This window comes from Blennius ocellaris (genome assembly GCF_963422515.1).
Source record: "Blennius ocellaris genome assembly, chromosome: 10".
NCBI classification, from domain to species: Eukaryota; Metazoa; Chordata; class Actinopteri; order Blenniiformes; family Blenniidae; genus Blennius; species Blennius ocellaris.
In genome coordinates, this window is record NC_137659.1 from 12,630,866 (window position 1) to 12,701,320 (window position 70,455).

Genomic DNA, 70,455 nt, shown 5'->3' on the forward strand with positions numbered 1-70,455 from the left:
TTACAAAATCCAGCCGAGGATAAAAGCAAGACTATATTATGTTGGATAACAAAATCAAGAAGTTATATTTGAAGTAAACAGTCACTGTTCCTAAAGCACAAATAAATGTAATTGTGTGTGTATGTTTAATATAATATAATATAATATAATATAATATAATATAATATAATATAATAATTTCATCTTTCATATTTACTGGTATGGGGGACAGTACTAAATCATCATTTATTGCCAGATTTATTCACAACGTTATTAAATGATATTGGTCCTGTTCAAGAGCAAACATGTATTTTTCAAGAGAGGCAACAACCGCACATCACAATGGTGATGCAACTAACAAATTAACTGACAGAAAGCATGATCACATTAAATTAGTGTGCCGAATAATAGCCTTAATTTTGCATTCGTGTCCAGCCCCTTCCTCTCTCCCTCAATGGGTTTGACTTTTATTTAAGATTTTGGTCTTGATTGCTTACTTTGTTAAATAAAATAGTAAATAGGAGAGTGCAGGGATTCTGACTGAAACTGTTCTAAAGTGACAGCACCTTCAAGATGAAGATCAATCTGCAGCCATGAGGCAGGAACCACCAACAGTAAAAACTGTTTATATCAGTTCAATCCAGACAGCAGAGAACCAGAGAAGATGAACAGGAGAGAATTGCAAGGGATTTTAAAGTTAAGTGTCTAATAAATCAGACTTTGAGCACACTAGAGAACTACTTCAGCTTTGAATAACAGGTGTTAATGGCATTGTTTTTGGATGAAGCTGCAGTACCTAGAGGGAGAGGAGGGGACCAATGCATGCATGCAGAGGGAGAACATGCAATCTCAACATTTCTGTCAGGCTTCACACCGACACGTCTGTGCTGCTTCAGAGGCATTAAAGCTCGGCTCTGTGGACACTTTGGGTTCTACTTTCATTCTTGCTCGTATCCCCTGCTGCCACAGGAAACACCTGCAGTGAGGAGTTGACATGTTGCTCTGCTCCAAGTCGTGATGGTTGGAGAAGCCGAGTGCACCGACCTGTCACTTTGCGTCCCGGTGGGAACTTCTGTCTCTATTGGTTCTCCTCTCCTCCTATCTGCGATCCAACCAGGCGCCGGGTGCGGACATCTCTGCGGGTCCGAGGCTCCTCGATCTGAAGTTTCCAGCCGTTGGTTCGCCCTGCAGCCCCGCTGGAAAACACAGGCTGAGTGTCGAGGCTGCCGCCGTCACCTCACCGCTGTCTGCGACAGTGTGGAGATCGTCTATGATGTGAAGAGGGATCACTCCTTTAAATAGAAGAGTCTTAATGCAGCGATGGGGTTTTACTTGGAGTGGTGAGCACGCGCCACCAGCAATACTGTGGGTAAATGTGAATAAATCATTTCCCCAGGAGAGATCAATATATACATACAAATGAAATATTACCTACATATTACAAATACTGTGGTATATATCTTATACAAGTTTAAGTATTGCCAATACTCGAGTAGAAACCAAGTAATCTTGTCCATTACCTTTTAAATATTCACTAATCAGCACTTTTAATTGACGTTCCAACCTTTTGATCTGTATGTAGCCGACAAGTTTATTCTTTGAATTAGAGGAATCCAGCTTTGTATCAATTTACAAGTGAGTGTTTGCGACACATGTCCTTGTTTTGAGGAATTTAAATGTGGAATTTGTACACAAGTAAATTGAATTGATCATCAGCGTTTGACAACACAACGAGATGTAGCTTAAAAGTAACTAATATGTTGAGTAATCAGAGATTACAGCGTATTACTTGTGAGTAGATGCAATTTGGGTAGCATAATAGTCGTATACATTTACAGCACTGCTCATAGAAAATGCAATATAACAATATGTGGGAACAAAAAAAATAGAACAAAAACAATACTAAAATATTACAGAAATTAAAACAAAAAAGTACATACACATAGCAATGCTAAAATATAAATACTGGAATCAGTTGCAAAGGGAGAGGTCGCGATTTTTCTTGTATCTTTGCCACACATTCATACCGTCAACCCACTCTTAAAGGGACAGGCCACCATTCACGCTTACAGTTCAACACTTGCTGCTTCTGCAGTGCCTTTATCGTTACATGTTGTAAAACACTTACGTTCAACGCCTTTTTTCAAAGAAAATACATTTGAAAAGGACACGATGAAATACTGACGCACAAGACGCATGGGATTTTTACACTACTGCTGCATCCATTTCTTTAAAACAATAAGATGACACAATGTCATGCAGTTACCTGTAGTTCGTCGTATATCATGAATTTCACAGAATACGTTCTCGATTTGGGGATTTGTTCCTTTCTGGTGCGAGTAAAACTTTCATTAAAGATATGAGCAGTTTATTACAATAATGTAATCACTTACTTTGGCGCCACCACCTGGACAAAGACGGTCACCGCATTTCTACAAATCCTGTGTTGTGGCGCATCCAAAAATACAATTTATATTGATGAAGTTATTCATTTTGTCTGCTAGTTGCAACATCCAACCATCTTATATACAACTCAAGCCTGTGCAGACAACCACAATCCAAGGGGCGATGCTCCTTGTGAGGAAAATTATTAAATATAATTAGGGATTTGCATTCATTATTTCCAAAACGCATGTTTTGAAGCTCATACTCATAACGCTGCTTGACAATGGATCTTAGATCATTAGAATTCCTGATTTCAAATGCCCCCCCCCTACATATGTGAAGAACATGCATTTGTGGGACTGGCTCCAGCGTCCCTGTACAGGATACAAGCGATATAGAAGATGGAGGCATTTGTGGGTGGCAGCCATGTTCAGAGAACTCACCAAGTCAAGACTTTCAAGAGATGTGATTGTTTATTGCAGCAACAAAACAAAGCCAAGCCAACTTCAATACAGTTTGAGAGAAGAAAAAAACATTTGTATTTTCATCAAATTTTCCCCAAAAAATGGCAAATGTTCTTAAGACATCCAATACCAATTCTTCACTGTCGGTTTATTTTACCAGTGCATTCACACTCAGCTGAGCAAATTCAGCTCTCACTTCCGAGTGACGTTAATACTGATCTAAAACAAACATTTGTCACTTGAGACATCGCATCAGTTGATTTTGAACTGGAAACTGAGTAACAGCATAAACAGCTACGACTCCCATATGAACTATTGGAAGAGTCACTGTGTAATCTTGTATATATCAAACAGATTTTTGCTTTCTTCCTGTAACTTTATCAATGGCTGTTGCAGTAGGACGGGCTCTTGCACCAGTAACTTGATTCTTGCAGAGAACAAGACACAAAATGTCAAAACTCAAGAAACAAATATTGATCATTTGAAAACTATTAAAGTACTGTATGTAGAAACTCAGCTGGAGAAATGCAGCCACGAAAAACAAACAAAAAAAAGGCACAATGAAAAATCTCAGAAGGAACATATTAAAACAGAAGAATGTACTTTCACAGAGTGATTATTAAAACCAAAAAAAACTGAAGCAGACTGTTGATCATGTGCAGAAATAATGGGCCATGCTGCTGTAATCACAGTGATCCCCAAAGTGTGTGATAATTCTCTTTGAAGCAGAGGACCCTCCACTTTAAGTTTTGAATGCTTCAAACTACAGGCGTGATTAATACGAGACCAACAGCTCGCGAGAGAAATCCGGATCTTCAGATTCTCGTCTTGGAAGAAACTACAGAGGTACGTCAGACTGGAAATGCAGTAGGGCTATAAAGATGCAGGCATGTGTAGCAATGTATTTACACATTATGGGAAACACTGTCCCCGATAATAAAAACATCCACCCCTACAGTGAAATATGGAGGACACTGCCTCCGATATGGACACACACTGGTAGGCAAAAACTACCTTCTTCTATCTTTTTTTTTTTCCCCACATTATGGAAGACACTGCTCCCGATAATGGTGTTCGAGGAGAAGTGTACATGTACCAAGGAGCCGGCACAAGAGGGGGCCAGAGTCGCTGGGTAAATACTGTCGTATTGCAGAGTCTGGTCCAGTGTCGGTTCAATAGAAAGAAAGAAAAAAAAAAAAAGTCAGTTGTCTTGTGTTTGGTACCGGCCGTCAGTCCACATGTACACTTCTTTTAGCAGATGCTGCTTTTGTCATTTCGACAGTATAACTGTCATAATTATGGAAGGCACTGCTCCCGATAATTATATATATATATATATATTTGTTTTTATAAAAGGCGATAAAAAACTATTTATAGTGAACCCTGCCACTGATAAATAAATAACAAAATAAATAGACATACGGTTGTTTCAGTGCCACATGGTTGGAGACCCTCTCCCTTGTTTTTGTTTTTTTCTCTATAAAGGCCTTCATAAATTAGCTTTAATACCAAACAGTGGATCACTCAGATCATCCGTAAAGTAGTTTCTCGTTTGCAGCATGTAAGGACATTTCCTGCAACGACTGAAGCAAAACAAATCTGGAGGATTGTCTTCAATGTGCATCTGCGCAGCACAAACACTGTATTGCTGTAAATCTGTTTTTAGTTGTTTGTGCGGGACCTACGACGGCGAGTTGTGTAGCAGAATCCAGCAGAGTATAAGATTATAGCTACCGACACCCAACCCTCTCCGAGCTGGTGAACACAGCTTCTACTGTGGTTATGACCTGACAAACACTCGCTTTCACTACATTCACGTTGTGCAGGCCGTAACGTCAGTTTAAGTAGTCCTGCCACGTACGTCGCATGGTTAAGGTAAACGTTACTAGCACCAAACTTTTTTTTTTTTTTTTTTTTTTTAAAGGATTTCTCTTTGCAAAGTGGTAGAATCTCTTTTTCGTTAAGGCTTGAACACATTGGATCGTAGCGGTTTGGCTTGATGGTAAAATAAGGGAGAAGAGATCAATAGAGTGAAGGTGACAGAAGTGATGACTGAAATTTGCATTCATTGAGAAAAAGCGGCATAATTTCCTGAATTGGGTTTCATTTCGGAAGCTGTGCATCATCACGTGATTACAACAGCTTCATTGTGATATTGCTGGTTGCAATAACGGACCAGACCATAAACAAGGGAGGGGAGGACGGCAAAATGACTTGTTTTTAGATTTCATTATCCAAAGACCAGATGTCCCCTGCGAGCGAGTTGGCACAACCCTGAACGGTCCAGGTGGCCAGCGCAAACTGGTTGCGGAACAGGTCCACGTCGGCCTCTGGGATGCTGGCCCTGAGCGCGTCCAGGTGGGCGGACAGAGCTTTGAGAGTGTGGGGGCCCGAGCCCAGCAAGATGTGGCGGAAAGGACTCTCTCTGGGCGAAACGTAGGGCGACAGGAAGTTTCTCTCCACCTAGACCGACAAGACAAGGATGGTGAGAAGAACTTGTGAGCACGAAACGCGCCTCGCAAAGGCAGAAGCGTCCACAACGAGGAAGCAGAAAGTTAAAATTCTGAAGGAGGCAAGTTATAATACCGTTATACCTCTTTACATTTATAGTGGGGGGGGGGGGGGGGGGTGTTTACATAATGCAGATACTGTAGGGGTTGCAAATATGACTCAAGGCTTCTACTGTAGTGAGACGCCATTATTATACGAGACAATTACACATAGTGTGACCTCATCTTTATTCAGTTATTAACAGTTTGTCCATCCTGCATATGGATTTGTGAAGTCATATATCGTACTTGTTATTTTAAAATATAGCGTCATCAGGAGTATTGCCTTCATAAAGCACCTGCAGGTACACTCTCCAAAACTGAGCTGGATATGGGCTCATGTTGTGTGTGTACATTTCATCTGGTTAATAAAATACCTGCAGCAGGAGTCGGCTTTTTGTATTCAATATACTTTCACCTCTTAAACTGTGCGACAGCTCATTTATTATTAATCCTACATTTCCACTTTCAGCTTGTCCACAGACGGATCTTTTTCTACGGTCAAAACACGAGTTGGCACAGCTGGGAGGTCATCTGGCTCATAAAGGGAAATAATAAGGTTGCCTGCCCGTTCTTACCGACATCATGCGGTCATTGATGAGGCGGCACATCTCGACATCCTCCAAGTCGCTGTTCTGCACGTCTGATGCCAGACCGCGAGAGGCCCGGCTGAATGAGCCAGAGGCCGAGATCAACCACTGCACCGTCAGAGCTTTGGGCAACAGCTGGGGCTGACTCTGAAAGCAGAGAAAACATCTCCAATCATCTAAATGCTTATTCAGAAACACTTCGACGGCTTTTAGCAACCCCTTGAATTGGTCATTCATTTCCAACTTTGCTGAAGACACTTTATCATGTCTTCAACTTCTTTCTGGGTTCGCAAGCTCACAAGTGGACGCTCACCCGCTGAACCGCCTTGACTTTTCCGTTGATCTGAGCCACGTGAGAGCGAATCATCTTGTCGTACTTCGTGACGTCCATCCGCAGCAGGTGGTCGTGGACGAGCCTCAGAGCGATTTGACCTGCGAATCGGCCGGCGACTTCAGCCAGCTCAGGCACCTGGCTGGCGGTGGCAACGTTCAGCCTCTCCCGGGTATCGAGCATGGTGTTGAAGTACATGTAGTCCTGGGGGAGGAGAAGGCCGGAAGTTACATCACCGCATGAAAAGCAGTTTTGTACAATGAAAGGAGACAAAAAAATAATAATAAGCAAATGTTGTGTTACGATGGTACTACACACCGTTTTCAGGAATACGACTTACTGGATAGTCACCGACGAATCGAAATGAGATGGAGGGAATGCCAGAAAACGCCAGGAAGGGAAACGCAGCATTGTCAATCTTGAGAGCTTCCAACCTTAAAAAAAAAGAAACCCACGGAAAGGAAAATCAATACTGAACACGTGCTGAAACGTTGACGGTCTGCACATTCAAGATGTGATGGAGAAAAGAAAATGTAAGGCTTACACATTGGTCTCCCAGTTTCCCTGTGCAAATTCCATAAACAGAGATTTATCCCGGGTTGACTTCACCTGTGAACAGATTTATTCCAACATGCATTTTCTGTTAACAAGCAGTCACAAAAAAATTTACAAAATTCAGAATCAAGCCAATTCATCTGCAAACTCCTTCCTGTGGACTTACCTCGTTGAGCGTGCTTGCGATGAGGCTGTGCATGAGAGGACTGGCTGCCACTTTAAACCCTTTCTGACCTGAAACAGAAGATGCTCAAACTATTAAAAGTTCTATCTCATGGTATTATATTAACACCGACATATCGAGAATTAATACAACATTGCATCCACCGTGTCTGGCACGTTGCTCTCCCACCGCATGCTTGAAATGCATTTCTTATTTTGTCTTTTCTCCACTAAGTTAAAAAAAAAAAAAAAAAGCATGTTGGGTATATCCAAATTTAAAAACACCTACCTGTTACAATGCCGTCGAGGTTGATGTAGGTGAAGGCTTTCATGCTAAGAGAAGACAGGTATCCCTGCAATGACAAATGTACAAAGAAGAGAGTTTGAATGCACAAAAGCAAAAACTTAATTCTTGACAACTCCTATTTTAAAGTTTATGATAAGAGAACAGCTCCCTTTGAGAATTTGCTGTGCAATTCTTACCTCCAACCACTCGGTGGCGCCAACACTACCATATTCACCAGCACTGAAGCTGGCAAACACAATGCTCCTCCTGGGCTTGAACCCCTCTGTCAAATTGGAGAACACGCAGGCATCAACACAAACGGCTCCTCCATGTCTTACACGCCACCAGATTAAACCAGTATCACCCCCCTACCCCCCCCCACCCCCCCCCAGCAGCCATGGGAGACTCACCATTCTTCACCATGTCCAAAATGGATCGAGCCAGCTCAACAAGCACGCTGGTGCCTACGGTTGAAGCAGCAAAGCCTGGACCCCACGCATCCCTCTGGGCGCCAATGACCACGTATCGATCTGAAGACGAAGACCGTCACATTTATTCCTCGACTCAATACAGTGAAGTCCCGATGACGTCGTGCCGCTTTTCTGCCCTCGTTCGTCTCGCACCTGCATCCACGAAGCCTTTGATGACTCCAAATACGTTGTTGATTCTTTTCTCAGTCAGAACGTTGTTGACCTTCACGGTGATGGTGTCACTCTCGTTTCCCAGATTGTGATAGCCTCGCCATCCTTCTGGCAGGGACTGCCCCCCGAGCTGCCTGAGTGGTGCAGACAAACGCCGCGTCACCGAGGAGGCGTCTCAACAGGCAATCAGAAGGCCTGACTCAAACCGATACTCACTTCAGAATATTCATTGCCATGCGTTTCGTGATGGTCTGAGCCAAGATTTTCGGCAGGCCTGAGGACTGCACGGGGGGGAACTGGGTGTGGTTGAAGGAGGGGAAGCCCGGGGTGTATGGATCTCCTGAACCCATGTGGACCTGTGTAAGACAAGCCAGAAAAATGTATACCTCAGTCATCGATATGCATGCGACACGTTCTCAAATGCCAGGCTACGATGGTTAACACCCAACTATCTGCCTTTTCCATACTGCAGCTTCTGGCTGTTCATTTTACAATAGGGATGCACCAATCCAGGTTTTTTTTACTTCCGATCCAGATACCCAAATTTGAATTTATGCGGATACAGATATTATTCTGATAACAGAACTGTGTTTGCTTTATTATTATCATTATTGTTGATTTTATAAGGTTTTAATAAACTCCTCTCTACAGTTAAGTATGAAAGTATTCTCTCAAAAGGCAACTTGAGGTTGGTGTACGGTCAGAAAAGGAAGCAGTACAAACTATTTTTGTTCACTTTGGACAGTGTGGGGGTCTGCGTGAGGTCATCTCATAATAAACTAGTTCCATCTTTAAAACCTCAAAATCCCTTTATTAATCCCTAGAGAAATTCTTTATCAACACGGCACAAACTGCAATTTTTCCAGCTCCAACGCAACACAAGCGATTGGGACTATTTTCAAAGAGTTTAGCGTGGAGTCCGACGCAGCTTCACGGAGGTGTGAATCGCCTGCTACTGCGGTTGATGCCACTGTCAGTGTCGTTCTCCTCGGTGAGCTGGCGTTTTACAAAGGTGACATCTGGCGGCAGAGCGTCCGCCTCGCTGTACAACGGCTTCATTAACATTAACGTTGATCCTTTGTGGCGTTTTGAGCGTAAAATCCATCCAAACAGCGACATGTTGTCATGAAAAGTCACTACTTCCCTGAGCATGCCAAGATAGCTCCGCACTGTGGAATGGATTTCCTGAATAATTTCTCCGCGTCTCATTGAGACCCGCTTCCGTTCAGTAACCATTCCACATTTTACAGCCAGTGAGCAGAAATTTCCGAACCGTGAATCACGTTCATATTGGAGCGCAATACCAATACTGGATTGGACCCATCCCTACTTTACAAACACCCCCTCAATTTAAATTTTTTTGCAGTGATTGATGCAACTAATTTCTTTTCCATTCATATAGATTGGTTGGGTAAAATGAATAAAACTAAATTTAACTATTGGTAGCGATGTCTCACATCGGTGTGTACCTTGAAAATCAATTTAATGTAAATATGTTTGGTTCATGTAACAGAGGAGTATCCCAACACATTCAATAAATATGATTTTAGTACAACATAAGATGTGTGTCCAATATGAACTGCGGCACATAGGATAAACACTAAAAGAGCTGAACTCACATGTCCAAAGAGTGGAGTGTTCTCATCAAACGAGTAGTTCTCCAAGTCTGGGTAGATCAACACAGCTGAAGCATTCATTTTGGCAGCATTAGCAACCTACAGGGAACAGGAAAATAAAAAAAGTATGATGGAAAGGAATGCAGTGGAAAAGAACAAGAAGAGATCAGGTGAGTGAAACAAATCATTTGTCCTTCCTGAAGCTGCTCACCTTCTCAGCGAAGCTGATCTTTCCGGCTCTGACCAGCATGACTCGGCCATTCAGGTTGATGTTGTTGCCCCGCAGTGACCTGAAGTCGGTTTCCTCCCCATAAAATCCATACAGCACAGACCCCTGGACCGAAAGAGTTGGATACATTCCATGAAATGACATTTACATTCGTCTATAACCACTGCAGCGCCATTCATTACCTTTACGGTTCCAGTTCCACTGTAGGACAGGAATCCCATTGGACGTTCCTCTCTGTCTCCCTTGAAAGTGAAGCTGTTGTAGCCGGTCGCAGGGGGTTCTTGAACCTTGACAAAGTGTTCATCCGTCCAGGAGTTCATGCCATACTCTGTGAATTTCCTGAGCACCTTATTGCCCAGATCTTCATCACCAGGAGAGCCGGCTCGGTGATTTTCAGAGGCAAAGGCACTGCAATACAATGCAACTATTAAAGCAACATTTTAGTGGAAATGTCTGCACAGTGTGTGTATTTTTACCTCAAGACAGGAGTCAGTGTGGCTGCAGTGAGCTTTTGAGCAAAAAGCTTCTTGACGTCATCCCAGTCCATGAGGGGAGCAGCACCAGTTTCTCTGAAAACACTGCCGCTTCCAGAGGGCAAAACGGAGGCAGAGCAGACCGGAGCCACATCCTTATTCCGATGAACCAAGTAACCAATCAGATACCCTGAAAGTTGCAGTGGTTTCAAAGTGAACATCAGAGACGGATGGTTTTCAATTACAATAAGGCACAGAAACACAAAGAGAACAAAGACATCAGGTTACCGCCTGAACCGCATCGTCAGCATGTTTAAAATGCCAAATGGCCAGGTGACACTGCCAGCAACAGAAAGGATTTATGGCTGAAAGAAATTGCATCAGGTCAACTGGACTTTGTTGTGCGTCTTGGAAGACGTTTTGGTCCCACATCCATCACTTCATGCTGTTTCCCCCTGACAAAGCTGGGAAGTCAAGGAGTGAAATGTCTCCCAAGACAGATGAGCAAGTCCAGTTGTCCTTAATGAATTGCTTCAAGAAGCCTCCTACTTCAGGAAGCGGCAACAGGCAGAGACATTGTCAATTAATAGTTTGTGCCTTCTGCAATGACACTCTGTGTGCAGACGGTCATAGTTTAGCTTTGATTAAAAAAAACAAATCAGACTGTGACAATCAACTCGTGATACACCAGGGGATTTTCATCAAGCTCCCGCTGAAAACTCGTTTTTGCATCTTTTACAAAACTATACAAAAAGCTTGACCTGCATCCAGATCAGACACCCCCCCCCACCCCCTCACGTTGAACCCACAAGTGTATTTCAGATAAATGTAAACAAAATACAGGTGGAAAAAGCAGGTTTCCTCCTCCCGCTTACCAATGATGAAAATGAGAAGAGTGGCAGCTGCCATGAAGCAAAGGTTCTTGGGCGTGTGTCCAAACTTCTGAGTGGTGGAGCGTTTGTTGTTGGAGTTGTGATTGAGGTGCTCCCCCACGCCGTTTCCCCCGGCCTCCTCGTCCATGTCGGAGGACAGCTTCATCTCCACCTGGCTGTTGTCGCCCTCCATGTTCTGGGTCAAGTTGAATCGCGTGTAGGAGTGAGGCTCCCCATTGAACTGAGGAAAACGGGCATGTGGTGAAGAGGTTGAAGCAAATGTAGTTGTGCGTAATGGGCAACGGTGAAATAAAGCTTCACAATATGCTCATTTGGGCGCTCGCACTGTAATACGAGTAACTTACAATTTTGGATATCGTTGACCTCGCCTGGTCCATGGCTGCTTTCTACAATTCTGAAAAGGGAAGCAAAATAAAAATCAAACTTGAACAGTTCGAGAGGTTTTGCGTTATGATCACAAGCTGAGGCCACGCAGCCGCTATGAGACGCTCCATTCATATTTTCGAACAGAACTTCATAATGAAGAGACACTTTTGGTTCATCAGCAAATAAAAGACAAACGACAAACTACTGTAAATGAAAGCTTGGATTTTTTTTCACCATAAAATTAGCCTTTTAATGGCTTCACGTGAAAGAGAACTTTCCAATATAAATGGCTTTCGAGCTGCATTCTATACCTCCATTTCTCCTGATGTTGAAGCATTTGATTCAGACACGTCCAGAAATAAAGTAATTCATTCACGCGTTTTGTTTTTTCTCCCTGGCCACTCCGGGGCTCTGGACTAAAACAAGACAGACGTGAAAAAACAACAATAGTGATACGAGGAAACGCAATGTTTATTGGCTTTTTAGCCTGCATCCGAGGTTCAGGCCAGACTAGATGGAGCGACCAGGACCAAACGGCTGAATCCAGTTCGTCGGCGTTACATTTGTGAAATCAGTGACGCGTCACGTTTTGGAGTGACGCACTGATGTGGCTCTCACTTGGCTCCTTTAACTGTGGAAAAAGAACCTGTTCTTTGGCGGTGCGCATTTAAGAAGTGGCCCTGAACTGGCTCCTGGACCTTTCTGGTGGAAAAGCCCGACAGCTCGCATGTGGACTATGACCCCCAACAAGTTTCTTCACAGCACGTTACTGTTTTACTTATGGGAATAATGTAGAATCCCAAGAACACGTCCCACCTCTTGCCCAAACATGCATGGGGTTTCCAATGCGGCTAAACTAGAAAGGCTGCACTGTTTCCAATCACAAAAGAGCAGTGTCCTGCACAGGTCAACAGACTCCATGCCTCCGCGTGAACCCCGTCACCAGCAGAATACAACAACAGTAATGAGCTTCCCACAAGATTCAGCTCAAAACAAGTGCCAACCAAAGCAATGTCTCAGATTAACAGAGAGGAGGACGACCTGAAACGCAACTCCTGTGTATATATTCTTAACTACAATAATCCGCAGTGAGAGGCTGGCATGTGACTGTATTCAGGGAGAGGCCTCTCCTCTCAGGTGCTGCAGACACATGAGAGCTTTATGCAGAATTTACAAATGTCTCACAAGAACTACTTGATCTTTTGATGCAAGCCAAGTTATTTACTGTACCTTCCATCACACATATCGGAAGACGACATCAAGTTACACCATTTATGACCACTCAGTAGTTTTCCTATTGATTTGATGATATTTGACACCGCACTTTCATGTTACATTCTTTCGCTGCAGGCTTTCTGCAGCTAGTAAACCATCAGATGACTCTAGTGGTGAAATTGTCCTTCAAACCCCCGCTTTACACTTGCACATGCAGACGTCTTTCAATTTCAAAAGCAATGCTGCAACTTTACCACAACAGGAAAGCAAAAACCACAAAACGGAAACCACGAAAGCCTCCGATGAAAGATATGCAGCAATGTCACAAAAGTTACCCCCCCCCCCACCCTCCCCGTTAGAATGTTGGGGTTTGGTATGAGAAAGTGACTTTTTTTTTTTTTTTTCACCAATTTGGCAACAAACTGGTCACTTCAATTTTGGCAACATCACCATGCACAGTACATAAACTATTTGAAGCAGTCATTGCACGACCTATAAACGTTTAAACTCCTTTACTTGTCCAGAGTAAACCCAGATGAGACCTGTATTCCAAGCATTTGTGCACTTTTTATGTGAATATGAAAGACCAAAATGTTTACATGAAACAATCTTTCATTGTGCAGACAAGATAATCAGACCGATTAGCTCCTAAAACATGCCTAACCTTCAGAGAACAACAAAACACAGCCAATCCTCTACAACAGACCAGGTCTTATCAGAATACCAAGTAGGGCAACCTTGCAGCTTCTAAGTAGGTGAGGAGTAAACGACCACAAAGGTCAGACTAAGAAAACAATGACTGACTAAAACACATCAACAGCACCTTGCAGAGAACAGCTTTCCTGAAATACCATGACAATGTCATAAAACCCCTCAAGGCCACTTGCAACAGAGAGAGATCCCGAACTGGACATTGCGTGAGGAGGACCAGTGTGGGCAAATGCCAAGGGGACACTCATGCAGACATGCCCCATTTTCCAGTGCCAGTGTGGCCTTGATAAACTCTGATGGCAAACTTCCAAGGGAGTAGAGAAAAAAGAAACAACTGTGTATGAAGTATATTTCAATAACACAAACAAGGGTTTAGACATGTTGGATGAGGTCACAAATCTGAAAAATACAAGTGCTATTCCCAGCTTTATGGAGAGCAGCTAACTTTAGAAGGGGTTAGGGTTGGCCCGACCTCAGACAGCCCCAATACCGCCAGGGCTTCTCCAACATGACTGAAGAGCAGCACATTGCTGTACTTTGTGACCTTGGGAGCCAAAGAGTAGACTCACATTTTCTTCCCCCTCATTTATAGCCTCATTTAGTGACACAACTGGGAATCTGGTTGATGTGGGATCCAAAAAGTGGTGTCGGGCATGGATTACCCACTGTGAAAAGCTAATTGGTGGGCAGAGCCACGTCTATAATCTTACATACCAAACATACCAGGCCTTTGCAGATTTAATACTTTAATCAGATAAGCTACCCTTTTAAATGTAGAAACCTATGGAAATTACCAATATAAATAAAAATGCGCCCATACAGGGAGTAATTTCACACACCAAACTAACAGCTTTGTTCAAAAAAGGTGTAGCCGGTTTCCTTCATGTCATTTATGGCGGCTCCTAACTGACGTTGTCTCCTCATTGACGATTTTTTGTACATGTGTGTGCAGTAGAGATAGCAAGAGTGAACTCACGTCACGCCCTTCTGAGAAGGATGACAGAAAGTCACAGAGCCCAGTCCCTTGAGCTTCAACTAGAATAGAGATAATGACACATTGTGCACTTGCAGTCGAGATCATCAACATTAGTTGTTGAGAAGCAGACCAATCAAACCTATTAATCCCCCCCCCACTTAAAACAGTATAAAGTCAACACAATGCTTTCATGTGTTTATTTCGCTTTTTTATATGTGTATATATATATATATATATATATATATATATATATAAAAATTGAGCACGTTTTGATTGGACAGATTAAATGTTACGAAAGCAGTTTCCTCATGGTGTTCTTAGTAACTGAATAAATCCCTCTGGGGAAAAAGTAACTATTGCTCCATAAACAGAAGGTTTTAGTCGTACTGGTGGGGGGAACATCACTTTAACGGATAAGCCAACCTCAAGATCTTTGAGAAGGTCAAAAGCCACATTTTCTCACAATCACTACCAACATGACAAATTAGAATAAACAGTTGAGGTACGATGGCAGTATATCTTCATTAGATTTCCAGCTTGCATTTACCAATATCACGATGGCATATTACCCCCCTCCCCCATGGCACTAGCATCAACACTCCAAAATGTACAGAGGATTTCTCAAATTCAGTCATTTCTGAACTGATATTTTACTACAAATGAATTTCCCACAACAATTGGTTACTAGTCATTGGATGGGGCATCTGATAAATCCATCTGGAATGGCCACTTTACCAATCTTCCTGTGTGTCACAGGCTTCATCTCATTTAAAAAGAAAAAAAAGGTATTCAAGTCTGTTTATTTTCTGCTCCTATGAAAACAATTTAATCTGGGCCTTGTGCATTCAAGAACGACATCTTGAGTATGAAAAACATCCCGACTTCCTTCCTGGAGCAGTCTTACAAACTACCTTCTGGTAAAACTTCATTACAGCAAATGCTTTCTGAAGAAGCTACACCCATGTACTTTTCACAAACACACGTAATCAATGGAGAAACTTGTCTAACCAGTGGCTGAACTTCCAACTGCAAACAAAGAAAATATGCAACTGTGGAGGTTTAACTATATAACTACTTGCAGCATGTCTTTCCATAACCTGCCTATAACCAGTCACTGCAGTTTCCAAATGTGACACCTAATGGAAGAGATTAGAGTATTGTGCCTTTTTTGTATATGTGGTAATTTTCTCCATTTATAAATAATTACGCGTTACGTTTGACGCTTTTACACTTCATATTTAATATGTGAATGATGCACCCACTTCTAAGTCATTATAGGCATACAATGACAATATATTATCCCCCCCGAATAGAGTGCATCAATTCTCTCAGACCAAAAAAAAATTTTTTTTTAGATGAATGAAGGAAAGACGGGAGAAAAAGGAAAACAATGAAATTGCATTAGAGGAGGGGGGCTGTAGGGGGAGCAGGAGCTGGGTCAGAGGTTTGGAGGAGTCACTCAGCAGTGGCAAATCATGTGAGAGTCACACGGGGAGAAAAGCTCCTAGTAGCTCATGGGAAAATCTGCAGAAGTACAACAGTGATTCAGACAATTCACACTTAACTTGGTCTGTGCATTTATTCTTAAATCCCATTATTCTCACATTAATAGTAACAGAGTAGATTCTACCCTGTGAGAGGAAAGTGAGTAGGGACCGTATTTTCCCCAACTTAAAATACAAAAGACAGACAAAATAGAAAAATGTATTAATGATTTTTTTTTCCCCACAACGATTAAACTTATTTGCCAGAATTGGAAGATGAATACAAAAGATACTGATAAGTACTTCTAAAACTGCATCTGTGTGATCTAAAATTAGCCATTACTGGCTCCCCGGAGGACAAAAAGCCACCGGTTTTGAGTGTCAAGTACACCTGCTGCTTTAGGATGTTTAGGTAATGAGTAACACAGAGCGTCTTGCCTGAGGGACAATTCATCCACCACAAAGATCTGGATCCCAAATTCTCCAGAAACCCTGAATTAACCTAACCAAACAAAGCGCAACGGAGCGCGTCAGGACGCGGTGTGAACACGCACATAAAGATAGGTTATCTGTGCGTCAAGGTCAGCAAACGGGGTCAGCGTAATGTCTACCTACTGACACGGTTCCTTCCTCGGGGGTCACCGAGAGGAGCTGCTGCGTAAAAAACCGGCTGCTTTTACGCAGCGCGCGTCGCGTCGCCTCGCCGGGAGCTTGAACGTGACCACCGGCTTCCCTCGCTATGGCGTCCTTGTTGCATTGGCAACGTGACAACCAATATTATAGTCACCGCCATCTGCTACAATGAAACACGGGGGACGAAGAGGGAGAGCGTGTCCCACGAGAAGGTGACAAGTAGAATTTACGCAAAAATCCGTGCAGGGCGCAGCTTATTCCCACAGTCACACAGAGAATACATAAAAAAAAAAAAAAGGGGGGGGGGGGATGATTTAAAATGACTGACATAAAAAAATGCAAAATTTTGAAAGCCACGCTCCTCACCGGACCATGAGGTTCATATATGACGGCACAGAGAATTGACGCAATAAGCGGCGTCCCTCCTGGCTTTGCGCCAGTGGGACGAACAGCCGCGGAATAAATCCTCACCTTCTCTTCAAACCACCTCAAACAGACAGTAACTTCTCCGCCGGAGTCCTCGCTGCTGCAGCTGCTGCCGCCTCCCTGTTATCAGGTCTGGTTCAGCCGGTGTCCTTCAGCACGCTGCTTTCCAGTTTTATCTCACGGATTGGCCAGACATGAGCGTAAAGGAGGCGTGGCGTTGCGGCGTCACTTTCCCTCCTTCCCGTCCTCCCCTCGTTCGACCCCGAAACTCTCGCGAGAGCCAGGCTGCGCGACCGGTTGCTCCTGAAGCCGGTCGACACACGTGCTTTCTGGCAATGTCAGGCAGGCTTAATTCACACAACACAAATATTTAAAAACGGATCATTTTCTACGATTATTTTAATTAGATGAGATTGAATTTAAATTAGTTTAATTACATAATGATCACCACTTCAAGCTGTCAACATCAGCCAGCATAAGATAAACAAAGGTCAACTAGAGTTTTTCATTTCCACAAGAAAATGCAAGAGTGGATGCTGATGGCTGAATGAGGCCGAACCCCATTGATCTTTAAATTTTGTTTATAAAATTGTAGGAGAAATGGTGCGGCCCAGAAGAAGTCGGAATAATAAAGGCTTGGATCACTAATGTGTGAATGCTGAAAGCATGCTGAAGACATTCAAACAATCACAGATATGGTGATATGAAGGTGCGCTTACTCATAGGATTACTTTTCCCTTTGATTATTAAACCTGAGCAGGTATCTTTACTTGTTTAGGTTTAATAGAAATCATTTCAGCCCTTCTTTGACGTTTAACCACGTTAAAATAACTACTAATGCGTATTCAGAGAAGAAAACAAAATATTGACACACGGTCCCTTATAATTAGAACTTTCACCGACTTTGAGTCCTGTAAATATAGTTTACTGGCATTACATAACCTTTAAGTGGTAGTTCTAATGTTGTGGAGCTGATTTAAACTTGTTTAACTAGATCAACAGCTATGTTCCACGACAGGGAATTAAAGGCACTGCGTGTCATCTTCATACTTTAATGATTTCAAAAAACTCTAAAGTCTGTGTTCTTTTAATCTGGTAATTGTCTAACATGGTTTAAGTGATTTTTGTACGTGTATCTTTGTTGTACCTGGGGAAGAATTGGTGCAGTAATCTCAAAAATTAACAAAATCACTGTAGACAAATCTTGAACAGAGGCTTTTTATCCATCAATCCATCTGCTTTCGCCAGCTACAGGAAGTGGGGGTTTGGAGTCAACAGGATTGCCTACAGGTACTCAGTCCATTATAGTCCAAACACACACACAGACACACAGAGTGATAACCTAAGAGTGATATAGAATCACCAATTGATGTCATCTACAAGACTTCGGTCTGCTGAGAAGAAATCAATCTTCAAGCACATGGACAGGGAGAACTTGCAAACTCCACGCACCATAACCTTAAACCCCAGACTCCACCAAGGAAACACAGTGAGGCTGAAGTACAACCACTATACTTCACTTTGAATAACAATGAAAGAATGAGAACATTTTGGACTATTTGTTTATATGTCTATATCTATATACAGTTTATGGTGTTCGTGTATGATTGCTGTTGCCCAATTCATTTATACTCTTCTGTTCTCTTTAATCTGCCATCTATTTCGCCAATCATCACTATAAAATAGTGTATTAGTATTAAACATATTAAGATCACATTTAAATTCTTGTTAAATCATTTTACATTATTGTCCAGTTATTATATTTCAGGTTTTATTACATTAGATTTTATAACAATTCAGGTCGTTGATACATTTTAGGTCATCGCTACATATCAGGCTCTAACATGCCCAATAGTTGTTAGTTGCTGTACAGTATTCAAATGTAATCTCCACATATTGGTGTTTACAATGTCACAGCAGTATCCCAGAAACAAAGTATTTTGGGGGGATGATGGTGTACCTGAACCATGGATAACCTTGAAAGACCCCATTTTGGTTTCAGACATATTAGTGACTTACAGCTCACCATGAAATGAGAATAAATGTAAATCCAGTTTGCTAAGCTCTTTCTAAACAGTCCCCTCTTCATACTGCAGCTGTGAACATGTTAGCTCAAGTAAAGGAGAGGAAGTAAAGACCTATTTAGTTTGGACAGTCTGACCTAAGTCAGACACACTTTTTCCAGTTAACTTGTCTGGGGCCATTTCTGCACTTTTTACTTGCTCGACAGGAGAAAAGGCAGTCCTTGTAAGTAGAACTACACACTACTACTATTTCTGGTAGCTACTTACAAGCTTTAAGACAGTCAAATGCAAACTTTTAAATGGTTAAAGGATAAGTTCTTAAAGGCCACATTGATTGAAAAAAAAAATTGTCTTGTGAAAACGTGGAAAATTAGATTGGTCTTCCCTTTTCAGAAAAAAAAAATCCTGCGTAATGATCAAACAAAATGGAAAAACAATATTGATGAAGTGGTTATTATTTTACTTGTTGCTATGTTCATACAGACAAAGTTGAGAAATGAATACGCTCTGGGATTGGGCATTAGTGGTGGGCAGGATAAAAGCTGTCGCCACTTGTGGTAAATTATTATCTTTGAAAACAGGCAGTTTTATTTATTTTGATGGCGAGTTTCACAATTTCTTGTATTTGCTGTAATGATTAATTATTGATTATTAAACCAAAAACAGGCTTGGTTGGTGTGTGCGCGTGTTTGTGCACGTGGGCGTGTGCGTGTGTGTGTGTGTCCTTATAATTGGTCTTTTGGGTGGACTTCAGTAATTACATGTTTATGCCTGGTCGCAGGCTGCAAACACATATTTTGTGCAAAACTAGTCATTGGGTGAGGTGAACTCATGTTTTAATATTGTTCCCACGCCAAAGTTCTCCCGCCTATAGTTCTGTACTTAACTGTATATATAATGTCCACTATGTATCCACAACATCAAACATGAGCTTATTCAGGATGTATGTTTGTACTCAAAATCACTCCCCTGTATATCTCCTGCGGGGCAAAACACAGGACACGATGTGAATGTCGTCTCTCTGTCATTCAAGGATTTATCTTTGAGAAAGTTCAACTGCATTTTTCTTGAATCGGTTTTCAGTCGTTGCTGTAGTTTCATGTGGTTTAATGCCAAGAATTTCAAGTTCCTGTGGAGACAGTAGCCAGTGTAATTTACTTGACCTGTCAAGCAACCAGAAACACTGCTGTGGCCTGCGTGAGTAGTACAACAACACTCCAATTGTGAAAAAGTAAAGGATTTCTTTTTTCTCATCTCAAGGTGGAGTTGATTCTGCAACTTAACTGGAAAGTCTGGATCAAAAAAAGAAACAACTAAAAAAAAATGTGTGCAGTCTGCACACGGAGGCTCAGGACACTAAATCCACTTTGCTCCAACCATTTTGAACCTTCCTACCCATGAACGTCCTATTTGAATACCCTGTTGACAGAGTAATTTGATGAGTACTTTCTCCTCACACATATGCACATAGAATGTATGTTTTGTTTTGTTTTTTTAGAATGATTGTACAAACTGCCCATAGAAACTGTACTTGTAAACCAGACTCCACAGGACATGAATATATTGTTGGAGCTCCAGAAAAGTGAGTGAATGTGCAGTGATACCTCAACAGCTGCCTGGACATTCCTGAGACAGGACACCTTACTCACATATGCAATCCCTTAACTTTTTTCACACTAAGCATGTGTGGTTTGGATTGAAATACAGTCATCATACACGTATCACTTACATTTGCTGTTTAATTCATTATTATTTGATGGAAGAGCTCTGCAATACCATCTCTCTTCATTAAACTAGTTAAATCATATGTCACATGTCACAGTTAATTGTTCTGAACCGCAACATCAGAGGTTATTGTAAGAAACATATTTTGATATAAGGAAACCTATCTTATCCAAACATGTTGATCTTGTCAGTCACATATTTATGATCTACAAGGAAATATTCTGTTCTACTTACTCACATATACAACTTGCATACAGGCATTTGATTTAACATTAAACAGTGATGACCCTCAGAAATGTGCTGAAGGCTGGACTCCCGGTATGAATGTTGACCGTCACGTTTCTTCTCAAATATGTAATATTTTTGCATGAGTGAATCGTATTCGCACACACGTCACTCACAGGCTCACACAAGCTTTAAGATGCTTGTTGATCAAGGATGCTTCAATGTGCAGACAGGGTGACACAAGGAATTGAACCTCCAACCTCTGGATGAGAAGACAAGCCTACCAACTGAACAAACCAGGACTCTCAACAACTTGTGTTTGTGTTGTGTGAGAAAGAAATGTCTCTCACTTCAGCTCTTTTGTTCCCTCCTCGAAGGAATTAGCAGACATTTCACTCCGGTTCTAAGGCAAAGACAATTACGGGATTAAGGTGTGCAGGAAGTAAACTCAGGAGCCGTGATCCTCTGAGAAAAGTAAATGAGTGGAATCTCTTCTCACCCACAGCTGGACTTACCGTCTTTAAAGCCTTGTGCTGTAGCACATGATGAAGCAACACTAATAATGATAGCTTATGCCAAAAACACAATAGTTCTCAGTAAACTGTAAATGTGATCCTTCTAGAATCCAAAATGAAATGCGTTTGGTTGTTTTCTTTCTTTTTGTCTTCCTCAAGCTACGGTTGGATATTTTTTTCATTTGTGAAAAATAAATTCCCTCCATCAAGTTAATGCTGAATCTGCGGGCGTCTCACAGGCTGTTATTGTACAACCGAGGAAGTTAAAACGGGCAGAATTTGAACACCTGGACTCTAGTTTTGAAAAAGCGCACACACAAAAATAACACAATGCAAATAGGAGGATGTGAAAATGTGCTCTTTGATCCTCTTTGCATGATGTTACTTCAAGGGTGAATCATTCAGTGGTTTTCTCATAAATGTTTTAAACTCATGCCGATGGGTTAACGAGAGGCGTTGTTCGCCTGTTCTGACGCCATTGAATACAAGTTCACTCACTTAGTTTATGGTTAGCTCAGAGTTCTCAGTCAGATTTGTTCAGCCTTGGCTTTTTGGGTTGTTTTTCTTTCTTTCTCCCCATGCAGGAAACCAAGACTCTGCAGCTGTGAACACAGACAGTCCTTTGCCACAGCTACACATACCTGCGAACTGGACCACCCCAGACCATTTTCCTCTGAAACCATGGAAAATCTCTTACACGTAGCTCTGAACAGTGAATGTGCTGGTATGCCACGCTATCTCGTGTGTTTACTTTTTTTTTTTTTCTTTCTTTTCAGGAACAAGATGATTATGTTTACTAGTGGGTCACAACAGTGTAGTGATACACTCTTTATCTGGTGTGGACATCCTTGGTTCGATTTCAGCTTTCGTTTTCGAACTTCCTGTGTGGCGTTTGAATGTTTTCACTGTGTGGAATGGTCTCCTCTAAAAGCGTGCATTTGAGGATAATTGGTGATCATGTGTGTGGTAGTCTGCCTCTTGTATGTGTTTGCTATGTGATGGACTGTTGTCCTGTCCATTATGCAACGTCCCTCTTCCATATTCAGCTGGTATCAGCCTCAACAACTCACAACTATGACTTGGGTGAAGCGGTGGAAAAGATTGGATGAATGTCTCATCGGATAATTGTATAAAATATGTAGTGGACAGTCACTTGGAACTTGAAATTGTAGATCGAGAGATAATTGTTGCAAATGTGGTTAATTGTATTTCTCAGTCCAGAAGTTTGCCTGACAACTCCACCATGAAGACGCACTCTCTTTCATCCCGCCTGCTTCACTTGTGTAGTATCTTTAGCTGTCACCTTTGACGGGCCCAACAGTGAGGCATCACTTTCTCAGAAACAGATATTCTTATCATGGACCCACCCAGGAGCTCTGCAGGGGGTACATGCTGCACAATCTACATTACGTGGACGCATTACAATCAGCATTCTGCAGTAGCCTCCGAGAGACAATGACAATCCCTCAGAGGGGAATGATTAGTTAACATCTTATTGTAGCTTTTGGGGAATTTATTAAACAGGACAAAAAAAAACAACATCTGTAAGACAAGAAAAGAAACAGAAGTAAAAGCAGACATCCAGGACAACAACACAGAGGAGGAGCAAACAAAGGCTTGTCTCAGTACTTAAGTTCCTTTCTAGTATGAATAAGTAAAAATTACAGGGTAAATGAACAAAAAGCTCACTGTAGACAGATTACTCAAGGAAGTTTGGATTCCTCAGAACTGACTTCCCTCACTACTTCAACCTGTTCCGGGCCTTTCTCTGTCCTGCAGGAAGGAGGAAGTCAAAAAGCTACTGCTTCTGATACCATGCTTGAAATACTGGAGATGATGCAACCCTCAACCGAAATGAAATCAGATGAGCTTGTGGGAAGGGTTTGACTTTTTCGGTGGTGCTGCAGTCAGAGATATGTTATCAGCCTTTAAACAGGGCTAAGCCAATGGGCCGTGGGGCTAGGCTCAAGCAGACTGCGACATCCTCCAGTTACATAATGAAGCACTGTAGGTTTGGGACAGAGGTGAACCATTTACCTTTGGATTGTTGTCCATTTTGCTCTGGGCATGGGTCCGGAGGCCTGTGCAGGCAGTGTTTCTGCTATTAGAGGTTAAAACATTTAATAAATTTTGGGTGACCACATTGTAAATGTTATCTCAATAAAAAAACAAGTTCATGTAACATTTTAGTCAGCACTGTCGTAGTTATGACTCGGCTGCTTTGCGGTTTTAAACCACACTGACATTATCATGTACAAGCCATTTAAAATAACTATTTATCAGCTATCTTCTGTACTGCCTCATCCAGTGGAGTGATCCCAGCTCGCTATAGATGCAGATTACATTAAAATGGCATCTGCCTTTCAAAAGTTGTATAATTGATGTCCTCTGGTAGCTGATGGTGAATCTTTAAATAAATCTACAATACCTTGAAACACGGACCTGTCTTTAAAGAGGAAAGCTCTTGTACCTGTAAGAACAACAGTGACCACCAGTGGTCAACAAGGAGAATAACACCAAAGGGGAAGTAGAAAAATATTTATTGAACAAACGTGTTAACCTCACAGGTTTTCTCAAATGCAAATATGCTAACATTATAACACACACGCACACGCACACACACACACACACACACACACACACACACACACACACACACACACACACACACACGCACACGCACACGCACACGCACACGCACACACACACAGCTTCACGAACGCCTACAAGTTGGGCAAATGTTCTCTTTTAGTGGCTGGGCCGGTAGGGAAAGGGCATCCCTGTCATGAAGGGCTGAGCGGGGTACTGGGGGTGAGAGGAGGGGTGAGTGGCAAGAGGTGCGTGTGAGGTGTGTGCAGGGTGTGTGGGCAGTGTGGGGTGTGTCGGGGGCATTGGGTGTGCGGGGTGAGAGGCGATGGGTGAGTGTGCAGCGTGCGGGCTAAAGGCCAGCGGCGGGGTGTGGATGTTGTTGTAATACATCACTGGACCGGATAACACCAGCTGGAGCAAACTGGAAATTAGATAAATATAATGGATACATTTAGTCTTGTTTTACACAAACACATGTTGGACGTCACAAGAAAAAGCTGAAGGATGATTAAAAAAAAGAACCCTATGACAAAAGATGATTAGAAAAAAAACATTAATTATTGACTTAAGGTGACTCGTCACTCATTTAGATGCAAAACAACTAAAGAACTCTTTACAAATGTTGTTTATTTCTTGAGACGGTTTACTGTAAATTCTGACATTAATAGATGGAAAACAAACCCTGCTGTCATTTATAACAAACACTCAAAACATATTTGAATCCAGTGTGACGAAACATGAGATTTAATTCAATGGAAAAGACTTCACTTGCTGCATGAGGCTGTTCGTGAAATTGACTTTTCTCAACCCCCTAAAAAAAATCTCTAAATTGTAGGATGCCATTCTGTAATGGCAGCCAAACTGCAAATCATGTCAGAAGGAAAATAAAAATGAATGAGCTCTTACTTGTTGTGGGGGAGGCGGGAACAGATGGCTCTCAGGTCCTCTGTAAACACAACATAACGTGTGAGCAGGTGTCGTATGAGAAGGCTATCCATGACCAAAGAATTAACTTATATTCTTCATGCATGGCTGAAAAGATGGCGTTGTCCTTTGAAGGCCTACATCAGGTTCACGTCACCTCAGGCACGGGTGCCACAATACGCCTCCGTCAGAATAATCAATTCCTGCCATAATCTGCGGGCGTAAATGAAATCCATGGGCACAGATGTGAAGGAGCTCTTCTACGTCTGTGCGTGAGAATTTCATTTGTGCTTGTGGATTTTTGCGGGGATATGCTGCTACAAACCAAAAGCATGGGAGATGTGTTTGGCGAATCATCATTTGTATAACTGTCTCAGGACACCCTCCGTCTCAAGTGCGCCGAGAAACATTCGGATCAAATGAATACATATTTTACACGTTATTTTACAGTCTATAATTAATTTATATTAGCGCACTGGAGTTCCATTTAAGTTTCTTCTTTTAGTTTTGTGTCATAGTCAAGATGAATTTTGATTTAGCCTACTGGCAACTTTTGTAGAGTTTGGGAAAGTCTGTTTGAAAGTCAAAGAAAACAAACAAATGGAGCAGGTTTTTAAAATATTGTGGAAAAGTGCCAATAATATTAGTGTGTACAAAAGTTTGGAAACCTGTCGACTTGGACTCATACAGCTGCTGTGTTGGAGTTGTTTGCTTTCTGATCTTTAGTTAACATCATTAAGTTAAAGATTCCCACCTCTGGAGCAGAGAAGGGCTCCACTGGCCATGGACACTTGCAGGGCTTGTGCCAGCCGGTCCAGGGCCAGCTGGGACAACGTGTGCATGTCCGCAGATGAGACGTGCGTGTGTTTGTCTGCCTGGTCCAAAAGTCGGGAAAGGTCGGAGATGAGCGCTGCCAAGGACTCCATCTGGAGCAGTGCCAGGCGACCGTAGAGCCCCTTCTCATTAAGAATAGTGGGCAACAGCATGAGCACCTAGACAAAATATGGTGAAAGTGATTAATAACATTCAATCTGCATATTGGAGTGTCTCTTTTGCACCATATGAAATGTTTCTGTAAAATGTACTGAAACGCAGACCTGCAGGACACTTAGATGAAGAGCAGAGAAGAGGGGCCCCACTTCCGGCTCACTCTCAGTGCTTCCATTAGTCAATGCCTGCTTCTTGTCACTTCTGTAGGCCAGTGGTGCCTTGATGCACCAGCGCATCAAACCCCCTAACGGTGTGACATCAAGTGAGCTGATTGGCTGGTTCCCGGAGAGGGGCGTGTTCAGGAAAGTGATTAAGACTAGACGAGGGTCATCTTGGATCCATGACACGATCATCTGGAGGAGTTCTAGTGGCGGGATGAGCTCCTCTGAAAAGTCAAACACAATAGCGTTTTTTGGGGGGGGGGTTTTAGGTTACATCTCATTTTACTAAAGTCAGATTTAGGATATTTTGGCATCATCGCAAAGTACCTGAGGTGAGGTCATACAGGGTGGTGACAGCAGTGATGAACTGGCAACAGAAACGTGGGCTTGCGCTGTGGATATTCTGCAGTGTGGACACTGAGCCTGGTACCATACTACAGTAATCATCTACCAGCACCTGAGCCAGGCGGACACAGTACACTCGATGGGTTCTCTGCATACCACCAACACAATAAGAGACTTATGATCAGTATTGGTACATTAGGAGCATGAACACGCAAGTATAACCAAAAAAAGAACACAATAATTCCCAAATCTATAAGCACAGAATGCATTTAAACATTCACCTGTAACCAGGTGGCAGCACATTCTAAGATAGGGACTCGGCCCACAGCGATCGCCATTGAGACCAGCTTGCTCAACAGTGCCATGCGACTTTCGTCTGCCTGGTTTCCTTGGAGATTAAAAAGCGCCGAAAACATGAGCTGGCGGACAGTGTCACGACTCTGCTCCTGAAAACAGCTGCACATGATCTCCAGCAGCTGCAGTTCCTGTAGAGCACTCATCCTCTGGAAGAAAACAAACAGACAAAAAAATAAATAAATAAAAATCCATTGACTTTCCACATATATGTGTAGCACATACAAGCATTTCAGACTCTTGTTTCTTACTCTGGTTGGGGTGTTTCTGTCCTTAGGCGCATGCAGAATGAACTCCTCGACCAGCTCCAGGGTTTTCGAGTCCACCTGAGGAGGCTGCCTCCCGGACTGCACCAGGTTACAGATGTAAATGTCAAGGTGGTAAAGCAGCTCCTTGGCTGCACTCAGGACGTCCCGAGGCAGCAGGGACTGACGAATGTCACCCATCCCTCACGACCTGCACAAAACCGTGAACATGTCAGGAACCATCACGGCTGATATGAAAAACTGAAGGGCTGTGAATCAAACCCAAATATAAACATTACCACTGTACTATGTACAGTAAAATAAAAACTTGCTACTGGAAGAAGAAAATGCACAGACGAATCCATTGCGATTCAAGATTTACTAAAATATATTGTATATGGGCAAGGGCTGCCTGTGTGTCAAAGGACTGACGTCAAAAGCTTACTTCGTGCCTATACAGCCTTGACTGGTCTCGGACCTAAATGTGACTGTATGTAAAAGAAATAAAATACAGCAATAAATAATTGAGTCAATTATAAAAGTAGGGGAACATACAGGAATCCAGCAGTAAATATTATCATTTTGAAAATACCAGCATATTTATTCCATCACAATGGATATTTTTCATTCCTGTAATATAATCAAATTGAATTGAGTACTTCAAAGTGGAGGCTGGCTTGGATAGAAGCGCTGAAATGACAGTAACTGGCAGGTACAGGCAGTCTTGGTGTTCAGGAGTAGTCTTATTATGAAACCAAGCGTCATAACAACATTTAAATTGCGATTGAAATAATATAGGACATAAAAGAAGATACAAAAGCCCTCTGAGTATTTAATGGGAGAATACTGGCTGAGTTCACATCTCCACATTGACTCGTCTCCTCCATCCTGATACAGCTACTGTTAGCAACCCTCTGCTAAAAAGGCTAATTTCTACTCCACCACAAACTGCACGTGTCTTGGTTATTCCCGGGACATTTAAAAACAAGTCTTGAGCCCTTACCTTTTTAAAAAAGAGCTCTAAGCTCACTTAAAATTTGATTAAAGACAAGACGAGTGATGAGAACTCTCACAACGATGTTGGAAGCGTTTCCTGCCCCTACGGAAGCCCCGGAGGGAGAAAAAACAAAAAAGCGAACGTCTCGCATTGTTGCAGAGCGTGTGTCATTGTTCACTAAATTCTGTTTATTTCTATTCAAATACACATCATTCATGCAGTTGAAACAAGCATGACTTGAATATGAGCATTTTATTGCATTCTATAGTGTTTTAGTGACACAGAAAATCGTGAATAAAGAAATAGATTTATTTGTTTGTATTTTTATTAATTCTTCATTGCATTTTCAGAATGAAGTAAAACGAATGAAGCAATAGTTTTTTTTTTAATTCATTAAAACATTTTTTTTAAACTAATTATAGCTTGTTTATTTATTCAGGACATTCGGGGGAAAAAACATTCCACAATTGCCAATACTACAGGCCAGGGGTGTCAAACACCTTAAATGAACTGGACCAGTAAAAATAGTGGCATAATAACTTTAGACTTGAATTTCAATGTTTGTATTTGTTGGGACACAAAGTATACATTGTGAAAACCAATATTAACGACATGTTATGATACAAAATATCAGTATCTCAGTTCAGGTCTCAGTCTTGTGTTGAGTCTGCCACTCCTAAAAGCATGTGTTTGAAAATTAATGATTTCTTTCACATTTTTACAATTTGCTTGGTGGTTTGGCCAGATTGGAGCCTCTTGTGGGCTGGTTTTTGTTCCATGAGCCTTATGTTTCACACTTCTGGTGAAGCCTAAATATAAACTGGCTGGCGAGATAAATAAAAGATAAGCGCGTAAAGAAATGTATGTAAGGTGCTATTCTGAGAATGTTGTCCTCAATTTAAAAATGTTATTATTAAAATACTTAAAAAAAAATTTTTTTAATCCACCTGCTTCGATTTCACTGTTACAAAAAATACAAAAAGCAAAACATTTGTTTTTATTATTGACGATACATTAAAAATTCTTAAGTTTATTTGTTATTGTATTTTGACTGTTTTCCTGACATGTCTGTTTTTGTTTTCACTCCATTTAATAGTAGTTTACAAGTTTTTGTAAAATTAATTACAACTCCAAAGCAACACTTTTTAGTGGGGGAAAAGTTATCCAGTCCCTGCTTATACGTATTATGATCACTCCTGTTACAATAAGGTCCAGATGAAGCAGATAACGCGCTGTTTTCTTTTGTGTGCACAAACTATCCAGCATATTGAAAATGACTTTGGTGCAAACTGTAATCCCCTCTAATCTACGCAGGGACGCGCCCGCCGGGCACGGGACGGGGAAAAAAGAGCGTAATGGTGATGCGCGCGCCGCGTCGCTCTCACTCAGGCGCGCTCCCGGCTGCACTTCGCTCCGCACTTTACAGTCCCACCGAGTGATCCCAAGCAGCCCGCAAGATGACCATCAACACCATGGCTAAAGGTGGCTGGCGCCGGGAGCAGATGACATGCTTTCGAAAGGTAAGGACCGATTTTACTGTATTGTATTTTATTTTATTCTTTTTTTTTTTTTAACACAATAAAATGCCGACTCAATCCTGAGTAAATGAGAGGAAATCCAACACACATGAACCGGGTCAAAAATAAAACATGTTAATGTGACACAGATTAAATATCACACACAGACATATGTTTCTTTCTCTCAGTCTAAATGATAAGTATATGTTAATTGTGAACTCTGTGTGTGTGTGTGTGTGTGTGTGTGTGTGTGTGTGTGTGTGTGTGTGTGTGTGTGTGTGTGTGTGTGTGTGTGTGTGTGTGTGTGTGTGTGTGTGTGTGTGTGCGTGTGCGTGTGTGTGTGTGTGTGTGTGTGTGATGTGTGTGTGTGTGTGTGTGTGTGTGTGTCCAACAGATGGAGAAGGTGATTGTGGCCATGCAGGACCCTGACATGGGCATGAAGATGAGAAACCAGAGGCTGCTTATCACTGTCATACCACACGCCATGACAGGTGTGTGTGTGTGTGTGTGTGTGTGTGTGTGTGTGTGTGTGTGTGTGTGTGTGTGTGTGTGTGTGTGTGTGTGTGTGTGTGTGTGTGTGTGTGTGTGTCTCCCATATGCCACCCTGCATCAAAATCTATGTCCATATGTGGATGAGCACATTGCAGCATTACAGTCATACATAATGCAGCAGTAAATTTAGGAGAATATTATGTGCTAAGTGGAGGAACTCATTCTTTTTCTCTCTTCCATGTATTTTTTAATCTATTTTTCTCTTGTTTGGCAGGTCATGATATAATTACTTGGCTGATCCAGAAATACTGTATGTGCGAGGAGGGTAGGTGATGCGCTACAGATTTAGTGTGCATGTGAATATGTGTGTGTGTGTGTGTGTAAGGACTACTGTGATTCTGTGTAAGTGTGACCAGCTCATTGTGTGTTGTTGCTAGTGTGTTGCCAGGATATGGTGTTTTCTCTCCAGCTGACGTGGTAGTGATTTATGCTCACATTGTAGGGGTTGCTGTTTCCAGTAAACAGGAATGGGGTTAGCCCCAGTGGGTCTAAGTTTGATTAACCCACCTGATGATCTGGCTTTGATTAGTGTCCCCATGGAGGCCTTCACCTCAGGAGATCTCACAGTGCCTCAACTAAATTAGTAGTTGGAAAGAAAAAAAAAATGGAGCCCTCCGGTCCCGTATGCCTGGATGCAGACTAAAGGAGGAGAGGGGAGAGTCATTTGGCGAGGGAGATACAGGGTGGAAAGAGCTGATTAAAATGCAGAGCACAGCTTTTTTTGGTAGCTGTCAGTCATGAAAGTAGGGCTCTTTCACAAATGAGCAGAGACGGAAGATTGACGAGGCATTTCATCAGTGGAACAAAGCCTTGATTTGAGAGCGATTGCTGACAGTGTGCATGGGTTTGATGAGGACTGTTCAGAACTAATTGAACATACAGTATTGTACAATTTTTCAAAGTAAATGTATATTCTATAAATAGTTCAAGCAACAGAGCACAGCATGTTGGCATAGTGACGTGCAACGAAATAGCAAAACAGAGCAAAGAACTGCACTCCTGAAAATACATATAACATGGGATATACAATGAAATGCATCTCAAAAGCTCAAAATCTGTAGAAAGCCACCAGCTTCAGAAGTGGAAGAGGAAATGCAGCCCAGTGATAAATATGGGACATCTTCTGTGCTGTTAAACAGAGGCACTGCACGTTGGCGGCATGCTGGTGAGATACGGATATATTTACCCTCTCAAAGAGCCAAGATCACTTGTATTGCGGCCCGATGAATCGCCCTACCGCTTCCAGGTCAGACAAAATAATGCTTCTTTAAAACCGCCCTTCCTCTGTCCACCATCGCCTTCTTCTTTTTTTTTTTTTTTCAACATCTGTCTCCCTCTTCCACTCTCACTCCATTAGGCCACTTCCTAATCTCTCCTCCATCTGCCACTTTTTCATCATCTGCTATAACATCAATGAAAAGAAGTGACTTTTTTTTTTTTCCCCCAGACTCCATACTTCTGGACTAGCACCCGTTGGCCTGCGTCAGAGCTGGACTATGGTATGAAAACTCGAGAGAGGAAGTGTGAAGAAAGAAAATCCGCTTGCAAATAAGATCTGTTTAAATGTTGCTTTGCCGTTTTTAATTGCTTATTTGTCTCCCATCGTCAGCAATCTATCTGGCAAAAAAGAACATAAGAAAACAAGGAGAACTGATGGAATATGAAAAGGTGAGGAAAACATGACTGTGAGTCAGAGAAGGTGCATTTATTATGAATTATGTAGTAACACGAATTGGGACAAGAGGCCTGTGTCATCATTCTTCCTTCCTCTTTATTTTTATTCTCTTTTCCGTTTTAGGAAAGGTACAGTGTGTTACACAAGAGGATCAACCACACCTGGGACTTTGTTGTGATGCAGGCAAGAGAGCAACTCAGGTAGACAAACACACACACACACACACACACACACACACACACACACACACACACACACACACACACACACACACACACACACACACACACACACCAAAAAAAAACCCCAAAAAACACACACATGCACAACTAAAGATGTATCCAAAATGATTTTGTTATTTATGTTCAGGGCATCCAAACAAAGGCGGAAAGCTGACCGCATTGTTCTGGAGTGTCAGGAGCAGGCTTACTGGCTCATCAATAGACCTCCGGTAAGTTCTACTGTACTGTACTGTACTGTACTGTACTGTACTGTACTGTACTGTACTGTACTGTACTGTACTGTACTGTACTGTATGTTGTAATGTTTACTAAACTATACTGTTTCATTCTACACTCAAACACATACTATGTTATGTTATGTTATGTTATGTTATGTTATGTTATGTTATGTTATGTTGTGTTGTGTTGTGTTGTGTTGTGTTGTGTTGTGTTGTGTTGTGTTGTGTTATGTTATGTTATGTTATGTTATGTTATGTTATGTTATGTTATGTTATGTTATGTTTTGTTATGTTGCAATTCTACACTGCATCTTATTCTGCCATTCTACACTTACATACTATACTTCAGTGTGCTGTGCTGCACTGTAGTATTGTATATTACACTGAACTGTGCTATACTGCCCTTTTACGTTTTATACTGTACAGTTAGCATTACTATGCAATGGTATGCTATGCTATGCTGTGCTATACTATACTATACTACAAACCATGACTCTAACTATGAAACAGTTAAAGGTCCTCTTAATGTTCGCCCACAGTCCCTTCTCCCTCCTGCATGAAATATTCAACTTATCTGGTAAAAGCCTCAGCTGACAACTGGAGAAACAGAAAAAGAAGGAGAGAGGGAGAGCAAAGAGGGCCAAAAGAAGGAGAAAGCAGAGAGGGGCGGGGGAAAGAAAAGTAATTACGTCTCATGTTCTTTATGTGTACATGTCATAGTCCATATTTATCTCAGACAGAGACAAGGACTGAAGGGGATAGAGGGAAGGAGGAAGGGGTGACGGGAAGTGTGAGGTGGTACTGCAGGGGACAGAAAAGGAAGAAGACGGGGGTTGGGAGGAGGAACTCCATGGTGCGTCAACCTTATGAATTAGGGACAAGGGCTTGGAGAAAAAGAAAGAAACCTGGGAATAAAAGTCAGAGCAAGTGGAGTGGAAAGCCAGGGGAAGGATAAGTGCTTTACACACACACACACACACACACACACACACACACACACACACACACACACACACACACACACACACACACACACACACACACACACACACACTACTAGATGTATATATGAGTTTTGCTTTTTTTTTCTTCTTTTCCAGCCTGGGGTGCATAATGTGTTGGATATGGGTCTGGAGCGACCGAATAACTTCAGTTCCAGAGTTACATTGGTTAGTGGTCCAACCGCATTGAAAAAAAAAAATAAAAATCTTGTATGGTCTCCTCTGAAAAACTCGATAACACATCTGTCTGTCTCTTGTCTCTTGTCTCTGTGTTTTATTGTTTTTATTTCCCATTTTCCTACTGGCTTGGTTTCAAAAGTAAGTGTACAAGTGAACTACGTCATGCCAATAACGAAAACAGTGAATTGTAACATTTTTATCACATACGTTGTCCTACATGAACATTATGATGGATGGAATATTTTCAGAAGTAGGAAAAGTAATTGTAGTTGTAATTACATATGCATATTGTATAATGTTATGATCAGAGTCTAGCGTCACACTTTGTCACAGTTTGTCCAGGTTGAATTATTTAAATATCTGTTGTGTGTGTGTAAGCACCTACAGACACCGCAGTCTTCAACTATTCATATGGCAGTGCAACTGTAACCTGATATATACTGTTATATACTGTGCGGATGTATAATGTACTCAGTGCGTGATTTCACATGAAGGCATTGTCTTGCTCTTTACAGAACTAGAACAGTGACTACTACAAAAAAGAGGTACCACATCATGTATAATTGAGACGCCATCAATTTAAGCACGTTGAGTGTCGAATAATTGTAATGCGTATCCAACTGTATGTGGGCTTTCTGCCTTTGTTTACAGATTGAAGCCTGCAGAAAGGCCCTTGGAAGAAACCGTGTAAAGTCATCCATATGCCTAGAAGGGTGTGTGTCAATTTGGAGAAGTTTCACACGTATGAGCGTGCATGCACGCACACACACATACATACACATGGGGATGTACACATACTAGGTCTAATGGATATGCTATTGCCCGAATCAAACTGTTTCTTATAGTACACACACACACACACACACACAAAGCTTAGTGCTCGCACTATGAGAGCCACTAATGGATGTTTCCTGGGGCAAGTTGGAATTAGTGGCCATTAACTCTTATGATCTGCACTAGTAATACAATAATGTTTTGTGTGTGTGTGTGTGTGTGTGTGTGTGTGTGTGTGTGTGTGTGTGTGTGTGTGTGTGTGTGTGTGTGTGTGTGTGTGTGTGTGTGTGTACATGCCTCTGCATTGGTGTGTGCGTTTTGCAGTTTTGTGAAATACAGTGAGCAGAACCAGAACCATGATCCCATCATGCAGGGTTGTCTTCCCAGTAACCCCTGGATCTCTGATGACACCGCACACTGGACCATGAACGCAGATTTGTAAGGCGAAACGTAACGACATGTAAAGACAAATTCAACCTTCGGTGTAGCGTAGTACGCTAATAGCTCTCGAGTTTTCCTGATACTGACAGTTCATATGTTGCTTTATTGTGGATTTAACAGATCACATTGTTAAAGCACATCTTTTGAGTTGCTTGTGCTGTTTTGTGGACAGGGTGCCTACCCCAACACGTCTTCGAGTGGAGCGCTGGAGCTTCAGCTTCATGGAGCTTCTCAATGACTCCATGGGGAGGAAGGAGTTCATGACCTACCTGGAAAAAGAGTTTAGCGGTGAGAAAAAAAGACTTGTTAGATTTCATGCAAAAAAAAACCCTCTGGAAATAATCACCTTCTTGAAGGAACCAATTGAATGAGATCTGCAAAGTGATGAGACATTTGAGAGAGAAGATATAAAATATGGGTTTTTTTTTAATTACAAAAACAAAAGTAAAAGATATATCACTCCATCAAATAATGCTATATAAAATATAGGACCATTAAAAGGCTGTTATGTAATTTTGAAGTCATGGTTCGATTTAGTGGCATTTTTTTCTTCATCTATTCTTCTGCATTTTTGACCTTATTGACTGAACATGGTTGTGATCCAATTGATGTCAGTAGATTTGCATTCCTCCGCCAGTTTCTTTCTGTACCTCAATACACCACCTTGTGGTACAACATGTTTTGCAACCAAATGGACTGGGGCCAGTTGATTCACTTTGGTCCAAATACCAGCGGAACATCACAAAATTATCTTTGACTTGACATCATGATTCTTTATTTGTCATTTAGCTGATTATTTAAGGTCAAACAAATTTCATTAGTCACAAATATTAAACATTGTACTTTAACCGTTTATCTTCTCAAGCCTACGATGGTTGTGTGCTTTTTCTTGTGGCGTGTATTTTATCAGTTGCACAAGTTGGTATGGATTACATCATCTCAACATTCTAAAGTGTCACACAAGATCTCCACTCAGTGGCTTGTAATTATGTCTTCTGCTAGCAATCAAAGTATTTAATGACAATGATTGTAAAGAACAGACAGAATTAAAATTAATTCCAGGATATGGCTTAATGAAAAAATGGTTTGGAAAGTAAACACATTGTGAAAATATACAATGGCTTGAAGGAGCTGTTCATTATTCGTATGAAATATTGCCACATTCCAAGTCTTAATACAGAGACCATTAATGTTGTTTTATGCTAGTCCAGTGATAGCGAGCCTCTCACTGTGTCTGTATCTCTGCCAACAGCGGAGAACCTGTGTTTCTGGCAGGCATGTGAAGATATCAGACATGGAGAAAGTTCACGGATCACAGAGAAAGTGGAGGAGATCTACAAGTGAGCACGCACTATTACACAAACATACTAAAAATACTTTGCCTCCATCAGGTGAAAGTCACTCTCTTTTTTTTGGTGTTTGTATGTGATCCAGAAATTTCCTGGCTCCCGGAGCGGCCCGCTGGGTCAACATCGACAGCAAAACCATGGATAAAACCTTAGAGGGGATCCGGCGTCCGCATCGCTTTGTCATGGATGATGCACAGATGCATATCTATTTCCTCATGAAGAAGGTCTGATCTCTATCACACCCACTGCAGATTGATAAGCTTCAAGTACTTCAACTAATCTTCAAAGACCAGATGAGTGTTAAAAATCATTTATCTAGATAAACAAAAAGCACAAAAAAGGGGGAAAATTAATTAGTCAAACTAAATTCCAACACAATCAGGGGGGCAATAGCTTACACTGATGACAATAAAGTCTCTGTCCATTCATCTTGTATACCACTTTATCTAATTCATGGTTGAGAGCCACTGGAGTTGATGCCAGCTGACTAAAAGCGAAGGCTTCGTCCAATAACTGCAATAACTGAGTGGCAGATATACTGTAGAGATGAACTATTTAATTTACTGACCCTGCCCAATATGTTATAAAATGTTCAGAGAACAACTTCCAATCATAATTATTGTTTCACATGTTTTGTTCTTGCCTTTAGTAGAACAATACACGTTTGCATATGTAAAAATTCAGGGGAGGACAAAAAGCAAGTTCTAACAATTGCTATAAATCTGGACGCCACAGAAGATTTTTTCATATTTGATTATATCCTTATAGGCTGAATTGAAAGTTTGCAGCATTCATACAATTACACAAACCATTTGTTTTAAACCCAAACCTGACTCTGAGGTCATTAAACTATATAAAAACAAATTCCCTTGCTTTCTTATCTTTTGTATTGTTCTTTTCCAATCTCACGAGGAAGCATATCTTTAGTACTCTAAAGGCATATTTATCTCTTTTCTTTTACATCAACTGAAACACGATGTTTTGTGTGTTTGTTTAGGACTCCTACCCACGATATCTTAAGTCTGACCTGTACAAAAGCATGCTGGCCAAAGCCATCGTTCCCCAGGAAACCAAAAAAAGGTAACGTTTTATATTAATCACCGCCCTGAGTTTAAGACGTCACTTTCTTCAGCACGCTTCTTGTTTTCCGTCCTGCCAGTGTGTTTCCCTTCATGAGGCGTCAGCGGCACGCCAGTCCCTCCCCCGCTCAGGCCATCACTCAGGCCCAGGAGGACGACGGGCGGGCCAAGGGGGCCGGGCAAGCAGGTACCAACTCTGCAGCCGCCTCCAACGCCTGATGGCGGGCCCGAATAATAAATATAATAAGTGTCGGATTCAGTCACTCGCTCTCACGTCGGTTTCTTCTCCATCTAAACAAATGCAGACAAAAGCTTTTCCTTCACTCATATTGAAGCGCAGGGCTTCCAGTCAGGAAGCACATCTTGATATAAACATCAGCAGCATAATTTCTAAGCACAAGCTCAGGAAAAGAGCTTTTACTGCTACTGTTAGACCCTTTACTGCTACATCATCATCATCCTGTATCTACTTCCCATCTCAGAGAGTGCTCTGAATTATTCTGGATCGCTTTCCTTCATATCAAACCTTCCCTTCTCTTTTGACCCCACTTATAGATTTTACAATGGATACCCTGTGTTTTCATTTATGTGGGGACTGTTTATTGAGAGTAGCGCTGTAGTTTTGCCCCAGCATGTCTGTGATGATCATACAGTTTGCTTGTCTGACTCATTTCATGCAGGAACGTCACTTTGTGATTGTAGTTTCTGTTCATTTGGCTGCGGAAAGTTTTCATTCCAATAAAGTGTCTCAACAGCTGTCAGTGTGACGTTGTGCGTGTGTTTAAATCTGTGTGTGTGTGATCCAGCTTGAAATTTACTTTTTATTTGAGTCCTTTTCACATTTACAAACCCTATCATTTTATAACATTCTCCCGAACCCATTGGATTTAACACTAAATTGTAATACTGTAGAAATCTGACTATTATTTAAGTTTTTGGACTGATGTCAGAATCCTAGTTGCTATGCAAGTATCTATAAAAAAGTTGTAGTGACTTGCCGTGTTGGCTCCTATGAAAAATTGACAGTACCATTATGCTGTTTCAGCATATTTCTCGACTGGCTCCCTCTACTGGCTGCATGTTGTTAGAGAAACGCAGGCACTGATGCTGCAACAACCACTAATCCAAACCCTCCATGGCTGCAGTGTAATTGAGAGTGCTGAGCACTGCTATAAAAATATTTTATCTCAGCAGGACGGCAACAAAGTTATTTAAAATGAGAAACAGCAAAGAAAGGCTATTGGCAACAAGGTTACATGACATTGTACAGGAGGAAAAAGCATAAGACGACTGCATTTCTGAGGATGATAGTGAAAACAGACACAAAACTACAGCTTTCTTCGCAGTCGAACCAGCAAGAAATCCAATATTGAATGCTAAATTCCCTTTCCAACCGGATTTGTAACCCCTCCCCACATGCCATAAAAGTGTGACGCTTATCTGTGAAAATCATAACCAAGCATTTGAATGCCTCACACTTCTTATCCTCACATCCCACAGCACTTAAGCCTGAGGTTGAGTGATGTGTCAGCTTTGTAGGACCATCAAATTTACTAATGAATACAAGATATATGTGGACACGCACGCACGCAAGGATTATAGTAATCTGCTTCCCTCGATTCCCCACCCATGTTCTGGTGTGTAAGTATCTGTGTTTGTGTGTGTGATGTGTCCGAGAGAAAAGAGACTGAAACTATGTCTGTGCACAAATCAATAAAGACCAATTCAATAAAATGTTTCTTCTTATGCAACTGATTTATTTTTGGGTAGTATAAATGCAATTTTCATTTTGATCAGACTGAAACAGAATTATCCAGCAGAGTTGGACACAGTATTTATTCCATCCTTACAATGTGAGCTACAGTCCGTTGCAGTTGAAAAACACCTTTTCAATACTCCCACTTCAATGTGAAAACAAACTAAATGGAATTGTACACGTGAAGTTCCAACAATTAAGGAAAGGAAGGCAATGCCCGTGCGACAGTAAGAAACATTCCATTTCAATATGTGCAACATCCCGATAAAAACAATTGTTACAGTGTGTGACACTCGAAAAGAAACACCACAAATTAAAAGCCCAGTGCAGAACAAAATAAGGAAAATGTACAGTAGGGTCACACACATTCACACACTTTCACTCACAGAGAGACGGATGAAAGAGGAGGCACCAGACAGGGAAGTGTCAATATACATTCGTTTGAGTGTCGATTCATACACACAAGATATTTACACTAAATCTGCAATCATAAAAGTGCTTGGAAGTGATTGAGGGTAGAAACAGAATTGTTTAAGTGCGTGCACCCCAGATTATCAAGGTTCATATTCACATCCACGCTTCACTGAAGGCTGTAGTGGAGTACTGAAGGAGAAACCACCACCGACAGACACACACAGAGGAACATTAAAAGGGCAATGTCAATGACAACAAAGCCCAGGAGAATATCTGCATAAGGAAATCAGGTTTCAGAAAGTCTTTCTTCTCTCCAAAAGCCACCAAACAAATGATTACAGATTACAGATATTGCACTGTATGTAGAGTAGAATGAGGCTTGCATGGCACAAAATGTTATCGGTAACTGAGGCTGTCAATGACAATATAAAAAGGCATAAAACATGTGATGATGAAACAATGGCAAGGGGACTCGTCATTAGATTGCATTGATTTCTCTTTGAAAACCACGATTGTGTAAATGCACTGAAAAAGCTGTACATCTATAAAATGAGTCTTCAATTCTTGAATTTCAACAAAATCCTCTACGGTGAGTCTTTTGACTTGAGTCAGTGAGTAGTTGTAATTCGACACCAGCCTCGTTTTAATTTCAGCTCTTGCTCAGAGTTGATTGCTGCAGGTCGTTCATCTCTTGGTCTCACATTTTGTCCACATTTGAGAAAGGAAAGCAATATTATTATGTTCATTACAACGAGAGAATAAAAAGGTCCTCCTTAAAGCAGACCGTATAAAAATGACTTTTACAATGAATCAGAAGCTTAAACCGATCTTCATATGCATGGGTAGAGGAATAAGGAGCGTTTCACTGGTGGTGGGTAAAATTTCATACAGACTGAATAAAAAGATTTAAAGTGGTCCACAAAGTGCTATTCTTCATAAATAATTTACACAGTAATTTCCTATTCTCGTGAAATATGTACATACATAATATGCACCAACTGCTCTTGAGGTGAAAGGTCAGGAGGTCTGTTACCTGAAGAGTATGATGTTGTCACCTGAGCTGCTGCAGTGCGTCTCTGCGGAGGTCTCTAAGGTTCACTTTGGACTGTTTTTCCATTTGGTGAGGGAGGTCCAAAAGTTTGCTATTAAAATCTGATTTAGAATATATTGCTATTAAAATAGACAAAAAAAACGTTCACAATTATTGGAACAGTGGAAAAGAAACTTGTAGACCTGATGAGAATATATGAATATCTCTGCTTCTGAAATACGTCATTTAAGCTTTTCAGACACTTTCGAGAGTCGGATTCCTGAAAGTGTGGGAAAATTCTGGCAGGCAGCTTGTGCCTGTTTGTAGTGTTCGACTGCCAGTGCTGTTTAAACCTTCCTGCCGACACACGTAGAACACTGGGAGCTGCTGTAAATCAGCTATGTGACAGTGTAGAGTTCGTCTTTGCCGTTCTGACAGAGTGTATACCCACAAACACGAGGTCTCCAGCTCCAACTCCAGTTTAGGCTCCAGCCTTGACTCCAGCCCAAATCCTCCCTTGTCTTCTGTTTCGGTGGCAGCAGGAACACCACACAGCTGGCCACCAGGATGTGCCACAGTGAGTGTGTGTAGTAATAGTTGTCCTCTGTCTCGGCAAAAATGTATAAACAAACGCCGATTAAGGCGCAGATTGCCCCGGGGATCAGGTAGAAGACCCAGCGTCGCCAAGAAGGTGGGTAACAGTGACGTCTACGGACCCCCCGATACACCTGTGAACAAAAATTGTTGCGATATTCATCTGTACCGACCCAGAACGCCGCCATAGACTCCATTAGAGCGCGTTACAGGAAAAAGCAGGTGCTTCTCTCACCCAGGCAATGACCATGAACATGATGGCACAGAGAATAGGGCCCAGCAGGTTCCACAGGCCTTTGCGGTCGAGCTGCATGGACATGGCTATCAGCAGAGCTCCGAGCATAAACAGAGTCTACACACACATAACACAGCAAGAAAAACACAGTGAACACACATAAGCTGGTGGGAAAAAAAAGACGGGGAGAAAAAAAAAAACCCCACCTCCAAAAAGCAGGACAATAGAAATGAGTGTCTCACATATTTGAAGACGTCTTTGAGGCGAGCCATGCACAGGATGGTGACCCAGATGGAGCAGATCGAGCCCAGGAAGTCACAGTACTGGAGGGCATCGTAGTCCATGATGCACAGCACCGCCACACCCGGCTGGTCACAGGCGTGGTAGAACTGCAAAAAACAAGCAGCAGAAAACATTCCTGTCGGAGTGTGCCACTGCATGCATAGGCTACATTTAGAGACGGTGGCTCCGTGTGCATTACCGTGGAGAAGAACATGGTGAAGAGGTAGACGGAGGCCTCGGTGATGTAGCAGCTCTTGACGGCCACCACGATGGCGGGCAGGAAAGACAGGTTGCTCAGTGTGAGCAGCAGAGTTGCGATCAGCTGCTGACCGTACGACTGAGCCGTGGAATCATCGGTGCAGCCCCAACCGCTCCAGCCTGCAGACACGGGGGGAGGGAGGGGGGTAACTGATCTGCGTCACTGCAAACATTTAATAAATGACTGGCGGAGATAATATTGTGAATTTAGCTGAAAGGAAGTAGGCATTTATGCGATGGTTTTCCTGAATAAATGTGTTGCGTGTCCATGTCGCACCAGCCTTGCAGACACAAGACGCATATAGGTAGCTGTAGGATCTCAGCAGTCTACATTCTCCATAGGTCCCACAGTCCTCCACACAGGCACTGATAAACACCTCCGGGACCACGGACACAACTGTCGCGTTGCCACAGTCACTGCTGGAAGAAACACGGAGGCAAAATCCAGGTGAACACATTCGGTTATCTGTGTTGTATGCATGTACTTTTGTATACAGTATAAAGTTATAGTGGAGTATAAAGACATTTCTAGAACTTCTACAAGGTGCACGTGAGCCTTACCTGTTGCATAAGAGCTGCAGTGTGAGGTACCATGTTGTTGATTGAGGAAAAGGCAGCCTGATCACCTCTTTAGGAACGCTGACGTTCACAATGACACCATAACCTCCAAACAAAGCTGTGGGTCAATCAGTGGTTTTAAGTTCTTTTTGCTTTTCAAAATATCTCCGGTCAAGTTTTGAAGCACAGGTTGAGTCATTCAATTATCATCACCACGGGTTACAGTTTAAATGGCAGGAGACAGATGATACATTTGAATAAATTAGCAAAGTATTTGTTTTCTTAAGGGAACCTGCCAAAAGCAATCTTTTTTATTTTTTTAGTAGATTAACTTACATTAGATAAATCCCTTTGGGCAGGTTCCCTATATAAATAGAACATAAAGCACAAGTTACGTATTGATCAACAATACAAATTTTAAATGTGCCAATTACCTTTACAGATAAACAAAATGAGATGTGGGGTAAAATAAGTATTTACATCTATATTTGACAATCAATCTGAAGAATTTCCCCCTCAGGGAAAATATTTTCTATTCTATTCTAAAATCACAGCTGCTTGAGAAAACTGAAGACTAAATATCCCAATTTTTTTTTTTAAATACTCAATAATTATATCCGGTTAAAATGTAACAAAAAACATCCCATGTCTTCCTTCCTGTGTGTGAGTCAGCAGTACTTTACCTGTTCGGCAGGGCTGGGAGTGATTGAGTTGGAGGACTGGAGCCCAGGGGGAGAGACAAGCAACCACACTGCTGCTGTTCCCCAGTGTTGAATTAGTCTACACGTTCACAACACAAAACGCCAGCATTATAGCAAAACAACGAGAACTCTCAACTCTAACTGCTGATGTTGAAGGAGTGCAAGATTGACTGGGCGTTACTCACAGTGTTGAGTGTGAGCTGCAGGTTGAGCGTGCCACCGGCGGCTTGCGTGGGTAGGGGGTAGGCGAGCAGTGTGGGGTGCGTGTTTGTAACGCTGACGTTTGGTCCATTGACGGGGGTGTACCGGAGCGAGAGCACGTCCACCTCCTCGTACAGCACAGGGAAACTCCACACACACGCTGACGCCGGCAGCGGAGTCATCAGTGATGCTGATTCATTGATGGAGGCGAGTCCCTCTGGGCCCACGGAGCCGTTTCCAGCCGACGACGAGTTGGGGAAGCTGCTGTTGCCACGGAGAATGTTGATGTCATCATCTGCTTTAAGGCCTACGCTTTGTGGCTTACATCCCACTGAGGGATGAGCAATGAGAAAGAAAGGAAATAGATTAGACACAGATTGAAACATGTATATCAGAAGTAAATCCTTTTTTTTCATCATTAATCAAGTTTAAATGTTGAAGATAATATCTTCACATATAGAAATAATTGCACTTAAATTATTTAAACAAAATGTCCTCAACCAGTATATTAAACTAACTTTTCTCCTGAAGTTGAAAAGCATAAATCCCACTCATATTTTTTTCTTCATATTTTGCGTTTCACCATCATTGAACATAAGTCTGGGTGAAACCTGATTTTGCGATGCGTGCTTCTCTGCTCACCTGTGTAATTAGAAGCAACATTGAAGGTCACAGTGCGGTTGACTTGGTTGCTCTCCACAACAACTCGCAACCACGTGTCCCAAGGCGGGTTAGAGAGCGCTGCCGAGCAGCCGGTCCCCGAGCAGTTCACCGTCACCGGGCCCTGCTGCAGCGAGGCCGAGCCGAGCCGGAGGACCAGCGAACACTTTCCGCTCCCTGCTCCCTCTTCTGATGAGCAGCCAGACACCGACACCGAGAGAGAGGAGGCAAACTCTGGAACATGCAATCTGAAGCAAAAGACTAATGAATTCCATGTACAACAACAGCAGCAGCAGTGCGGGAACAAAAAGTGACACTTCTTACTTAAGGCGTGCAGGATTGTCCGGGGCAGCTGTCTGTGTGAGGAACATGCCCTGCTGTAATATGGGGGTGTCCACTGCTCTTCTGATTGATAACTGAGGCTGGAAGAAAAAGGAACAGGACGGAAAGCCCTAGACAGACACACAAAACAAATATTACGTGGTGATATTCTGGTGTACATATCTCTTTGAAAATCAGTGCAGTTTACAGAGTTAAATGATTAGAATTTAGACAAAAGACACAGAGTTGCACACACAAAAATTATTTATATAATTAAGGATTAAAAAAAAACAAAAAAACAAAGAAGCTTTTTTCCCCCAGGGTAGACTTTGGTCAAAAGAGTAAAACTAGCAGCTGTGACTCTGCAAGAAAAACAATGTCCAAGAATGTGGCTCAGCATCTTTACATAACAAAGTAATCCACCTGCACGCGGCTGCCTAGAAACAGGCTGGGCTCAAATGGGAATTTACAACTACAACACACAGAAAACTCAGAAAGTATCTTGGCTAAGTATGAGCCTTAAAAGTGTTCAGCATTTGCAGCTCAATACAAACCTTCTGCTCAATGCGGCCATCATCTTCTGGCAAGTGAGCAGCAACGAACCAGTCGCCTGGAGCCGGGTCAGACAAGTTATAAGTTGTGGAGCTCTGTGATGTCACCGGGAGTGCCAGAGACAAACAGGAGTTCCACAGTGTTGCATTGGGAAACATGGACCCGGTTGGATTTATGACTGGAGGAGAGCCCCATCGAATATGACTACAAATGAAATTTAAACAGAGATAATAATTGAATCAAAGGGAAGAAATTTGAGAAAACTGCAGGAATTACAAATGGAAACGAAGTAAAAATTGAGAATCAAAATAGATTGGATGGAAAATGGGTGCAAATGTTCACGAGGACCTTCCTTACATGGTGACATTGTGCTGCCCACAGTAAAAGTTGGAGCCCTTCGTCACAGAGAACAGCCAGCGAGCAACAGCCGTCTCCTCTGGTATCTGAAACCTCTGCAGTCTCACGTTGCCATACCATCCATACTTGGACAACTTCTGAGCGGGTTTGGAGGAGAGTTCAGAAACAAATGTCACCGCCCCATCTGTAGTGGGAAACAGGTAACGTTACTAAGAAAAGACGAAAACAACATTCAAGTGGGTCCCCGGTTAACCAAACATGCATGATCTTGGACTGTGGCAGGAATCTGGAGAAACCTAGAAACACTCCAGAAACCATGGTCTGGATTTGAACTCAGGACATTCTTGCTATGAGACAAGCAACTCACTGACCATCTTGAATTAGGTTTTTTTTTCTATTCCCATGTTATCCAGTGTATGGCACAGACAAATACTTCTAAATCCTCCTGTAACCATCATTATTATTCCAGAAGGTTTCATATTGTGGCCTATCAACACATACAGTTGCCAACACTAAAAGATAAGCCTGTTGTGATGTTTTGATTTTGTGATCAACTGTTATGTTGTATTTTCTTAATTGTACAGCAAGTGTTTGTATATGTATTTTACTGTTTGCCTCATTTTATTGTAGATGCATTTTATTGCCTTTTTACATCATGGCCAGGGGACTACAGATGAAAACTAGACTTCTGGCTAATTCTGGCTTTTTTAACCATGTGTAACCATGTGTTTTATGAAATCGCACTGTACCCTTTTAAATAAAGAAATAAGAAAATATTACATACTTGGAAGTGTTTTGGGATTGTGTTGAAGCACTAGTATTCAAAGTGATACAAAACTAATAACTATAATACGGTGTTTTTATTACTCCACTGACAGAAATGAGGCGAGGTGAACTGTGATACAGGTTTCATCACCCACAGGACCAAGCTGCTCACATGGTCCTGCCTTGTGGATCTACAGTGTTTAGCTAACATTTTGATATTTCACCATTGCAGGCTGTAAAACCAAAAAGAACGTATTGTCTTTATTTCACCTTCAACAATAAGATTACTTACTATTATTATTTCCATGTTTGTGCGATACTGGAATTTTTCTCTTAACAACTGAAAAAGGGGGCTACTCGCCTTTAAATGTTCAAGCGGTTTGAGACATTGTAGCAAATGACAGTCGATGAAAGTCACTAATTTATCAGCTTTGACAGCTTTTGGGTGATGACTAAATTATTCAGAAAGAAATTATCATTATTTTATTTTTGAGACACTGAAACATTCCATATTTAAATGAAAACTGTACTTTCAAGAAAAGTATTTCAAATATGGTACCAATATGATCAATTAAAAAATTTTATCAAATTCTTTAATGTATCAAAGAACAATGTGGAAAAAAATAATCTGAACTGGAAAAATCTGATCTTTACCAAACAGGATGAAGATTTAAATTGTATCAAAATGAGTTTGAGTATGTTGTGTCAGTCTTAAAAACAATATTTATTGGTTGTTTTTTTTTTAACAACATGACAAAAGTTGAAAATGCTGCACTCAGTTTTTAATTCACATTATTATCTCATAAATATAGAACAAATAATATAATGACCAATGGGTAGTTCTACAGGAAGGAAAGCTACATCACACTATGAATATTGTGTAGACTGTGAACTTTATATTAAATATTGGACATGTTTTGAATAAATGACACACTTGAGGAACACAATTAGAGATATCTAATGTTAGATTAGCTCGCCACACATGAAAAGAAACACAAACCGGTGTTAAAGATTACGTAGTTGCCCTGTTAACTGGTGACCGACTTACTTTAGCATCCCGTGTTGTAGCTAGTAAAAGCAGATGTTCAAGATCTGATAGAAAGCCGTCACCATCCTGGCGAACGCAGTTTAACTGCATTAACAATAAAGTTTAGAAGTTTCGTATCTTTTGTGAGTCCCTTTTCAATACCTGCGGTTACTAGCCGCTTCGGTCATCAGTTAACAGAGGAACCAGTTCATCCAATACACCGGAACAAACACAGCCACACTGATATCAAGTCTGAACTTTCATAAAGAAACCATGACAGCCACGTACTGATATTTCCCTAGTTAATTAATAATAATCATTGGTGATTGTGTGACCCTGTGAACACACACTTTCACCTTCAAACTCATGTGTAAAGGCGACAGAGGGCCAAATGTGCAACCGTGTCGATTCGTGTTAACTTCGAAGCAGAAACCTCTACTGTTAGCAAACGTGCTAACACACCACCGTTCATCCTTCGCCAAACTCACCGTCTCCCAAAGTCCAAGCTGACAGGACGACCAAAATGACACCACGTAGAAAACGAACTTCCATGTTTCCCTTTCAAGTGTCCAAATCATCACATCTTTCCGTGTGTACCTGAGCCGTCACATTCAGGAGTCGCTGCACGACACTTCCGGATCTGGATGTAAATATGTGACGTCACGTCGGTCATCAGGCGCCGCATTCAAGACCGTCGGAAAAAACAGAATCAGAGACGCAAACACTGGAATCCCAAAACAGGTGCCTCCTTTGCATTTCCAGTTATCCCCTAAGTCTCCTCATGAGTGATTGGTGCATATTCAAAGACAATATAAAGCATTTACTGCTTTGTTTATTATAACAAACACATTAAAGCTCATTATCCAATCACAACTTTAATCAAAACTATGACATTCTCTTCAATATCATTTTATTTTGCATCATATATACACGTGCACCAAATTACAAAGTTATGTGAAAAAATATGTAGAATAATTATAAAAAATATGTTTCTTTATATTTATACAAAAAAAAATAAAGAACAGACAGTCAAATAATTATTATATTCTAATAAAAGGTAAATAAATCTCCCAAAAGACAATCTTAACCTTAAGATTACTAAAAATCAGTTTCGTAACACAACTACCATATCATAAGAGTTGATAGAGCTTTTTTATATATTCAGTGTGCAACGTTTACATTCTGATAGCGCTGGCAAGGTACAAAAAGGCACACATGTATCACATGAATCACTCAGCAATAAGAAAGCCTGCTCAAGGACGCATTAAAGCGCTTTAAAGTGCATTTTGAGTCCCACTGTCGTGTTGGAAGTTGGTGGTTGAGAAATAAATCAAACCAAAAACCCCAGATGTAATCATGTTTTTAGGAAATCATAAAAATGTTACATCATCCTGAGACTCCACCCAACACCACTGAGCATCGTAGCCCAGCAAAAGCTCTTCTTTACATTGTGCAATATCTTCCTCCTCAATAGTCTGAGATGTTGCGCAACTGTCCTGACTTTCGGGCACAGTATGTGACTCTCCAGATTCCTGTGTAGGGGTATAAGTAGCAGTATCTTCTTGTTCTCTTCTCGATCTGCTGGACCTGAGCAGAGCTCTTTTGACGACGTTGGCATCATCTTTGATGTTTTTCAGTGCTGCTGAAACTGAGTCCTGTTGTTCTGGCTTTGGTAAATTAGCGATATTCAAATTCTTAGAAGGACTAAATGATAACTGATCTTGTTTGGATCTGGAGAGAATTGCATTTCTCGTTTCATTGGACTTCAACCTCAGCATGTCAAGATATCTCTGGTGATTTGAATTATCACTGTCTGAATGAGATAGTTGTTGATCTGCTGATTCTTCATCTTTGGCTTCAGTCAAATCCTGATCACAGATTGGACTTGGGCTTTCTCTGTGGGAGCGACAGTAGAAATATTTAACCAGGTGTGTGTTAAACTAGCACAATTTTGGACACTTCAACACATGGACAGGCATAAATAGAAATCCAACTAACAACATTGGGATTAGAGGGTGTTCTGCTTGACCATTTGTGGCATGGTATCCTAAATGGAAAAGTGCTTTAAATGTTCATATATGTAGTGCATTTTAACTTGTTGCTATCTTCCACTTGCATCCATGACATGTCACAACTAAAATGTAAAATACAGTGTGATTTAGCATTTATTGCACTGCAATGCTAAGGTTACAGGAGATAATGAAGGATCACCATATTTAATTTTGGTTAAGATATAAAAACAAAATGCATCTTTGTTGTCAAATCTTGAGGACAGACAATTGCCAAGTGTACCTGTAGGGTGACATTGAGAGTCCGTGCTCATCCACAGTGGCAAGACTACTCAGGCTGCCCGTTAAGCTGCTGCCACGACTGGTTAGGGTCCCTCGCTCCTCCATCAGCCAGCGCATGGCCTCAATGCCTTCGTGAACAGCCACCAGCTGGCGCAGAATCCTCACATCAGCAGAACGGAGCCACCTCTGAGGAAACAGCAATGAATTAGCCTGGATCAAACTGATGCAAGTGCAAATATAACAACAGCCGTGTGTTTTTGCATCTCAGGTATGTGCGAGAGATAAGAGAGGTGTTTCAGTGCATGCATGCTTTAAATATCATTGCATTTATGATGCCCAGTGTTTGATGTGCCTACCCTCATCAGATATGAATGGTATGAGTGAAGAAGCTGATGTTGAAGGGCAACAGCAGAGGAATCCAGTCAGAATGTGCATAGTGAACAAGGTGAAATGAGCGAGCAGACACCGGAGGGGAGTGGTGAGGTGACAGGTGACAATGTCTGTCATTACAAATAAAATACGAGCAGGTGAAGTGGTTGAGGACAGAATTAAGGCATTTGACATTTCTACACATCAGTGCAGATATGTCAGCAGGATAAACAGAGCGCGGATTGCTGAAACAAGTTGTGCAAGTTGTGGCGTAAGCCCATGAGACAGACAGGAGACAAATTCTATTTAGAAACATGCATGCGATACACATTAGAGAAACACCACAGGCATATTTACCATCTCTTGTTTTAAATTGTTAATTTTGTCAATAAAACTGTCACAAGCAGAGCTCTGGTCTCCTCTCTCTGCCACTTCAGACCTCCAGCTGTCCTCGCACTCCGCAGCATCTCTCATCCAACTCAGAAGACTCTCCGGTATTTTCCTCCCAGTCTTATTTTCCAAATCCTTTAGATCAGGAAAGGGGTCGGTGAGCATTTCCTCTGCCATCCAGGTGTAAACTTATTGCTCAAAGAAAAAAAAAAGAAAAAAAAAGAAATCCAAAAATGCTGTGCGTAAAATTACCTAAACCTCCCTGATCACCACTGAAAAACTAAAAGTCCCAGTGTGCGAGTCTCACACATAGACAAACCCCTCACTCTAACCAACAGACAACAAGTATAATATTCCTGAACTGTCCACAGTTGAACATGACTGGGACAGAAAAACTCTCCGCAGAGGCGCAGAACAAGTCGTGAAAACGCTGGAAGTGTGAAGCAACAAATCCCGTGTGGCTGTTGACTGCTGTCACAATTCATGCTGCAGAGGTATTGCTGCTATGTAGTCCGTAACATGATGCTGGAACTGCACTCTGTGTTGTCCTGAAACAATGGTAGGAGTTGCATTCCAGCGGTCACATGGGGAAGCACCTGTGTGCACCCACCAGGCTGCTGGTGACGTAAGCACGTACGACATAGTCTCATTATACTATATATAATGGCTACAGTATCGCCATCACGTGATTATATCATCACGTGGGGACTATTTTTATTGGACTACTTGGATCAGACAGGCTGGTGACCTGGATGGAGGAGGTTGGTGGACACTTCCATCAGAGTTTAATCCAAACATAACTAGTGACACGTGTGTCGCCTCAAATGAAGTGAACTACATTTGAATTAACCACCATCACATACTGATAGAAATTTAAAATAAATCTTAAACATCTGCTTGTCAGAGTGCTGACTTACCTGTTCCAATAGTAAGATTGAAAAGCAGAGCTTTCAGTTATCAGGCCCCACTATGTGGAATCAGCTTCTGGTATTAGTTAAGCTTGAAATTAAAACTTTACCATTATAGAAAGCCTATTGGGACTTGCTCAGGTCACCATAAACTGTTCTCTAGTGAAGCTGCTATCGGTTTAGACTAGTGGAAGACCTTTCCTTTTCTGTCTTTGCTGGTTTACATCAACTTGTCCATGTGTTTGTAGTTTTGTATATATAATATTTTAGCTTAACATCAATCAAGCCAAATTTGAAAAAAACAACAGTCTTGATGTCATTCTAAAGACAAATTTGTGATGCAGTGCAGAATACTGTAACTGAAGCTAATTAAGGTCCCACCTAATCCAAAGTACGATAGCCAAGTGAAAGATAGTGTTGCAAAATACAGTGTGATAAAGCCACCCCATGTTTAACGAAGGCTTGTCTTAAATTGTATATTTCTTTCCCTTTAATGTTAGTTAATTTTACTTTCACAGAGTAACATGGAGAAACGTATATAACTAGCACTCTTAAAAATGTATACGACAACAACCTACATGTTTCGGTATTAATCACAACCTCACATACATTTGATACATTTTAGGTGAGTAAAATTCATAGATCAACATATACTATGCAATATATTAGTGAATTGATTCACTGCCTAGTACCAAAATTCAGACAGAAGTATTTTCTACATTCCCGCATGGAAGAGATTTCAAACAGACTGAGTGGAAGGAAACACGTCTGAGCAGCTGCTCGTGACCCACATATAGACACGGATATGATCAAGGCAGCAGTGTTAGAGTGTGTGTGTGTGTGTGTGTGTGTGTGTGTGTGTGTGTGTGTGTGTGTGTGTGTGTGTGTGTGTGTGTGTGTGTGTGTGTGTGTGTGTGTGTGTGTGTGTGTGTGTGTGTGTGTTTGGCGGGGACGCTGACATCTGCCACACACTAAAATAGATCATTTATTTTTATTTACCCCCTGTCATATCGCAGCATAGGCTATTAATGAATTTCAGAATCAGAGCAACAGTTGGCGGGGGGGGTTCCTGTGAACTTCAGACCAGTTGTTGTGGAAAAAAAGTTTACATAGACTTACAAAGTGAATGACTGGAAGTGAGTTCACACTGGAAATAAACATGTCAGCTTTTAGGACAATAAGAAAAGTACCAGTCCTTTATGATTGTGGCACAAAAGTAAATCATCGGTCAACAAACAGCGTCTGTAAATAAAAACTCGGTGTTAACTTTGAATGAAAAAATAAAATATTAAACTTTTGTCATTTTATATATGTGCTATTGAGATAAATTTAAATCCAACTAGAAAATAAGAAAAAAAAGCAAAAGATTGTCAAGTCAAAAATGTATGTAATAGTTAATGAAAATGTACAGGTCACTCCAACAATGAAAACCTGGTTTGAGTGTGGTTATGAGCCCTACTGCACCTCTGCATGGTCTTCCTGTGTGTACATGCAGTCCACACTTTCTGAAACAATGAAGTGCTCACCTGTTCACAGCGGTTCCACAAGTAAAGTTCAGTTTTTAATGGGCACAGTAAAATTTTCCCAGATGAGCAGATGGATGTTAGAAAGCACTTCTCTATAACGGAGGGAGAAAACATTTCTGAGAGGGAGACTTAAAGGAATGATGTTATGCATAATTAATGAAAACAAAATTTATTGTCTCGGTGTTTACCTCGATCAGTGGGTCGTACCACAGTTTATTGCTCATAAAAAGGCCCGTAAATATCTGTCACCCTCACTCTTAAATCTCATTGTGGGAGCAGAATGCTGTGGCTGATTTAACTAGCACACGGCGCTTGAGTCACAGCAGACAATATCCAGGTAAACAGCTGAAAAATGTGTGAAATAATGTGACATGAGCCAGGCTTGTCTTGAAATTTGTAGATTTTTCTTTCAATTTTATGGATCTTGTGGATCGCCCTAAAAAACAAAAAAATAGCTTCCTCTTACTCAGGTTAACCCAGAGTGCATTTTCAGGTATTTATGTAAAATTCTTTAAATCATCTTGAATCCACAATAGCTAAACAGCTTAATGTCTCATAATGTAGGCTACTTTATGTTAACAAATATAAATCTTTCATCAAACAAAAAAATATCTTGTTTTGACCCTTTGCTTCACCAGGAATCATCTACGTCTTGCTTGTACTTTTGATTTGGTGACAATCGTAAACCTCAAATAGCTATTCCCATTAGTCCCAGTGAAAATAATAAGCCAAATTAATAGATCTTCTTTTGACCTTGGTCGTGAGGATTTAGCGGTAGCTGAAGTCCGAATGCATGCAAGTTTCTCCAAAGACCTTTAGATGGCAGTAGGGACTCACCCTTGCAGGGCTTTCTTTCAGGCGTCAGAAGACATTCTCAGCTGCACAATCAGGACTGATTCTTTCCCCTGCGGGATTACATTCATTAGGTCTGTTTTCACAAGAATTACAGATCAGGTTTCTCCAACGAGGCTATCAAACTTTCAGCAACCCTAAAATTTGAGCTTAAGTCAACACACTGAGGTCATCGAATGTGGTGAAATATCATAACGATTATGTATTCTGCTGATTTATAGGATAGTTGCAGCCATTAAGTGTTTAAGTTTCTTGACAAATATGCTTGAAATGCTGTGAACCCTTTCCATGACTTCACCTGGGAGGCACCGGATACAGGGGGCATATATGTCATCCGTGATGCGGCATTTTTACAATTTCTTGAAGTAAAACAACACGTAAATGGTTAGAGTGAGGGAGGTAATAAAGTCAGAATACATGCAGTGGGGTAAGGGGATTGGGGTGTAAATTATTACACACATTTAGGCAGCATGAGAGTGACCCTGAAGTCAGCATTACAGCATTACATGAGGTAGACCGTAGAATAAAAACATTACACACAGAAAGAATTCAATTTTTTATGAGCGGAGGGGCCTCTGACTTCCAGTTTTAGGGAAATCATAAACTTACACAAACATTAAAAAGTGGCCAAAATAAGGATGTCATTGAAAGACCAGTATTATGAGCAGATAGGATTTTACTGCGGCTGTCTGCACAATTAAATGTGATTTACTGCAAATCATAATGAGGATGTGGGTTTTATTACAGGAGTTGCCCCGCTTTTCTTTCTTTCTTTTTTTTTTTAATTGAATCAAACCACCTGAAAGATGTAAAGAGCAGTGCCATAGACAGGAAACCACATGCACTGATGTAGACTACAGAGAACGAGAGTGCACATTCATCTTAAAAAGGACAAGATGGTGAAGCCTAATGTAATACTGTGAGTAAGCCCGAAGCGTGGCATGCATGTTTGAGTCCAGGGTAAAAGAAAAAAAAAAAACAACCTCTTTACAAATGAGGCCATTGGGCTAGGAAATCCATCAGGTTCACATGGCCTGTGGAGGCCACTCACATGCCCACTAAGTGAGTTAGAGGGCAGGGACCTCTACATTTTCACAGCACAATTAGACCAGAAAAGACTCAGTCATACCGTCAAGTTTCCTCAAGAAAAACAAACCCTCGGATGTGGGGGAAAAAAATACAATAAAAAATTGAGGAGAATGTAAAACTGAATGATGGAGCTCGTTTCACCTGCTTTCACAGGTGGTGTTGGAGCAAAAGTTGGATATTAATCTGTTCAGTAAATTTGAAAACTACTTGCAACTAAAAGCTCTCGCTGCACGCAAGCAGCAAAACATTTGATAAGATATGAACTGATATGTTGTCACATAAAATAGATATGAAAGTATCAAAATATATCTGTGTACATTTACATGTAGTCTAATTTTTTTGGATGTCTTATTGGTGTCCGTGTATCCATCGAAAAGTTTTGAAAGGAATCTTTGACTTAAGACAGAGAACTAAAAATTGTGATTTCATGACAATAAAATTCAAATAAGAGCAAATAGCTTGTCATTAACCATTGTTGCTGTATATGGATGTCATCATATGTACACTGAGCTTTTTGGTGAACTCAGAAATTCTGATCTTTCTAGAGTTGTATTACAAATAGAAAGCTGGATTAAAAAAAGTATTATTTTACAAACGCATAAACGTTATTGTTTTACATGGTGCCACATTTGTGAGGAACACATATTTGTGGCAAGAGAAGCAGATGTGACTGTGAGTTGCACCCATAAAACAAAGTCAGATCTTCTTTGCCACGCAGCATTTCTTTGCTGTTGAGTCTTGTTAGGTGGATTGGATTATTGAAGTTATAAGAAACAAAAATACTGGTTATTTTACAATTAGGGAACCTAAAGAGTGGCAGAACACAGCGACAACAGCCTCGATCCGCCTCCTCTTGATGGTCACTATCCTGGTCACACTGCTATGGGAAGCATCTCATTCCTCAGTCAACATTTGTCACAAATCAGCCAATGGGGTTTCATTGGTAACTCTGATACTACCGGTCCGCTGAAGCTTATCCCACAACAGTTCAATGGGGCCAAGGCTGGGATCATTGGCAAGCTGTGCCATTCCCCTCTACTCCCAAAATCACATCTGACACCCCACTGTGAGGCGATGGGTGATTTCATCCCAGAGGGTCGAGTGTGGTCAACCAATTGTGGATTTATGGGAATGCCACCAGTTACCAATCAGGCACCTGACGTCAGTAAAAGAACCTTCGGGTTGGACAATGGCAGAGGAATTCGGCAACTTTTGCACATGTGCAACCCACATACTGAACTCTGCAGTTCATCCCACAAATGCACGCTGCTTATAAATGTGGCACCTTTTGAAAGTGAATCAACCAGACTTTCCAATCATATTACAAGAAGCATTGTCACAACAAAGAAATGGTTGGTCAAACACACATTTTCTTGCTCTTTTTGAACCTGCAAGTTTTCTTTGTACAAGTTTGTAAATGTCATGGAGAAGCTATGCTAACTGTTTCCCACCATTTAACATAGGTTTTTTAAATTTCTCTCTGAAGATCTAAAAAAAAAAAAAAAGGCTAAAAATGTTATAGAAAAACACTCAAGCTAAAAGGAGAAACTGTTGGTTGATAATTCCTGCTGCGCGTGAATTTTTAGTTAGGTGATCATGCAGCTCTGTGCATCTGTTTCCATTTAGAGACCTACAGAGAGATTAAATGAGTGTGGAAAAGTAATGGATCTCATATGGATGCAGAGGCCCATTTACATCCTGTAATTGTGTTGTGTTTATTCAGACCATGACATGAAGCACAGGTCCAGGAACTGACAAGACTCATACATACAGTATTTACGGAGCGTGACAGGCATACTAGGAAGCCCATGAATTTTTGTTGAAGGCCCTGCAAACATTAAAATATATCAGCTTCCGGAGCGCATATTGCAAATATGCTAAACTGAAACCAAACATAAATGCGCACTGCACTATTGTGCAGAGAGTCTTGTACAACCAGATCGTCCTCGTGGTCTGACAGCAGGGTCGACAATAGATTCCTGCTGCATCAATCTTTGTTGTTTAAACAGATGGAAGTGGCACCAAAGAGCTTGTGCTGTGCCTGATCGAACGCTTGATAGGAAAACCCAGAGGAGCCCGTGTCAGAGGCCACAAGGGCCAGCAGATTCTAAGCACATTAACATTCCTGAATAAATAACCCCAGGGAATGTTATTGTGGAGACGTTAAACAGGATTTTCCTCCCAGAGCTCAGGAGAAAGGCCAGGCATCACTCCGGCATCTCTATTGCCTCGAGTTAGGTGGAGCAGAAGAAGTGCCAAAATGAAGATATTCTTTTTTTTTTTTTTTTTTTTTTATTTAAGGCCTTATGTCTCATTTGTCCACACAAAAAAAGTAAAATCTCTGAAAGCTGATGCAACTTACAACACATGAAAAAAAATCTGGTTGTTCTACCTTTCCAGTTTAATAATGTTGATCTTTACTTTCACGTACATAATACATCAAAATCATCTGAGCAGCAGTAACAATTATACTCTGCACAGCCATGAGCATGGCATGCTGGCAATAAATCTTTCTTAACTCTGAAATCTTACCTGTGCTTTGGGTTTCCAATTGCTCTCTTCTGGACATATGTTTCTCATAACTTTCAGAGGGACGTGTGGGGGTGAAGAGATAGAAGGCTTGTCTAACTGTTTCACATTTTCCCCACATTTTCTCCATCCTACATTTATTTTTATCTTTAGTTCTGTGTGTCATGGAAATAATAATCATGACTTCTTGTTTTCCTTTATCCATATCAGGTTTAACCAAACAGTTTCTTAAACACATATTTCGGGTTATATTATAATATTTGGGATCAGTGGGGGGCTGAGCTGGTTTTTGTGTTGCACAAACTGTAAAACCTCTTCTCAGGTTGCTCTGTTTTCATTCACCCAATATGAAACTAATAGAAGGCAGTTCAGTTAATGAATCCCGTGAAACAATATGCATCCAATTTACGCCAATACACCTTGGCAGAACTAATGCATCCTAATGCATTTTGTTGAAAAAGCGTTTGATGATTAAGACACAAACAGGACTTATTATAAACTTTATAACTCTAGACACCCCCTGGTGTTTTATGATCAATCTATTTACAATGTTGTTATAATGACACTAAACATTGCAAAAACTGTTGAACCATTTCGCCTGAGTAACTAATTACATAAAACCGCACATTTTATTGCATCGGAGACTTGCATTGCAAGTTCAAATAATAAAAAAAGCATCAAACTAGTTATGCTTTCCATTGCATCCCACTGACATTCAACAATTATATCTTACTCAACTAATCATTACTATTAGGATGAAACCAAGCACATATAGAGTTAAAGCTGAGTGATGTGTCTTGTAAGCTCTGATGGGGACTGAAGCGCCTTTAGCAGTTTCTAGCAGCCAAACACTGCTTTCACCACACCTTCCATCTCGATATATGAAAAACACAATAAAGTCAGGTAATACGTTGTGCGTAAACAGTGTATCAGATAATGTACATCATTCACTTACAAAAAAAAATAAAATACAAATATTTAAGTGGAAATTACATGGCACGTGTCCCATGTCAAATCTTGATTTCAACAATCAATATCATGCACAGTGAGGATAAAGAAAGCTGGGGCCACAGAATAATCGGTCAAGAACTGAATTGATGTGTATACAACAACCATCAGTGTGTCAATCCATGTTGCATCTAAATGAAGAATATCTGTCACTGTCTACTCTCTTGTATTTTGTTTTAAACTACATTAATTGATTTTTTTTTTGGCCCCTGATGGGCTCAGCGCCATTAGTATTCATCCAGAGTTTTCTGTGTTCTGCTAATGAATGTAAGTCCAATATTCTTTCCTTTCAAGTCTGTTTTGCTTTCAGTCCTGAGGGAAATATCTGGCTATTTAGCTGCTAAACTTTGCCTGACGAGTACATTATGTTTCTCGGGCTTTTTACTACAAACGGTGGTAAACAGAGCAAGACTACGCCAAGTGAAATGCAGTAAACAGTAAACAAGCAAAGTTGTGAAAACAAACAAAAGCTCCAAGATGCTAAACTGCCCTCGAGCCCAGTTTGTCGATTGATGATATTCTGTAGGTTTTCTATGTGACCTGCTTCACGTCACACCGTTGTTTCAACCATCACTACAAGCAAGATTGATTAGAGTTGGTTATTAGAGCAGACCGAGCCTGTCAGAGGCTGAGTGTTCTTTAAAGCTGTCAGTTACTTTCATTTCTGCACCTTGGGTCAGCCTGTGATTGCGACATGAGAGTGAACAGATAAAAAAAACAAAAAAAAAACATGCTGCCAAGTCGGAATTTTACGATGCTTACAATGAGGCAATAACTAATTTGCAGAGCAATTTGCCCACTGCCAAACAATTCTTTGATTTAAGTATTGTACATCAACGTCATTTGGACATCGTGTGGACCAGAAGGTCTAATTTGTAAATCTAGTCTGTGAACAGTACCACTGAAGCAGCAAAGTATTAGATCCATATGCAATGGGGCTCTGTAAAACTACTTGCAATGCAACGCTTCTACTTGTACTAAGTAAGTTTGTTATTGCCAAATCCTTGATGATCTCTCCCTTCCAGTCTGGCTGTGCATGTTCTGGTGTTGAGGACGCCTGGGGAGGAGACAGACCCACTGACAGGATTCCTCTGGATCAGCCCGTGGCTCTGTTATAGCGCTGCTTGGCGCAGACTAGATAGCAGCAATCCAGCCTGACGCTCCCTCCGGTGAATCACATTCCTCATGCTGGAGGTCAGCGCCGAGGAAGGACTGTAACTACACAGACATATTGATGATTTCATGAATTATAGTAATGCTTAATTAGGTGATTTTTCTTTTAAAGGCCAGTGACGGCGTTCTGTAAGTGATCTTTCTCCAGAGACATGTACTCATTGCCTGAAAGGTCACCAGCAAGCAGCTGCCAAAGGAGAGTGAGCAAGGTCAAAGCCTCTGGCCAGGTGCCAATGGAAATACGAGTTTCAGCGAGAATGAGTGTGGCACCTGAGATTTAAAGTCAATCACGCAGTAAAGGTTTTAACCATCTTCCTCCCCGCTGTTTTTTTTCTTCCCTTTTTCTGTCCTGTCTCATGCTTCCTCCTTCTACTGTTACTCCGGTTACTGGATGGAAACACAAGAGGCCCCTGAGAGGGACTCCAGACTCCTGTCCAGCTCCTTCACGTGGCACGCAAGAAACGTTTACATTTGATTGGCACCTTGAATCTTTGCTATCTCGATACTGACTTATCATTGAAAGGCCTGTGTAAACACAAACCTTTTTCTTTGGGATGATGTTTTGCCTCACTGGTGATAGAAAACCACCATGACCAGCCTCCTTGCCCCTCCTCCTTTCAGATACCAAACAGCATGTGGTATAAGAAGATAAAGAGCCTGGCTGGTGAGATGTTGCTGTGCTGTCAGCGCATGGCTGCCAGTCCCAGGTGAGCGTGTGGAGAGCATCAGAGCATGCTCACAATGTTGGATGAAGTCAATGTTTGTGTTCTGTCAGCAGTATATTCCTCTTGGCTCTTTTCCCACAGGGCTCCTTCGGACACATATGGAGTTAATTTTTTTCAAATTCTTCAGCGGAGAAAGGAATAAGAGGGAGAAAATAGCCACGAGATTCGGGGTTTGAAAAATCAGTTACAGAGTTCAGGACTGGGTGGAGGTTTATGGTTTTTTTTTTCTTTCTTTTTGTTTTGGGGAGGGGGTGTCAAGGAATCCGTTTTTTTTTTTTTTTTTTAAACTTCAACTGGCACGTTTGTGTGTAAACTGAAATGAGAGAAAAAAATACAAAAGGGCTGAGGTCTCAGGAGAAGATCTCACGACACCTTGTCACTTTTTACTCTCACCTCTCATAGCCTTGTTGTGAGAGGGGAGCTAAAAGTGTTTGGCCTCATAATGTCACCGAGTATCAATTCCCAGAGTGTTTGATTCTTTTCAACAAATATAATGAAGATAAACTTTTAACACTATGCCGCTTTTAAAAGATGCAAACAAAAATATTCTCTATGAAATGCAAATCAATAGATAAGCGTTTCACCTTCACCTGCTAGGAGGAGAAAGGATTAACCGCTGGAAAGCTTGGGCCGTTAAATGTTGTTAGAATCTCTTAGAGTTTCCAGCAAAAAGAACCCGTGGTATAAAGATTACTTTTAGTTGGATTATTGAAGTTTGGGAAGATCAGTTTTGTGATGCTACAAGAAATCTTTTGGAAATGGCAGTTTCCCTGATGTGCAAAGGGTGTGTCCTCCAGAGAGTTGACATTTTATACCAATCTGATCGACAGATTTCCTGTAATCCTTCAGTGTTTTCTTCATCTTTGAAGATAACACACAGCCACAAGTGTTCATGAATTTTTTTCATCAAGAAACAAAGCAATAACAACAACAACAGCAACAACAACAGCAACCCCCCCTGTGCATTCAATTCATTAAAAAATCCTATCTTACTCTTGAGGGTCAATAGTATTATGGCAAACAATATTTTATTGACATTATTGTCCTCTGTGTGTTAGATGAAGAAAAGGTGAAGCCAACTTGAAGCAGAAAATAAATACGTTTCATCCAATGTCTATAACGTGCTTTATCTGGGAGGGAGGTGTCGACTCATCCTATAGACAGGTTGAGGAAACCTACGAAAGTGTCAGATTGAAACGGCGTCAAATGAATGTGAAACTTTTCAAACTTCCTTCTTGGTTTTGGATCTATATCCATCCATTTTCTTTCTTTCCAGCAGAGGGTCACTTGGAGCTAGAGGTGATCCGAGCATAAACACAGCGGGACAAAACATACCTACATTCACACCTACCGACAGCAATTAACCACAAACGCATTATTGGACTGCGAAACAGGAGTTCCCAGAAAAGAAACCCCACACATGCACAAAACGAGCTCCCAAGTCTGGAAGGGAATCAGGAATATTTTAACAGCAAGGGGGGTGCTAACCACCTTGGTTTTTCTCATAAAATATAGTAATTCAAGAGAATGAAAGGTTCACATGGTTATTAGAAATAGCTGCAGTGGACAAAAAGAAAAAGATTAAACTGAAACATTTCACCACAGTACATCTGTTGCAGAAAGTGCCGTCAAATGACCAACAGACCGCCTGACCAAAGTGCCGACACCAGCAATAAAAGATATTACATAAGATAAATGCTTTTGATTGTGAGCTTTGCTTTCATTATGTGACTTTCCTGTATGACAGCAAGTTCAGCTTGTGATGACTGATACGCTGACATTGAGTTAGAATGCCTTCAGGAAAGAATTAAACTGTCAGGAAAATTTGGTGTCGTTATGATCTGAAGTCTAATCGCACTTTACACTCGCTGTACATTTGACCGTTTCAGGCAAAGACTCGGGGGTCGGTGCAGCCTTGTCTCCATATCTGCTGTAGGAAAGATTGGGATGGCAGAAGTTTGGCCTCCCTCCTGATATTTACATTCTCCAGACACATGGGTGGACCAAGACAGAAAAAAAAGAGAGAGAGAAAAAAACTAAACTAAAGGGACGTAGCAGGAGAATTACTTACAGCTGCGGCACTCAAACCAAAAGTCATCCAAGACTAAGGGCTTCTGGGCACGGACACAGCATAGTAAGGCTTACATTAGGGTAGTTCTTATGAGAGGCCTTTCCATGTATTGTGTGTCAGAGAGTGAAGGCCAGATAAAGGAGACTTGCATAACATGTTAAAGGTAAGCTGGCCTCACATTAATTTTCTCTTCGGTCATCCCAAACAAAACATGGAAAAGGATTGAACTTTCTTTTGCACATGCCAATGTGGAGGACGTAGAAGATGTGGTGCTTTTCAGGGTGTGTGCTGGTGTATTGATAGTCCTGGAAACTGATTGTGCAGCGCGTGCCAAGAAAAGAAAAACTCTCAGAAAGTTGGACAACTTGGCACTGATCAAAAGTTTAGGTCCCCTGGGGAGCCAGTCATCATCATGCTGTTCTGTGAATAAGAAAAACATGCCCAGTGGAGCTGTAATGAGGTCACTTATCAGCCGGGGCATTTGGAGGGTGTGCCACACTTCCTCTCAGCATCCCTCCATCTGTCAGAGAGAGGACAAATGACCTCAGCAACTCCTGCCAATAATGTCATGTGGCGTCAGACGCTTTGACAGGCTTGAAGTTGAATGAAGGACCAGGCAGGCCAAAAACTTTCTGATCCACAGCCTTTGCACAAGAATAAACCAGGTCAGACATCTCCTTTTTTTTTTTTTTTTCTTCCATCAGTGAAACTTAAAAAGTTTTCAATGACAAACAAAACTTACCAAAGGGCAACTGACTTTAAAGGCCGACCTTCACCTTCCAGTAGGTTCAGAGGACGATAAAGTATCAAAGAATTCTATATCTGAAATCATCAAATAATGCTGTTTTTGGATCATATATTGTACACTACACGAGTCAGAACTTTTTGACTTCCCACTTAGTCATGCCCACACAATTACTCTTTGCCAAAGGCATTATTAAAGCAAATCTCCACCAGTTACATTTTGGTTTAAAGTACTTGCAGTACTAAAGGACTAAAATGTTGTTCGTTTTTTTTTGTGTTTGAAAATGGTGAAACTTTTGGTTCTGAAACATTATGTCTCATTTAATTTGTACACTAGTACTGAGGCTAACTCTCTCCCTCTTTAGTCTTATAATTACAATGATCACCAAGAGCCGCCATAAATCCTTTTTGGCTTCTATGGGTGCAGTTAAATCCTACAAACCTTTCTGTGGGACAAATTAAAAAACCAACAACAGCCACTGAGTTGAGCTGTCATCACTTGGCTGGACTGCAAGAAAGAAGCAACAAAAGGTTAGGCAATAACTCATAATACACACTGTGATTACTCTAAAGTAACTGCATGATGACAAAATACGTCGTTCAAGTCATTAACTCCTAACAGCTGCAACTGACAACAAGCTTAGAGGACTACTCCATGCTTAGGAAAGTATCTGTGAATGTGACAGATCACTTCAGAGCGACCACAACAGTGGACAGAGTTCATGAGAAAGATTTGTAATTCGCCCAGTGTAATTACTTCACAAATAATAGAGGTTAAACTTCAGTGGGAAAGCATAACATTTTCCCCCTTCAACCACATGAAAAGGATTCCAATGTGTTAAAAGCTGTTGATCAAGAAAGGGTTTTGGAATCACATCCAGACAAACAAGGCCAATTTAAAAGCAAGAAAGAAAAGAGGAAAGAAATAACACAGGACTGTGCAATTTGTTGGTCTGGTGAATGCTAAAAATACACACGCCATCAGTTCTCTATCACTTTCAATTACAGCCGACGATATCTCGGACAAAAAAACTTGCACCCTTGATGGTTTAATGGAGTGAGTCTCAGTGGATTTGCGAGGATAAACATCGTGTCAAGCTCTTAGCGTTGGGATGTGGACAATTGCTTGAGCGGAAAAGCTCTGAACTCAAACGGCACAAGGAAAAGACTTTACATCTTTGATCACTGAGATCAAACCACACAGACTGTACATGGTCTATGGATCAAACATGTTCCATGTTTGTTTTGAGGGAAGAAAAGAGGCAAGAGACAGTCGAAAATTCAAAGGGGGTTAATAACGAAGAAAAAACGGGAACACACACTGTGTGGACTGTGGAAGATAGTTTTGTAATAAATTACGATGCTGGAAAAAGTCACATCTCTCCTGGAATGGTCATTACAACATGTTGTGAAAACCACTATTCTACTGTTGTCAGGATAACCTGTTGTGTTGAGGAAGGACCTGTTACTCCGTTTTACAGGAGTCGCCACAGCAAGTCACTGAAAGTTGCAGCAGATTTTGCCCAGCCTGTTGGAACGAGGATTTGAACCCCGGTTCCTCACACTTAAGGTCATGCAGTGAAGACAGCAAGTGATTGTTTGAAGCACTGATGATGATGAAGATGAAATATGATACCATAGAGTTGGACATGTTGGGTGAGGAAATTAAATAACATGTCAGATGTTACAGAAAATGAAAACAAATGAAAACATATTGAAGATGATCTGTCACAAAAATCAACACTGTGGGGGAAAAAAGAGCAGCACCAGAGATAAAAAAAAAAAAAAAAAAAAAAAGATTGGAAGACTTACAAAGGGTGTACAACACATCAAATATCTCATAGTAAAATCTACAAACAAAAGTCACGGGGAGCCAGCTGAGAAAAGCCTCTTACCTCAATAACAGAAACTCTCTGTTCAAGGCCGAGAAGATTTTAAGATGCTTTTCTGACAAATCATATGTTTTTAGACATTGGAAATCTCATTGTGTTCGTCCTGTGATGGACTGGAGGTGTGTCCAAGGTGAATTTTGCTCTCACCCATAGTTAGCTGGGATTGGCTCCAGCGCACACCTGCACGGGATGAAGTGATGCAGAAGATGGACGGATGGCCAAATCATGGTGTACGTCGTCGTTGCATGATCTGAAACACCAAATTTCATGTTAATAAATGCAAACACTCTAAATGGATAGTGGGTGTTATTCTGCGCATCTGAGGAAGTTAGTAATGTATATTAGTGCAATTTAAAAAAGGCTGAAATATTTGAATCTGAAACAAAAGTTGAGATGATGACACTTTAACACCATTATCATCACAGGAAAATTTCACAGCTAAAAATATAGACTTCTTACCACAGAGCACACACACACACTGCAGGGTGTAGCCTCGTTCCCAATTAAGAAACTGGAAACAGTAATTTAGTAGTAGTCATAACACGGCACAGCTGGTCCAAAATAACATCACCCCTGGCGAGGCCATATAAACAAAACACATTTTTGCTGCTTATTAAACTAATCATCTCTTTCTGGGCATGGAGCCTAATTCACAGTAAAATCAATCAGCTTTGGACAACACGTGTCCCAAAACTGAGCTCACAACACGCACAGAGAATTAAAAACTTTCAGTTACTGGAGTTTAACCTGTGGATGCCCCACATATATTTTGTGGAGACGAAGTGGTCTGTAAAGATAACACAGGACATTCAGTCAGATCATACCTACACCCAAGCATTTTCACATGTGAATGTGCTTTGCCACTCTGGCATAGTTTCTCCATGGAGTCCATATTATTTGAGGGCCATTGGGGAGAGGGGTTAAAGCCTGGAATGTGCACTATTTCCCCACAGGAAGCCGCGCGTGGAAGTCTACCAATGCTCCACGCCCAAATCTCTCCATCACACGCACAGTTGGCCTGCAGCTGAATTGTGGACCTCAGATCGGAAAGTCTCATTTAGTTGAAAAAAAAATACAGAAAATAAACCCATCACAACACACTTGCGCTTTTAATGTTTTGTGTTTTATTAAAGACATTTTTTTTTTTTTTCCATCTTTGATACGTCCACACAGTTGCATCGTACAAAATCTTACACGGCACTACAAAAATACACAAATTGATTTATTCAACATATTAAAAAAAACAAACAAAAAACATACTGAAGCTATCCTCATCGACAGCTTTGTTGTGATTTTCTTAATAAACCTTAGTATTCACAAGAAGCCAGCTTTACTGGATGACATTCAGCTAAGCTTGGACTTTAAGCAGCATGTTTTTACACAGGTCTCGACAAAACGTCATAGTGGGCATTTTTTTCATTAGGTGACGTGAATATTCACACGTGATGCATCATTGTAAAATGTAGGCTAACATGCAGAAGTTCACACCTTTCTGTCGTCGACATTCAAAACACAAGAAAACATGTTTTCTATGTCAGTCATTGATTTCTTTTTTTTTTTTGGCAAAACAATAAAGGCACACAAACATATCAGCATCATGGTAACTTGTCTATTATAAATCAGAGCCTTAAAGTCAGCTCCTTTGTATTGTTTTACAGGATGTTGGCAATTCAGCATTTGCAAGGTGACTAATAATCGTATATGAAATCTGCTTTGGCGTTTTAAAGAAAAAGGTATTAAAAATGTCATACATATCCACTACTAATGGAGGTTCACATCTTTGTTTTAGCAAAATATATATGAATACCTGCATCCAGAAAAATCACAGGATCTCTTCGTAATGTTAATAATCAGTATGATTAGTAATACATGTACTGTGCATGGTGCTTTTTACCCCCCCCTGCCACAGTGTTCCTGTCTTAAGTTACATGTGTCTCTTGGAGCAGGTACCTGCTCTCTGGCAGCAGATGCACACTTAAACACTTGCAGGCTATAAACAGTGAAATATACAGTCGGCATTAAGACACACTGGCGCGCTCACTCACGGAAAGGCCTCACCAAAACACACGCACACACACACACACAAATACAAATTTTTTTTTCGCACACAAGACACACAGACGCAGACAGACCTAACACTTCGAAAGCACCCGTCTGGTTTAATATAACAGACAGTCAGTTCATCAAATGGCTCAGTGGGGGCTCGTCCTAGCCAGCAGAAGGAGGCCCACATCCAACACATACGACCTCGCTGTACGTTCAACCTACTGTAACTTATGTGCATTTTATAAGGAACACTACATCATGCACACAATAAGAGCTTACAAAGCTTTCCAAAAGCTTCACTTCAAATCATTCAAGTGGTGACAAACAGTACTGAGTTTAGCTAAAAGAGTGCTATAAATCACACATATAATGTTAAGCACAACATCCTTCCTGAAAAAGTAAGGAATTTGTTTGTTTGTTTGTTTTTTGTCACAATGGCGCAAGTCACATGGCGAGTGAGTGGCAGGAATACGCGTGAACACACAAAACACACACAGCTTTGTTTACAGCAGCCTTTTGTAGGTTTTGTTTGCTTTCTGACTTCTCTTCGTGGAAAGGCCTTGAGAGTGGACAATCTCCAATGATCGTTTTAACAGGATGACAAGGGACAAATAGCCTTTTCAGGAGAAAGGAGGTCATCTCTCTTTTCCACATTAAAACAACTGGTGAGGCTGAGGAAGACGAAGATTGATTCCATCAACAGAGCAAAGCTTTTCCACAGTCTCTTTGCATCCTTCAAGATATATGCAAGATTCCATGTCTGCATTTTCCAGATTTTGTGAGCGACTTTATATCCAGTTTTGACTAGTGGCTGTAGTAGTGATTCTTTTTAAAGGCACAGGTCAGGGTTTTATAGAGTGCAACCAGTTTGCAGCCTGTTTTACGCCATGATGAGGTGGTTGCTTCGCTCTCTGATGTCTGGCGCGGGAACAAGATCTTTCTTTACTGGGGTTGGTGCCAGCGTGGAGCGTCTGCCTTTGGGCTTAAACAAATCTGACACGAAAAACACCTGCAAAGAGCACAGAGAGAAAACTTTGAACATTTTAGCTCTGCAAAGCTGCATATTCAAAAGGAGGATGACCAAAAAAAAAGTAATTGAAGATCTATTTTCGAAATAAACTAAGCCGAGTAATATAGGATCTTTTTTTGCGAGTACTCATTTCGAGAGGAATGCTACATAAACTTTTTTTTTTTTTTAAATGAGATGCACACAAATAGGCTACACATACATTTAGGCATTCCTCAAGGCATTGTATTTGGTCCTTTTCCATTTTCACTTGCAAAGCAATCAATATAATCTGAGCATACAGGCTTACCTTAAATGATCACAGTGAATACACATTACAATTAAGTTAGGATTGCAGTTCATATATTGTTTTTGTATGGAAATAGGTTTGAAAATGTATCATATTCTGAGTCTGACGTTAAGCTTCCAGCATTTTAATGAGTTCTGCATCAGAAAGAAGTTGAACATGGAACAAAAGGCCATATTATTTCACGAGGGCAAAAATAGCTGAAGTAATCAGCAAGGTAGGAACTCTGAGAGGAATAACCTGAGGGGAATAGCCTGTGTGAATGTGTGTTGTGGTAGAGTGTCACTTTCTCATTACTGGTATTTGGAAATGTCAACAACCCCTGCTTAATCCATTATGCTTTTGATATTTTCCATGATTTTTTTTTTCTTAATGAACTTAATTGAAACAAGTTTAGTTGCCTTGTATAAGGGAACGTCGTCTTATACATATAACCCATTTCTCATTATAGTATTGCACATAATTACTTTTCTTTGTTGTTTCATGGATTTGGTGGTAAATCTGTTTTAAACCATACTGGCCCCAACTTTGAACTGCTAGCTGGAGATATATATAAAAGTTAAGTGCAACTGATTAATTGTGGTGAACAAAACAATTACCTTTCTTCATGGTACCTCTAGTCCTTTGATTAACCAACCTTTAATCCATACAAATCAGCTCAGCAAACTTGTATTTTCACAATTCTATTCAGAAATGCATCATACAACCTGACAACCACTTACTATGCAATAGGCCACCAGGGATCCTTGTACAAAACCAGCCAGGACATCAGACGGGTGGTGCTTGTGATCAGAAACCCGGGACAGGCCGGTGTAGAAAGACATCATAATGAGGGTGAACTGAGTCAAAGGGCGCAGCAGGCGGGCTCCATGCCAAGTGAAACGAGATTGTAAATAAAACTGGGGGAAAAAAGAGAATAAACATAGTTATAGCTGAACGTTATAAATATCCATGCAGAGAATAAGATACTGAAAAATTCTCGAAAAACTCACCACCAGATAAAGCATGGTGTACATGGAGAAAGATGCATGGCCAGAGAAGAAAGACTTCCTGAAGGAAAAGAGGTGACAGTCAGGGTGTTTTGCTTTTAACGGAGTGACGCAAGTAAAGTCTCACAGCATTTTGATGGATCATACCTGGCCTCTTGAACTTTGCTCTCTGGACCCTGACATTGGTAATCAGTGATGTAGCCCAGAGAGCAGTTGATAGTGGAGAAGTCAGGTTTGCACACGTCGAGGAAATGGGGGCGCATGCGGCCCACCGACACTTTGGCAATGTCGGTGAAGGACAAGCTGATAGCGCAGCCGAAGATGAACACACCAACCTGCTTGTAGAGGGCAGAAATGTAGGGGTTCCCCACAAAAGACTTGGAGCCTTCGTTGAGAAAGTAGATCCTGTAGCTCTCACCAATTATGATCTGAAGGGACAGATGACAAGGCGACGAATTGTTACACACAATCAGCCTCATTATTCACCCTGTTCTCTGGAGTCACTGAATTCACACCCGTGGAAAGAGAACTAAAATCTATCACGAGGACTGAGAAAGCGGGCAAGTAGGAGCCAGTTCTCCTAATTTAACATGCAAGTACGCAAGTGTTTGTTGTTCACCAACTGAAAAGAATAACCCAATAAACTGTTTTTGGGATTAAGATTTCAACCGTCTTTCTTCTTTTTTAAACAATGGAACAATACAAGTAATGAAGTGCAGGCTTTGGTCGAGGTAATTCCTCTAAGCAAAGTCTGCAGCATTGCAGAAAGTGTATTAGGGGCCTTGAGACCTTTGGGAAGGAGCCCTGAAGCTTATGCGAATGTCGCACAGGCAAAGTTCTTGGAAATTAAAAAGGGTTGTGCAAGCGGAGAAAACATTCGGGACAAATATGACTGAAAAAAAAGAAAGAAAAGAAAAGAAAAAATGTTGCTCAAGAAGAAATCCTGGCCAGTGACTCTTTCTGAAGTGGTTTGAAAAGGGCTAATTTAGAGTTGGACGTGTTTACCTGTGCTATTCTGCTCCTGAGAGGGAACGGTGAGACGACGTGGGAGGCAACTCAAACTGGGCAGCATGTATAGTTTTCTGTAAGTGTGTATATAAACCGCTGTCTGAGCGCAACGATTGACGGGCTAGGCGCATGTGGTGGGGGTGGAGGTTGCCAGCTTTAAGTTAAAACAGCTGTTTTGGGCTCAAAAATGTCTTCCCAACCCCCTTCATCTCCTGTTGTCCCCCCAAGAAACAGAGCAGGGCGAGCGAGAGAGAGACAGAGAGATGGAAGGATGATATCAGACAGACAGAAACGGAGGACATGAAGTAAACAAGAAATCAAGACAGGAGGACTTGAGAAAACATGGTGAGGCGAGAGCAGAGCGGGAGGGAGAGAAGAGGGGAGGCGAGAGGAGACGGGGAGGCACTGCTGGTTCTAATCAGGAGAAAAGCTGAGCTCGACGATGTGTCTGATTTTGGCGGCCAGACTCTACCGGGCGCGCGTCGGGGGCACGTTTGTTTTCATCCGCGCCGGCCGTCCCTCCAAAGCGTCTCTGGTTTCGCAGGGGGATCTCCGGCTGTTTTCATGTTAGTGTCTCCGTTTCATCAGACATTCTTTTGGAGGGATGCAGAAACGAGACTTTTTTTTCTTTCTGGGAAACTCTTGCTCCAGAGGGGTAGCCCTTGAGAAGATTTAACAAGCTGATAGAATGCCTCGTTTCCACCACGCAGGCCTTTAGAGCCGCCGTGATACAGC

At 41.3% G+C, this 70,455-nt stretch overlaps 6 protein-coding genes across 9 annotated transcripts in view; 1 reads left to right on the forward strand and 5 right to left on the reverse strand.

Annotated features, from left to right (window-relative positions):
* Window positions 1-2,824: 2,824 nt before the first annotated feature.
* On the reverse strand, window positions 2,825-17,124 carry LOC308135453 (transferrin receptor protein 1-like). Of its 3 annotated transcripts, none has more exons than XM_080503454.1 (18): window positions 17,010-17,124; window positions 11,498-11,547; window positions 11,136-11,373; window positions 10,264-10,450; window positions 9,970-10,195; window positions 9,770-9,892; window positions 9,562-9,657; window positions 8,159-8,298; window positions 7,925-8,076; window positions 7,712-7,831; window positions 7,499-7,584; window positions 7,305-7,368; window positions 7,020-7,087; window positions 6,843-6,907; window positions 6,639-6,732; window positions 6,281-6,502; window positions 5,956-6,114; window positions 2,825-5,291 (listed from the first exon to the last, which is right to left on the reverse strand). In XM_080503454.1, exons 2-18 carry the CDS (start codon window positions 11,528-11,530, stop codon window positions 5,049-5,051), a joined length of 2,316 nt encoding a protein of 771 aa, XP_080359580.1. In that variant the 5' UTR covers window positions 11,531-11,547; window positions 17,010-17,124; the 3' UTR covers window positions 2,825-5,048. The 3 variants fall into 3 exon arrangements, with proteins under 3 accessions (XP_080359580.1, XP_080359581.1, XP_080359582.1); XM_080503455.1 differs by having other exon boundaries at window positions 17,026-17,077; XM_080503456.1 differs by lacking the exon at window positions 17,010-17,124 and adding an exon at window positions 16,521-16,638.
* A 6,853-nt stretch (window positions 17,125-23,977) lies between these two features.
* Window positions 23,978-28,157, reverse strand: ints15 (integrator complex subunit 15). The gene is made up of 8 exons (XM_080502885.1): window positions 28,065-28,157; window positions 27,068-27,272; window positions 26,744-26,965; window positions 26,445-26,610; window positions 26,064-26,341; window positions 25,721-25,958; window positions 24,949-24,988; window positions 23,978-24,463 (listed from the first exon to the last, which is right to left on the reverse strand). The coding sequence occupies exons 2-8, from the start codon at window positions 27,260-27,262 to the stop codon at window positions 24,202-24,204; spliced, it is 1,401 nt and encodes a 466-aa protein (XP_080359011.1). The 5' UTR covers window positions 27,263-27,272; window positions 28,065-28,157; the 3' UTR covers window positions 23,978-24,201.
* Window positions 28,158-29,464: 1,307 nt separating this feature from the next.
* rgs11 (regulator of G protein signaling 11) lies at window positions 29,465-37,801 on the forward strand. The gene is made up of 17 exons (XM_080503468.1): window positions 29,465-29,578; window positions 29,970-30,066; window positions 30,342-30,392; window positions 31,267-31,373; window positions 31,575-31,626; window positions 31,737-31,795; window positions 31,926-32,002; window positions 32,172-32,253; window positions 33,363-33,431; window positions 33,965-33,988; window positions 34,095-34,156; window positions 34,542-34,655; window positions 34,831-34,946; window positions 35,911-35,998; window positions 36,093-36,231; window positions 37,005-37,087; window positions 37,167-37,801. The coding sequence occupies exons 1-17, from the start codon at window positions 29,516-29,518 to the stop codon at window positions 37,303-37,305; spliced, it is 1,422 nt and encodes a 473-aa protein (XP_080359594.1). The 5' UTR covers window positions 29,465-29,515; the 3' UTR covers window positions 37,306-37,801.
* Window positions 37,802-38,838: 1,037 nt separating this feature from the next.
* pgap6 (post-glycosylphosphatidylinositol attachment to proteins 6) lies at window positions 38,839-47,427 on the reverse strand. The gene is made up of 13 exons (XM_080503969.1): window positions 47,286-47,427; window positions 45,006-45,189; window positions 44,651-44,852; window positions 44,100-44,227; window positions 43,758-44,023; window positions 43,100-43,446; window positions 42,897-42,993; window positions 42,217-42,331; window positions 41,933-42,075; window positions 41,597-41,775; window positions 41,358-41,504; window positions 41,116-41,232; window positions 38,839-41,014 (listed from the first exon to the last, which is right to left on the reverse strand). The coding sequence occupies exons 1-13, from the start codon at window positions 47,347-47,349 to the stop codon at window positions 40,685-40,687; spliced, it is 2,319 nt and encodes a 772-aa protein (XP_080360095.1). The 5' UTR covers window positions 47,350-47,427; the 3' UTR covers window positions 38,839-40,684.
* A 621-nt stretch (window positions 47,428-48,048) lies between these two features.
* LOC308135050 (uncharacterized protein) lies at window positions 48,049-50,203 on the reverse strand. The gene is made up of 3 exons (XM_080502924.1): window positions 49,815-50,203; window positions 49,090-49,274; window positions 48,049-48,693 (listed from the first exon to the last, which is right to left on the reverse strand). Exons 1-3 carry the CDS (start codon window positions 50,022-50,024, stop codon window positions 48,168-48,170), a joined length of 921 nt encoding a protein of 306 aa, XP_080359050.1. The 5' UTR covers window positions 50,025-50,203; the 3' UTR covers window positions 48,049-48,167.
* A 15,664-nt stretch (window positions 50,204-65,867) lies between these two features.
* LOC308135406 (phospholipid phosphatase 3-like) overlaps window positions 65,868-70,455 on the reverse strand; it is a 13,506-nt gene continuing 8,918 nt past the window's right edge. For both annotated transcript variants that reach the window (XM_080503368.1, XM_080503369.1), the window contains exons 3-6: window positions 68,860-69,140; window positions 68,716-68,773; window positions 68,446-68,622; window positions 65,868-67,419 (exon numbers count right to left, since the gene is read on the reverse strand). In XM_080503368.1, the coding sequence (XP_080359494.1) occupies window positions 67,291-67,419; window positions 68,446-68,622; window positions 68,716-68,773; window positions 68,860-69,140 (645 nt within the window). In that variant the 3' untranslated portion in view covers window positions 65,868-67,290. The remainder of the gene's footprint in view (window positions 67,420-68,445; window positions 68,623-68,715; window positions 68,774-68,859; window positions 69,141-70,455) is intronic.

Bases quoted from the DNA above. Each gene is read 5' to 3' on its own strand.
- pgap6 (XM_080503969.1), bottom strand. From the start codon at position 47,349: ATGGAAGTTCGTTTTCTACGTGGTGTCATTTTGGTCGTCCTGTCAGCT. The intron at 42,076-42,216 runs GTAAGGCTCACG...TGTTTCTTCCAG, and splicing joins CTGCAGCTCTTATGCAACAG to CAGTGACTGTGGCAACGCGA. The intron at 41,776-41,932 runs GTGCGACATGGA...CCGTGTCTGCAG, and splicing joins GTCTTGTGTCTGCAAGGCTG to GCTGGAGCGGTTGGGGCTGC.
- ints15 (XM_080502885.1), bottom strand. From the start codon at position 27,262: ATGGGTGACATTCGTCAGTCCCTGCTGCCTCGGGACGTCCTGAGTGCA. The intron at 25,959-26,063 runs GTCTGCGTTTCA...TATTTTGTCTAG, and splicing joins TTCATCTAAGTGTCCTGCAG to GTGCTCATGCTGTTGCCCAC. The intron at 24,464-24,948 runs GTAAGAGCTCAT...TCTAATTTCCAG, and splicing joins TCCCGCCTCCCCCACAACAA to TTTGCTCCAGCTGGTGTTAT.
- LOC308135453 (XM_080503454.1), bottom strand. From the start codon at position 11,530: ATGGACCAGGCGAGGTCAACGATATCCAAAATT. The intron at 10,196-10,263 runs GTAAAAATACAC...ATTGTATTGCAG, and splicing joins ACACTGACTCCTGTCTTGAG to TGCCTTTGCCTCTGAAAATC. The intron at 6,115-6,280 runs GTGAGCGTCCAC...CTCTGCTTTCAG, and splicing joins AAGTCAAGGCGGTTCAGCGG to AGTCAGCCCCAGCTGTTGCC.
- rgs11 (XM_080503468.1), top strand. From the start codon at position 29,516: ATGACCATCAACACCATGGCTAAAGGTGGCTGGCGCCGGGAGCAGATG. The intron at 31,627-31,736 runs GTATGAAAACTC...TCCCATCGTCAG, and splicing joins TGCGTCAGAGCTGGACTATG to CAATCTATCTGGCAAAAAAG. The intron at 32,254-33,362 runs GTAAGTTCTACT...CTTCTTTTCCAG, and splicing joins GGCTCATCAATAGACCTCCG to CCTGGGGTGCATAATGTGTT.
- LOC308135050 (XM_080502924.1), bottom strand. From the start codon at position 50,024: ATGGCAGAGGAAATGCTCACCGACCCCTTTCCTGATCTAAAGGATTTG. The intron at 49,275-49,814 runs GTAAATATGCCT...CTGTTTCCTCAG, and splicing joins ACAATTTAAAACAAGAGATG to AGGTGGCTCCGTTCTGCTGA. The intron at 48,694-49,089 runs GTACACTTGGCA...TCGCTCCCACAG, and splicing joins CTCTCAATGTCACCCTACAG to AGAAAGCCCAAGTCCAATCT.